At 41.5% G+C, this 69,912-nt stretch overlaps 8 protein-coding genes across 8 annotated transcripts; 7 read left to right on the forward strand and 1 right to left on the reverse strand.

Moving 5' to 3' along the window:
- The first annotated feature begins 1,125 nt into the window (after positions 1-1,125).
- On the forward strand, positions 1,126-3,995 carry LOC124628113 (vomeronasal type-2 receptor 1-like). The gene is made up of 6 exons (XM_053678327.1): positions 1,126-1,214; positions 1,305-1,587; positions 1,679-2,251; positions 2,578-2,700; positions 2,880-3,003; positions 3,091-3,995. Exons 1-6 carry the CDS (start codon positions 1,126-1,128, stop codon positions 3,993-3,995), a joined length of 2,097 nt encoding a protein of 698 aa, XP_053534302.1.
- Positions 3,996-8,952: 4,957 nt separating this feature from the next.
- Positions 8,953-10,791, forward strand: LOC128629588 (extracellular calcium-sensing receptor-like). The gene is made up of 4 exons (XM_053678328.1): positions 8,953-9,011; positions 9,311-9,596; positions 9,675-9,798; positions 9,884-10,791. The coding sequence occupies exons 1-4, from the start codon at positions 8,953-8,955 to the stop codon at positions 10,789-10,791; spliced, it is 1,377 nt and encodes a 458-aa protein (XP_053534303.1).
- Positions 10,792-17,096: 6,305 nt separating this feature from the next.
- On the forward strand, positions 17,097-20,920 carry LOC108264122 (extracellular calcium-sensing receptor-like). The gene is made up of 6 exons (XM_053678174.1): positions 17,097-17,218; positions 17,388-17,691; positions 17,974-18,759; positions 19,025-19,249; positions 19,470-19,593; positions 20,007-20,920. The coding sequence occupies exons 1-6, from the start codon at positions 17,115-17,117 to the stop codon at positions 20,918-20,920; spliced, it is 2,457 nt and encodes an 818-aa protein (XP_053534149.1). The 5' UTR covers positions 17,097-17,114.
- Positions 20,921-24,647: 3,727 nt separating this feature from the next.
- LOC124628114 (extracellular calcium-sensing receptor-like) lies at positions 24,648-30,526 on the forward strand. The gene is made up of 5 exons (XM_047155259.2): positions 24,648-24,947; positions 25,160-25,945; positions 27,408-27,632; positions 29,051-29,174; positions 29,473-30,526. Exons 1-5 carry the CDS (start codon positions 24,648-24,650, stop codon positions 30,384-30,386), a joined length of 2,349 nt encoding a protein of 782 aa, XP_047011215.2. The 3' UTR covers positions 30,387-30,526.
- A 2,233-nt stretch (positions 30,527-32,759) lies between these two features.
- Positions 32,760-36,992, forward strand: LOC124627210 (extracellular calcium-sensing receptor-like). The gene is made up of 6 exons (XM_047153615.2): positions 32,760-32,881; positions 33,124-33,424; positions 33,623-34,408; positions 34,617-34,841; positions 35,119-35,242; positions 36,079-36,992. Exons 1-6 carry the CDS (start codon positions 32,775-32,777, stop codon positions 36,990-36,992), a joined length of 2,457 nt encoding a protein of 818 aa, XP_047009571.2. The 5' UTR covers positions 32,760-32,774.
- Positions 36,993-41,266: 4,274 nt separating this feature from the next.
- LOC128629558 (uncharacterized) lies at positions 41,267-45,938 on the reverse strand. The gene is made up of 2 exons (XM_053678175.1): positions 41,654-45,938; positions 41,267-41,551 (listed from the first exon to the last, which is right to left on the reverse strand). The coding sequence occupies exons 1-2, from the start codon at positions 45,929-45,931 to the stop codon at positions 41,543-41,545; spliced, it is 4,287 nt and encodes a 1,428-aa protein (XP_053534150.1). The 5' UTR covers positions 45,932-45,938; the 3' UTR covers positions 41,267-41,542.
- A 6,133-nt stretch (positions 45,939-52,071) lies between these two features.
- On the forward strand, positions 52,072-56,354 carry LOC108263926 (extracellular calcium-sensing receptor-like). Its single transcript, XM_017465150.3, has 6 exons — positions 52,072-52,359; positions 52,604-52,904; positions 53,102-53,887; positions 54,096-54,320; positions 54,568-54,691; positions 55,328-56,354. The coding sequence occupies exons 1-6, from the start codon at positions 52,124-52,126 to the stop codon at positions 56,239-56,241; spliced, it is 2,586 nt and encodes an 861-aa protein (XP_017320639.2). The 5' UTR covers positions 52,072-52,123; the 3' UTR covers positions 56,242-56,354.
- A 1,002-nt stretch (positions 56,355-57,356) lies between these two features.
- Positions 57,357-61,553, forward strand: LOC108263927 (extracellular calcium-sensing receptor-like). The gene is made up of 6 exons (XM_017465151.3): positions 57,357-57,481; positions 57,620-57,914; positions 58,019-58,795; positions 59,317-59,541; positions 59,705-59,828; positions 60,606-61,553. The coding sequence occupies exons 1-6, from the start codon at positions 57,375-57,377 to the stop codon at positions 61,517-61,519; spliced, it is 2,442 nt and encodes an 813-aa protein (XP_017320640.3). The 5' UTR covers positions 57,357-57,374; the 3' UTR covers positions 61,520-61,553.
- Positions 61,554-69,912: the final 8,359 nt, after the last annotated feature.

Here is a 69,912-nt window from a genome sequence, read left to right on the forward strand (position 1 = left end):
CTTTTGTGCTTCATCCATTTGCGAATAATCGCACCAACTGTTGTCCCCTTCTCACCAAGCTGCTTGGCAATTGCTTGTAGCCCATTCCAGACTTGTGTAGGTCTACAGTCTTGTCCCTGACATCCTTGGAGAGCTCTTTGGTCTTGGCCATGGTGGAGAGTTTGGAATCTGATTGATTGATTGCTTCTGTGGACAGGTGTCTTTTATACAGGTAACAAACTGATATTAGGAGCACTCCCTTTAAGAGTGTGCTCCTAATCTCAGCTCGTTACCTGTATAAAAGACACCTGGGAGCCAGAAATCTTTCTGATTGAGAGGGGGTCAAATACTTTTTTCCCTCATTAAAATGTAAATTAATTTATAAAATTTTTGACATGCGTTTTTTTTTATTTTTTTGTTGTTATTCTGTCTCTCACTGTTCAAATACACCTACCATTAAAATTATAGACTGATCATTTCTTTGTCAGTGGGCAAACGTACAAAATCAGCAGGGGATCAAATACTTTTTTCCCTCACTGTATCTTTGAAATAGTAGAATTGTTTTTTTTATTATTTGTTTGTTTGTTTTTCTGTATTAATTGTAATGGTACCTATATTTAATAAGTGCTTTAACCTGGTCAGGGTTGTGGTTGTGGCAGATCTTGAGCAACCATCCTGGGAACACTGAATGTGAGGTATGAAATATAGTTGGAAAATTAAATAAATAAATAAATATTTTTTTAAACTTGAATTCAATAAGAACTTTACAGTGTATATTAGCAGTGAAAATCACAAAAAATACTTTGTTTAAAAGTCCACATACTCTGGCATCCACTAAACATTATGAATATTCTGCAATGCACAAGAAGATATTGATACAATAAAACAGAGGGAACTATCTTGCCTCTAAGGAAAAGTCGATACCAGGAAATGGTGACACACCTCTAAGAACCAACCCACACCAGTATGGAGAGAAACTGTCTATAAAACAAGGAGTGCTAATTCATGTCCTATTTAATTTCCTGACCAGACATGTGCATACGTAATATATTTCATCTGTGTTTTCTGCTCTGTATACAAACAGGCTTTGCATGTAAGCTGCTAGCTAAGTTTGAAGTGCGAACTATGTTGAAGGAAGGAGACATTATGATAGGTGGCATTTTCCCAGTTTATTCAAGACAGGAGAATATACTTTTTTCATTTGATAACAAGCCACCAATGGCAGAATGTAAAGGGTAAGTAAAATTAAGCTGAAATATAACTGAGGATTAATTTACAAACCTTCTTTATTTTTGTATTGCTCATTGCTCTAATGTAACCCACAGATTTGACCTACGTGCCTTTCGTTGGACGAGGACCATGATGTTGGCAATAGATGAAATAAACCAAGATGATTATTTGCTTCCTAACATTTCTCTAGGATATATTATTGTGGACTCTTGTTCCTCTCCCACTAATGTTTTGAGAGCCGCCCTCACTTTGATGAGCACATCAGAGCAAACAGATTCTCAATGTCATCCACCTCCCATATTAGCACTTATAGCTGAATCAGGATCTACTCAGTCTTTAGTTGTGGCTGGGGCAGTTGGACCATTCAAAATGCCACAGGTAATGCACTGGTAATACTTATGCAAAAACTTTTAATGTGAAAGTGCAGATTATACAATGTGTTGATAATTGTTACTTTGTCCCTGAACAGGTGAGTTACTTTTCAACATGTGCATGTTTAAGTGACAAAACAAAATATCCTACATTTTACCGAACAATACCAAGTGACTACTACCAAGCAAAGGCTTTGGCTTTCCTTGTCAGACAATATGGATGGACATGGATTGGAGTGATACAGTCTGACAATGATTATGGACGAAATGGGATATCAGCATTCACAAAGGAAGTGGAGGCTCATGGGGTTTGTATTGCATTTGTTGGCACAGTTTTGCGTACATATCCCCAAAGTAAAATCCTTGAAGCTGTTGAACTGATAAAGCAATCAACTGTCAAAGTGATTCTTGCATTTGTGCCAGAGAGAGATATCTATCCTTTAATGAAAGAAGTGGTAAAACAAAACATTACAGGAATACAGTGGATTGGAAGTGAAGCCTGGGTAACTGCTGACAGTCTTTCCACACCCGAAATGTTCAAATATTTTGGAGGAACTATAGGATTTGTGGTCCGAAAGATGGCCATACCCAAATTGGCACCACTTCTCAAAGATATCACCCCTTATAATGATTCTGAGTCTGGTTTTGTCAGTGATTTCTGGGAAACATTGGTGGGCTGTAGGCCTCCATCTTCAAAAAATGATTTACATAATAGCACAAAAGTATGCTCAGGAACGGAAAAAGTTGATTACACAAACAAATTTTTTGATGTCACACAACTTAGAGTATCATATAATGTCTATCAAGGAGTGTATGCAATTGCACATGCCCTACACCAAGGGATGTTTTGTGAAAAGCCTGAAAGCAATGTCTCAGAACTATGTCTTAATACTTCACAGATAACCCCTACAATAGTGAGTTTTAACTGCAGTGAAGCATTAATTGGGTTCATAATGGAAACCTTTTCATTAAGTATGTTGTATTTTTTGTTCAAAAGGTAAATGAGCAGCTGAAGAAAGTACATTTTGTGGATGCATTTGGAGAGGTAGTGTTCTTTGACAAGAACGGAGAACCCCCTGCTTCATACGAAGTTATAAACTGGCAGCTGAGAGAAGGACAAGTGCAGCATATTTCAGTTGGCCATTTCAGCACCTCTGCAAATGGAAAATATGAACTTGTGATTAATGAAGACAAGATTATCTGGAGCACAGGAAATTTGGTAGTATAAGCATATTATAATTAAAAAGTGCATTTTTCTTTCATTCCATTACTCATTTAACATGTGCCCTACTGTCCCAGACTCCAAAAGCTGTTTGCTCTGAAATCTGTCCACAAGGCACAAGGAAAGCACAAATTAAAGGTCTACCTCTGTGCTGCTTTGACTGTATCCCATGTGCTGATGGCTCTATATCAAATACAACAGGTGAAGAGACCTGCTAACTAATATTGCCAAAATAATTACATTTTAGTAATCAATCATCTCTCACCATGCCATTTTCTACTTTAGGAGCAACAGACTGTATCAACTGTCCTGAAGAGTACTGGTCTAATGAACGAAAAGATAACTGCGTCATGAAAATAACAGAGTTTCTATCATACACTGAAACAATGGGGATTATTCTTATGGCCCTCTCCCTACTGGGTGCCTGTTTAACATTTTCTACTATGGTGGTGTTCATAAACTTTAGAGACACACCAATAGTGAAAGCAAATAATTCAGAGCTGAGCTTACTTTTACTTCTTTCTCTTATATTTTGCTTCCTCTGTCCTCTCACATTCATTGGTGAGCTAACAGTCTGGTCATGCATGTTGCGTCACACAGCATTTGGCATTGCCTTTGCCCTCTGCATTTCCTGTATGCTGGGGAAAACCATAGTTGTGGTAACTGCATTCAGAGCAACATTACCAGGGAACAATGTGGCAGGAAAGTTTGGACCACCTCAACAAAGGGCCATTGTGTGTTCATGCACTGCCGTTCAAATAGTTATTTGTATTCTGTGGCTAAATTTTGCTCCACCATTCCCTGATAAAGTCTTTGAGCAACGCAGTAAAAAAATAATTTTAGAATGTAACACGGGCTCAGATGCTGCATTTTATGCCGTTCTAGGGTACATTGGCCTTCTTGCCATAGTTTGCTTGGTCCTGGCCTTTTTAGCCAGAAAGCTACCTGATAATTTTAATGAAGCCAAATTCATCGCATTTAGTATGCTTATATTCTGTGCAGTTTGGATCACCTTCATTCCAGCTTATGTCAGCTCTCCTGGAAAGTATACAGTAGCAGTAGAAATATTTGCAATTCTGTCTTCAGCTTTTGGCCTACTCTTATGCATTTTTGTGCCTAAATGTTACATCATTTTAATCAAACCAGAGAGAAATACAAGAAAACATGTAATGGGGAAAAATCCCAAAAGTTAATTAATTGTAGGTTTTACACAGTGCTGTTCTGAATTTAAAAAAACATATATATTATATTTATGCGAAAATATTGTGTACAGAATCATGGTAAAATACATTGTTCTTACACAGACATTATAAACACTATAATATATGGCAAATTACTTCTGTGAAGCTCAGCTTACTCTGATACTATATTTTTAATCTAAATATAGTGAAAGGTTCAACAGATATAGATGCTACCTACAAATCCCAGTCCTGCATTATCTATATCATTATTAAAGTAATTAAAGTACATTATTTTCTTGTTTTACCTCATTTTTCATTATGTTTCCTCACACTTTGAACAGTTTGCATAAATATTCCCCAAATTGGTGTACAGATCATCATCAAATGGTAAAAAAAAAAATGTCATGATTAAAATTGGTGAAAATGGTAATAGGTCTTCAACTGTGTTTACTTTTTACTGTAAAATGGTCTTTCATACAGATTGTGGATAATATATTTTTGTGAGTTTTAAGAGTAGTGATCAGTGTAGACTGGACATAAAAATGAAAACCTTGGTGCACTGCTTGGATTCATCACTAGATTCTTATAGATTCAGTCTGTAATGTTTACTGTGCATAAATCTACAGTTGTGCCCTCTGTTGGTGAAATTGTAAAATTCATTGAAAAAATTGTACTTATAAAGCAAGCTTCAGTAATTGTCTGTTCTACTTAAAAATTTAAGTACTTGGTAATTGTCAGTCAGTTAATTACTTGTGTAAAAACAAACAAAAAAGTGAAATTATAACTTTTTAAAATAAAAATATTTAAGAAGTAACATACCAAAAAAGGGTTAGATTTTATCCTGTTTATAACGACACGGGACTATATACAGGAATTAAGCGTAGGAGCAATGTCTTTATTTTCAAACTTAAATCAGAACACAGTAAACGTGGTCAATACTGAACAGGATTAACTAGATTAAACATAAGACTGAAGTCTAGGCATTGCACGAGAACAGGACATGGAACTAAGACTGCTTTGCGAACGTAACGCATTAACCATTCAAACACTCCGTTAATATAAATACTGTGCGAAGTGCGCAGCCGCATGAGGGGTTTAAATAACAAACACAATCAAACAGAAGCATAGACACCTGGATTAAATCAAGACACACCCTCGAACATCAACCAATGCTTAAACAGGGGAAAAACCAAAAACAAACAAAAGGCGCGTTTTCATATGCAAAAGTCTCGTGCACGCACGATCTCTAAAGCTGCGCGTGCATGTCGACGCCACAGTGCCATCTGCCGGCGGGACCGTAACACTGTTAATGTAATTGAATGAATTTTGTCTAAATTAACATGTTTTTCTCAAGTCCAAATAGCTGTTGGCTATCTACCAAGAGAAATATTTATCTACTTAACTGTAGATAACTTAAAAATACATGATATTGGGAGCTAAACATATGTTTTTGGCAGGGTTGGGAGGGTTACTTTAAAAATGTATTCCGTTACAGTTACAAATTACTTCATAAAAAATTTAATCAGTAATCCAAGTATCACAATATGAAAGTAATGTAATATGATTACTTTTGGATTATTCAAGGTCACATATGTAAATAAAGTCAAGAGAAAAGCACTATGATCTAAAAGACATTTATTTAGAGCTTATTCTAGAGTGTAAAAACATGTTCAATGTTTGGATTTGTTTTAAGAAAATAAATAAATAAATGAAGAAATAAATGATCACTGTCCCTGATGCAGGTAACATTACATCACAAAAGTTAGGGTGACCATATTCTGGTTTTCCAAAAAGAGGACGATTTTTTCATGTCTAAATAGAGTTCAAAACAGTGTTACTATTAATGCAGACTTTAAGACATAAATATATATATATATATATATATATATATATATATATATATATATATATATATATATATATATATATATATATATATATATCAATTCCTACATTCCTTTGAATGTCCATGGAATAAAATAAAATATTAGATGCCACGAGTGTACCTTCTGCCCCCTCTGCCATCATTTAAACATTTGAATGGCCATGTAATACAACGTAATGTGATGACATGAAATTTAAAATGAGCTTATATAACCATGGGCATTGTTTCGACTCAGGACAACTGTCATTGGCTGCTATTGTCAAACAACTGTTTGTTGCCATACACAACAGTGCTTCATCTCCGTCTGTTCGCTGAGAGTAGGCTAATGGTTGAGAGGCAGAATTTGGCCAATAGTTGCTGCAAGCATTTTAGAATCAACCAATTGGTGTGCGAGATGGTGGGAATTACAGAGAGGGGCAATGCAGACATGTGCACACATGATGCAGTATTAGAACATAAGCACAGCATGATGAAACTAAAGCCAAACCCCAGATATTTTCTCAAATTTAGAAATTCCGGCCGGATACTTTTTTAAGGTCTGAAAAAGAGGATATGTCCAGGAAAACGAGGGCATATGTTCACCCTAACAAAAGCATTTCAGAGAACAATTGCGTTAATTTCTACCAAAGTAACTTTGTGCAAAATTTATTTGCACATGCATCACGGTGCATGGGGCAGCTGTGGATCAGGTGGTACAGCAGGTTGTCCACTAATCGTAGGGTTGGTGGTTCGATTCCTGGCCCACGTGACTCCACATGCCAAAGTGTCCTTGGGCAAGACACTGAACCCCAAGTTGCTCCAGATGGCAAGTTAGCACCTTGCATGGGAGCTCTGCTACCATTGGTGTGCGAGTGTGTGTGTGAATGGGTGGATGAGACACAGTCTTATATAGCGCTTTGGATAAAAGCGCTATATAAGTGCAGACCATTAACCAGGAGGTTGCTCATGTGACTGGCAAGGGAGAACCAGAACTATAATCAAGCAGCTGTCTATACTATGTTATGTCAAAAGATCAATTTCTTTGTTTTTAAATTAAAAAAAAAACTTATCCTGATAGTATTCCCATTTTTTACAAAATGTACCTGTAATCTGATTACTTTGTTTCTGACGTAACTGTAATGGATTATAGTTAGCATATTTTTGTATCCTGATTACACAACACCGTATGTGTGGCTTAGAGATGCCTTATTGGTTAGCATGTTTGCTTAGCCTCTCCTGAGGGTTTGATTCCCACATCCGCCCTGTGTGCACATAATTTGCACATTCTCCCTTTGCTTCGGGAGTTTACTCCGGATACTCCGGTTTCCTCTCCCAATCCAAAGACACGTGTTGTAGGCTGATTTGCATCTCTAAATTATCCATAGTGTGTGCATGTGCAATTGTGCCGTGCGATGGGTAGGCACCCCATCCAGAGTGTCCCCTACCTTGTGCCCCGCGTCCCCTGGGATAGGCTCCAGGTGCTCCCATGACCCTGTGTAAGATAAGTGGTACAGAAAATGGATGGATGGATGATGTATGTATGTATCTGTGCATATATGCATGCATGTGTAACCAGTCCGTTCTGCCTAGCCCTGCTACACTGTGGTGTGTTCTGGTGCACAATAGACACTGGACACCGGCGTATCCTGTTGAACTCAGGTTTATTCGTAATTTAAAAAAAACAGCCTTTTCATATTCTGTTACAAATGTCCACATACTAAAAATTATGGATATTCTGCAATGCACAAGAAAATATGAAAGCATGAAAATATGGAATATGAAGTATGTGGCAACTCTCTCATGTCCAAGAAAAAGTCAATACCAGACAAACTTGACACACCTCTAAGAACCAACCCACACCACGCGCAGTAAGCAGTCTATAAAACAAGGAATTCTCATTCTTGTTTCTTCAATCTGCTGACCAGACATGTGCAAACCTAATATATTTTATCTGTGTTTTCTGCTCTGTATACAAACAGGCTTTGCATGTAAGCTGCTAGCTAAGTTTGAAGTGAAAACCATGTTGAAGGAAGGAGACATTATGATAGGTGGCATTTTCCCAATTTATTCAAAACAGGAGAATATACTTTTTTCGTTTGACAACAAACCACCAATGGCTGAATGTAATGGGTAAGTTTAAAATATTATTTATGTGAAATAAAAAAATTAAATTTTATAAGCTTTCTTTACATTTGCATTTGTCATTGACCTAATGTCCCCCACAGATTTGGCTTACAAGCCTTTCAATGGATGAGCACTATGTTATTTGCAGTAGATGAAATAAATCAAAATGATCATTTGCTTCCTAATATTTCTCTGGGATATATTATTGTGGACTCTTGTTCCTCTCCTACTAATGTTTTGAGAGCAGCCCTCACTTTGATGAGCACATCAGAGCAAAAGGTCTCTCAGTGTCATCCACCTCCCATATTAGCACTTATAGGTGAATCAGGATCTACCCAGTCTATAGTTGTAGCTGGGGCAGTTGGACCATTCAAAATACCACTGGTAAAAAAAAAAAAAACAAACAAAAAAAAAAAACAATAATTATGCAAAAACCTTTAATGCAAAAAAGGCAGCATTATACAATGTGTTGATAATTACAACTTATTTGTCCCTGAACAGGTGAGTTACTTTTCAACATGTGCATGTTTGAGTGACAAAACAAAATATCCTACATTTTACCGAACAATACCAAGTGACTACTACCAAGCAAAGGCTTTGGCTTTCCTTGTCAGACAATATGGATGGACATGGATTGGAGTGATACAGTCTGACAATGATTATGGACGAAATGGGATATCAGCATTCACAAAGGAAGTGGAGGCTCATGGGGTTTGTATTGCATTTGTTGGCACAGTTTTGCGTACATATCCCCAAAGTAAAATCCTTGAAGCTGTTGAACTGATAAAGCAATCAACTGTCAAAGTGATTCTTGCATTTGTGCCAGAGAGAGATATTGATCCTTTAATGAAAGAAGTGGTAAAACAAAATATTACAGGAATACAGTGGATTGGAACTGAATCCTGGGTAACTGCTGACAGTCTTTCCACACCCGAAATGTTCAAATATTTTGGAGGAACTATAGGAATTGAGGTCCGAAAGATGGCTATGCCCAAACTGGCACCAGTTCTCAAAAATATCAGCCCTTATAATGATTCTGAGTCTGGTTTTGTCAGTGATTTCTGGGAAACATTGGTGGGCTGTAGGCCTCCATCTTCAAAAAATGATTTACATAATAGCACAAAAGTATGCTCAGGAACGGAAAAAGTTGATTACACAAACAAATTTTTTGATGTCACACAACTTAGAGTATCATATAATGTCTATCAAGGAGTGTATGCAATTGCACATGCCCTACACCAAGGGATGTTTTGTGAAAAGCCTGAAAGCAATGTCTCAGAACTATGTCTCAATACTTCACAGATAACCCCTACAATAGTGAGTTTTAACTGCAGTGAAGCATTAATTGGGTTCATAATGGAAATCTTTTCATTAAGTATGTTGTATTTTTTGTTCAAAAGGTAAATGAGCAGCTGAAGAAAGTACATTTTGTGGATGCATTTGGAGAGGTAGTGTTCTTTGACAAGAACGGAGACCCCCCTGCTTCATACGAAGTCATAAACTGGCAGCTGAGAGAAGGACAAGTGCAGCATATTTCAGTTGGCCATTTCAGCACCTCTGCAAATGGAAAATATGAACTTGTGATTAATGAAGACAAGATTATCTGGAGCACAGGAAATTTGGTAGTATAAGCATATTATAATTAAAAAGTGCATTTTTTCTTTAATTCCATTACTCATTTAACATGTGCCCTGCTGTCCCAGACTCCAAAAGCTGTTTGCTCTGAAATCTGTCCACAAGGCACAAGGAAAGCACAAATTAAAGGTCTACCTCTGTGCTGCTTTGACTGTATCCCATGTGCTGATGGCTCTATATCAAATACAACAGGTGAAGAGACCTGCTAACTAATATTGCCAAAATAATTACATTTTAGTAATCAATCATCTCTCACCATGCCATTTTTCTACTTTAGGAGCAACAGACTGTATCAACTGTCCTGAAGAGTACTGGTCTAATGAAAGAAAAGATAACTGCATCATGAAAATAACAGAGTTTCTATCATACACTGAAACAATGGGGATTATTCTCATGGCCCTCTCCCTACTGGGTACCTGTTTAACATTTTCTACTATGGTGGTGTTCATACACTTTAGAGACACACCAATAGTGAAAGCAAATAATTCAGAGCTGAGCTTACTTTTACTTCTTTCTCTTATATTTTGCTTCCTCTGTCCTCTCACATTCATCGGTGAGCTAACAGTCTGGTCATGCATGTTGCGTCACACAGCATTTGGCATTGCCTTTGCCCTCTGCATTTCCTGTATGCTGGGGAAAACTACAGTTGTGGTAACTGCCTTCAGAGCAACATTACCAGGGAACAATGTGGCAGAAAAGTTTGGACCACCTCAACAAAGGGCCATTGTGTGTTCATGCACTGCCGTTCAAATAGTTATTTGTATTCTGTGGCTAAATGTTGCTCCACCATTCCCAGATAAAGTCTTTGAGCAGCGCAGTAAAAAAATTATTTTAGAATGTAACACGGGCTCAGATGCTGCATTTTATGCCGTTCTAGGGTACATTGGCCTTCTTGCCATAGTTTGCTTGGTCCTGGCCTTTTTAGCCAGAAAGCTACCTGATAATTTTAATGAAGCCAAATTCATCACATTTAGTTTGCTTATATTCTGTGCAGTTTGGATCACCTTCATTCCAGCTTATGTCAGCTCTCCTGGAAAGTATACAGTAGCAGTAGAAATATTTGCAATTCTGTCTTCAGCTTTTGGCCTACTCTTATGCATTTTTGTGCCTAAATGTTACATCATTTTAATCAAACCAGAGAGAAATACAAGAAAACATGTAATGGGGAAAAATCCCAAAAGTTAATTAATTGTAGGTTTTACACAGTGCTGTTCCAAAATTTTAACTATTATATTTATGTGAAAATATGTTGTCCAGCATCATGGTAAAATTACAGTGTTCTACAAACATTATAAACAGTTTAATTGATTGTAATGAATACTGTAGTTTGTTACTTCTATGTCACTTCTATGGTCCAGATTTTTTCCAAAATAAACTGTCTGTTCGATACTTGAATAATAATATTTAATTTGCATACCAAATGAATAGTACAAATAGCATTATTTCCTCTCTGTAATCAAATGATATGGAAAAAATATACCTGTTACCAGAAACCCTTTTTATTAATTTTTGTCATCTATTAGGCTATGTTCACACAGCAGTCAAAAGGCCACATCCGATTTTTTTCTTCAAATGTAACCGATTTGTTACTTGCATCTGACATTTTCAGTTCTGATTTCAGCCACTTTCATATGTGGTCCTGAAAGCTGATATGATTCTGATATGTAGTAATGCCACTGTCTGTACATTGATTAACATTCGTCATCATTTTGTGCTAATGGGAAGGAAAGATGGAGGATTACAGTGGAGGATTTCAGTGAGAGGATCGTGAGTTAACAGACCTCTTAAACGTTTAGGGTTATGTTGCTGTACAAATAAAATTAGAAGGTACACGTCACAACCACTCCATGTTCTAAAAGATCTATCTCAAAAGTAATGGCTGAACATGGCCATAGGATAACCTGGCAGCAGTGCCAAAGGAAAGTTAAATGTTTAAAGGCAAAATTTAACGAAACCAATGATGTGAACCAAAGAAGTGGCTGCGGCCGAATAACATGCCCTTTTTACAGAAAATGAACTCATCACATAACAAATTGCTCCTTTGCAATGCAGGTTTAGGAATTCAGGAGCATGATAGCTAGGAGATCTAGGCTTTCTTGGGCACCAGCAGCACTGATTAGGTGTATACCAGGAGCCACGGTGCTGGACATAGCAAGTAACCTTAGGATTTTAGGCAAGCGTAGGTTTTCAAAGATAGTTATTCACTTAGGAGCTAATGATATATGCCTTTGTTAGTCAGAGGTTACTAAGTGTAACATTGTAGAGGTGTGTAAATTAGCAAAGGTGATCGCAGATGCAGTAACATGCTCTTGACCCATCCCAATGCAGGATGATGATGTAGTTCATGTTATGTTCACTGAATTGCTGAATGTAAAGATGGCGCTCTGAAAGTAATGTGGGCTTTATTGATAATTGGAGTAGTTTTGAGGGCAAAGCTGGCATTTTAGGGTGGGATGGTCCCACTTGAGAAGGTTCTGCTCTCATTTCTTGCAGCATAGTCTCAGAACAGGCCTCGTTTATTAGTAACAATCCAGTGCCAGGGCCAGTGAAGAGAGACAGGCTAATCAATCAGGCTAAACCGACACTCTGCTAGCTACCATGAGTCGTCACTCAGGTGCCACCATATTGAAACTGTATCTGTTCCCCAAGCTAAACAACAATGTAGAAAAACTCTGAAGTTTTGTTTAGTAATTAACATAAAATTAAATAAAACTGAATACACAGCCAATATCTTTGATCTGAAGCTAAACTTTTAAATTAAATCAATGCATTTGAAGTTCTTTATACTAGTATAACATATTTAGCCACAAAAATAAGTCTACCCAGTTGTTCCAACTAATTATTAATTACAGATGCCCATGGCCATATTCTAAAGTGAATTTGCGGATTTCATCTCAAACCTGGTTGTTTCTGTAGACAAAGCATTAATTATTGGAGACTTTAATATTCATTTTGATAATCTGCAAAACCATCCGAGAACAGTGCTTGTGTAGATTCTAGGCCCAGTAGGGGTTAATCAGAACATAATAGGACCCACTTATAATGGTGGACACACTCTTGATTTAATACTGACATCAGGATTAACTAAAAAAAAATACAGTCACATTACCCCAATCTGAAAATTTCTCAGGTCATTAGCTCACCTCATTTAAAATGTGTCTTAGTCATAATACACTTTGCCATGCTTTGATCCCAGTAAAATCAACTTTATTGGATCACTGTATGAACCCACAGAACACACAGAAATCTGGTCAATGGATACACTGAGTAATCCAAACGGCATGGACAGAGCTATAGAAAGCTCTTAGCACTGCTAGACCCACATACCTCTCCACCCTAATGGAAGATAACAAAAATAATCCTAGATTCTTATTTAATAATGTAGCAAAATTAACTAGGAATAAGACCACCACAAACACATACACACAATCAGTATGTAGTAGTGATGACTTTATGATTTTTTTCAGTGACAAAATGTAAAATATTAGGCAAAAAATTAATACTATTAATTTAAAGCTAGACAATTTGATAACTGACCATGTAGGTGACAATATAACCGTATGAGATCAGCAATTAGAATAATTTGCTCCCCTTCAAGAGAATGAATTAATTTCAATAATTTTCTCATCAAAATAATCAACTGTGTACAATAACCTTTACCTACACATTTCTTCAAGCAGATTCTACCAGAAGTAATTGAACCTTTTTTTAACAATTCTTCTCTTAGCACATATATACCTACAGTGCATCCGGAAAGTATTCACAGTGCTTCCCTTTTTCCACATTTTGTTATGTTACAGCCTTATTCCAAAATGGATTGAATTTATAATTTTCCTCAAAATTCTACAATCAATACCCCATAATGAGAACATGAAACAAGTTTGTTTGAAATCTTTGCAAATTTATTAAAAATAAAAAACAAAAAAGCACCTGAATATCACTCGCTGATGCTGAAGATGGCCCCATATGAATAGCATACAGATCACCATGGGTTTACTGTGGATACCACACAGACTCCCTAAAGATGGCTATGGATGTTTTTTCTTGGATAGCCTAAAGACAGCAATTGCTAAGAACATTTTCCATCATTAAACAGTTGATAACTTCAATTTGATATAATAAACTTGAAGGTAAAAATCTACTAATGCTCATGCACAAGTTCCTTTTAACACACATAACACTGCTTGCTTATATAAACAGTTATAGAAGTGAAATGGTTTATAACCACACAATATGTTATCACCAGATGAGGATGATTTTCTTTTTGAGTCTGATCTCAATTGAATATCTACTGCAGCCCTTGTATGTACATTAGAAAAAAGTAGCTTTTTTGCAAGCTAAATGGTGTAGAGCATGATATGGCAAGGAAAAAACACTCAAGCATGCTAACAGGACTTAGCTAGTAGTCATGTCATGGCAAACCAGTGACTCCATTTCCCAGAATGCACCACAAACTACAAACATGGCAGACAACTACAATTTCCTAAGCTACACAGTGTTACGTCACTGTGTTCTCTTGACAACTAATCAGACACACATGTTCCCAATTACAATATCAATGACACCACACTACTTTAGAGACTCTAACACACACAGCCATTGCGAAGTATATGCTCAGTTACACTTTGTCTCTGCCATTACCAAGGCTTCATAGCTTGTTTGTTTATTCTGATTTTGACTTGTTTTTGACCTCATCTTTTTGCATTACCTTGTTTGGACTGTTTGCCTGATTGCCTGATCTCTGCCTCTCTTTGTTTATTTATTTCTGCCTGAGCCCTTGGACTTATTATTTTATTAAACTGCCATACCTGCACATGCTTCCATCCTAACCCTCATTATGTGACAGAATGTGTACTTCGCTGATAACCTGGAAGCAGCAGGACTGCGAAGTACACATCATGCCAAGTAATAACGATGACCCTGCCGAGACTCAATTCTATCAAGCTTCCTCAATGGGTTGCCATGGATTTTTCAGCTACCCTGAATATTTTCTGTTCAACTGCCAATTACAATTTTTGAGCCTGGTGCGCCCCAAGCCTGACCAGTGACAGTTGCTGGGGCTCATACTGTTCCGGCTCATTGGCCAAGCCCGCTAGTGGGTGGAGCGTCTGGCCAGTACAGAATCTTCACAATATAACTCAGTTTGTGGGACTACTGATGAAGGAATTTGTGAGTTCAGAGTACACACCAACCTGGATGAGTTTTTGATGAGTCTCATGATTGCAACCTGAGGCCGTAGAGATGGCCCCCCAAGCCATGTTCCTGTCTGGGGCATGTTCCTGTCCAAGGGTGACAAAGCGGCCTCCCAAGCCATGTTCCTGTCCGAGGGCGACGAGACTGCCTCCCAAGTCATGTTCCTGTCTGACGGCAACGAGACGGCCTCACGAGACAGCCTCTCAAGCCATGTACCTATCCGAGGGTGACGAGACGGCCTTTCAAGCCATGTTCCTGTCCAGCTGAGGATGCCGCTCAGCATCCCTATCCAGCTGAGGATGCCGCTCAGCATCCCTATCCAGCTGAGCATGCCACTCAGCATCCCTATCCAGCTGAGTACGCCATTCAGCATCCCTATCCAGCTGAGGTAATTTCTCCACCTCCCATTGCAGCCAAGAGTACCACTTTGCTTTCCTACATTGCCTCGGACATCACTAGAGCAGACAGCCTCTCTATGGACATTGCTCTGCTTTCCCATGCTGCTGAGGATGTCACTCCTGCTATCCTGTTCCTCTGAGGACCTCACTCCTGCCATCCTGTTCCACCGAAGCTGACAATCCAGCTTCCCACACCTGGTCGCTGCCTAGGGACCCCAGCAAACCTGCCCCAGCCTCATGCCTTCTCCATGGCACCTTGAGGAGCCTGATATCTGTGGGACAATACCTGTCTCAGGACCTGAGGGGCTGTGAAGACATATAGCCCAGAAGGCCAGGGAGGGAGTGTTTTTTTTGGTGCTTTGGGAGAAGTGCCCTGGGGGGGTTTGCTCTGTTATGTCACGGCAAACCAGTCACTCAGAATGGCTCAATTTCCCAGAATGAATCACAAACTACAAACATGGCCGACGACTACAACTCCCAAAGCTACAGTGTTATGTCACCTTCTGTTGAAACCTAATCAGACACACCTGTTCCCAATTACAATATCAATGACCCCACACTACTTTAGAGACTCTAACACACAAGAAAAAAGAACATGACCACTTCGTCTAAAGGTGAACTGACAATACTCATAAACATCAGTAAAAATCATAAACATAATGATAGGTAGTTACAGACAGCTAGAAACAATGTAGAGACACCTTCAGAAAACAACCAATGACTAAACAAGAAGAAGACAGAACAGAATCACAAGAAACGCACGTGTCCGATGTAAACAAAGTCACCATCATTCACAATCGAAGAGCATGTGCTAGCTGAGCGCTCGCACACTCTGGCTCATGCACATGCGCGTCGCATGCGGCAGTGCCATCTAAAGGAGAGATCGTAACAGCAACCAACACTGCACTGTTATAACTGCATTTTAGTAGAGGGTGTCAGACATTGTTGGTACTCCCCTTTTTTTCCAGTCCCTATTCATTTATTGACCGTTTTGACACCGGTTTTGCAGAATTACTTTTATGAACTGCCATATTCTGCTACATGCAAAGTGTCTGTGCGGATGAAAGTATGAGTGAGCCTTTAGTAGTACGATAAGTTGTGGCCAGAGTCATATGTTCAAGCACCACACTTCACAGACAAAATTGCATGACAGTGTGATAAATTAACTCACAGTGCAGCTCTATTTAAATGACAAGCCTAAGCCAGTTAGCTAATTCACAAAAAAGGTTTGCCATAGTGCTTACACTTCTCTCTTCACAATGGAAAAATATGTAATGAGGGAGTCAAACTAACCTTTATGTAGTGTTAACAGTTTACAGAAAATTGTAGAGCTGTTTGCTCATGTTTCTGCCATAATGGGGATCATATTTTAGTGTTTAGTTTTGAATAGGTGTAAACAAAATCTCAAAACTACCAAAGAAATATATACATTAAAAAGTTCCAGTCAGTCATGCCACACCATCACACCAAATAACACCAGGAAGATATTTAGAATCATAATTATTTGATTATTCCTAACTTAAATGGAGTCTAAATATGGTTTGTGGTTCCATAATACATGTGTATTGGGCATAAAAGACTCACATTTTCAGCAACTTGGGTCTGCTTATACAGGATGTAATAAGACACACCACAAAGTTAATGGTCATCATTCAAATTAACAATGAAAACATAACCACACCCCTTTATACTCAGTTTCTTATGAAGGCATAAAGGCAAGATGCATATTTAAAGCACTGTTAGGCATCTGCCTTGGTCTTTGGAGTGCTGGGAGCCACTGGTCTTACCATGCAGCTCGTTTTTAGTATGATGCCTTTTCTATCAGCTCTGTGGATAACTGAGGTCATCTGTGCAACAAGTAAAACTAATCCAATCAGCTGCAGGCTATGGACTGACCCTCAGTTGCCTGGGATTTTTATGAATGGAGACTATATTATTGGAGGGATTTTTACTTTTCATCATTACACAAGAACAGAGCAAATTACTTACACCAGGCTGCCATCCCGAACACAGTGCTATGGGTATGTGTGGAGTGAATAGCACAGAAAGCAGGGGATTCTGTTTGAAATAACTTGACATTAGACTTGAATTTATTTAATTTTTTTGTGACACCTGAAATGTTCAGTAGATCAACAGAACCTCATCATTGTATCAAAGGTTGCTTTGTCTTCTTTTACTCTTTCCTAACAGCATTGACTTCAGGGAAGTGCGCTTTGCCCGTGCCATGGAGTTCACCATCCATGAGATCAACAGCAGAGCAGATCTCCTCCCAGGCATTACTTTAGGCTATCAGATACATGACTCATGCTCTACTGTGCCAATGGCAATTAGAGTTGCATTTCAACTTGCAAATGGCTTTGAGTCAGTTTTCAATGAAACTATGTTTCAATGTTCTGAATATGCATCAGCCAATGTGCCTGCTATCATAGGAGATTCTGCTTCCACACAATCAATCAGCATAGCTAGAATGCTTGGTCTTTTTGGAATTCCACAGGTCAGAAATATTATATATATATATATATATATATATATATATATATATATATATATATATATATATATATATATATATATATCAGTACATTCATGGTATTGCTTTTGGTGAGATGGTATCAGAGGAATTATGTAAAGATTTATTAAATGTGGTGCCATGTAAATTCAGATATGTTGTCTAATGTTTTAGTTGTCTAAAGTAATAATGTCCATAAATTTGCACTAGTACAGTCTATTCACCCAATGATTCTCATTTCTTGCACTGGCTTTGTTGCAATTTCAGGTGAGTCACTACGCAACCTGTGCGTGTCTGAGTGATAAGCATCACTATCCTACCTTTTTTAGGACCATACCTAGTGACCAACACCAAGCAGCTGCACTGGCAAGAATGGTCAAGCACTTTGGCTGGACATGGATAGGAGCAGTTCGTAGTGACTCAGATTATGGAAATTTTGGAATGGCATCATTCCTAAAAGCTGCGCAAGTGGAGGGGATCTGTGTGGAATACTCTGAGGCTTACTACAGGACACAACCACAGAGTAAACTGGAGCGAGTGGCAAATGTCATTCGCAGATCCACAGCCCGGGTTATAATAGCATTTATGGCATCAGGTGACATGAAGATTCTTTTAGCGGAGCTATCACGACAGCCACTACCTCCACTTCAGTGGATTGGAAGTGAAACGTGGATCACAGATCCTGGTATTTTACGATATAACATGTGTGCTGGTGCAATAGGGTTTGGTGTTCCCCGGTCAGTTATTCCAGGTCTTCGTGAATTTCTTCTAGACCTCACTCCAATCAAAGCATTAGAATCACCCCTGTTAACAGAACTTTGGGAGAGCTCATTCAACTGTTACCTTAAAGGTCGAACAGGTGTCTCAGAAGGCATGCAGGAATGTGATGGCAGTGAGGACATTCACACTCTCCAGAACCCATATTTAGACACATCTCAGTTGCGCATCACTAACATGGTGTACAAAGCAACATATGCCATAGCGCACGCAATCCACAGACTGATTTGTAATGGCACCAAATGTGATAAGACCATTCAATTTTCACCATGGCAGGTATAAAGCAGATTTATTAAAAATATTTGTTTTTAACGTATCAGTCATGATCCCCAGCTTACCTGCTTAATGAAGTAAGCTAATATTTTTAGTGTCTTGTTTGCAAATGTTAAAATTTATACTCGTATTAATTGCATCATGACAAGAAAGTGATATTCTTAGTAATATATTTAACAGTAGCTGTGAGCTACATGTGAATTGCATTGTCTATCCTGAAAATTTAAGTCTATATTTTCAACTTATTTTCATTAATTTATGCCTGCAGATATTCAATCAGCTCAAACTAGTGAACTTCACTACAAATAATGGGTTTCAGGTCTCATTTGATTCTAATGGAGACCCTCCAGCTGTCTATGAACTCATAAACTGGCAGTTTAAAAAAAATGGTGCTTTGGATTTCGTCACAGTGGGCCAGTATGACTCATCCAGACCAAGAGGAGAAGAGTTCAGAATGAGCAAAAGTATCAGCTGGTTTGAAGGACAGACTGAGGTATTGTATAACAACACAGATGACTATAAAGCAGGAGCTCTCAAATTCTATGTGTATGAACGGAGAGCCGGGCCAATTATTGTTTTCCACACATCTGACTCTGTCCATGAAGGCTTTTTTTCCTTTCTGTGTAAAATGTGTTAAAGTATAGAATACAATAAATTGCTGTATTAGCGTGTGTTATGGATGAATGTTTTTTTTATTAACTCATGTATTTTAGGTACCAGTGTCTGTCTGTAGTGAGAGCTGTCCTCCAGGCACCAGGAAAGCTGTTCAGAAAAGAAGGCCTGTCTGCTGTTTTGACTGCATACCATGTGCTGAAGGGGAGATCAGTAACATAACGGGTTCTGTATCTGTACATAGTACTAAATCACCCTCAGTTATTTCTTTGGTTATCTACCTTTACAAATGTGAATAATGCACAAAAAATGCGTAGTAACAGAAATTTGTACTTTAGCAATCCATGCAAGCCCACTACAGTGTGCTCGTCTTAGTTCTGTAATCGTTATTGAGCTAAAAATCATTTTAACTTAAATAATGCAAATGTTTTATCAAATAATTATGTGGTGTTGTTTTGTGAGAGAAACACTAAAAATACTCAAAATGTAATTTTGTCCTACTGAAGAAAGTGAAGTTAAATCAGAAACGAGTCTTGTTGGAGACGAGTCTTAATTCCCTGAAAAGTGCTTCATAAGGTTAAGCTCCATTATGGTTTTTCTATTATGTGCTTCTAACTTTCCACTTTTTAACCTCTTAGACTCTTTGGATTGTTTGCGCTGCCCTCCTGAGTTTTGGCCCAATGCCAAGCAAGACAGCTGCCTCCCCAAGCCTGTTGAGTTCCTCTCCTGGGATGAAACTCTGGGCATCATCCTAACACTGTTCTCCATCATTGGGGCCTTCATGGCTGTGTGTGTGGGTGCTGTTTTTTACAAGCACAGGGCCTCTCCTTTTGTTAGAGCCAACAACTCTGAACTGAGCTTTCTGTTGCTCTTCTCTCTGACTCTGTGTTTCCTCTGTTCACTTACTTTCATTGGTCGGCCCTCTGAGTGGTCCTGTGTACTGCGCCACACAGCATTTGGGATCACCTTTGTCCTTTGCATCTCCTGTGTTCTGGGAAAAACAATAGTGGTGTTAATGGCATTCAGGGCTACACTTCCAGGTAGTAATGTCATGAAATGGTTTGGGCCTCCACAACAAAGACTCAGTGTGATTTCTTTTACTCTCATACAAGTCCTTATTTGTGTGCTTTGGTTGAAAATATCACCCCCTTTCCCCTTCAAAAATCTAAAGCACTACAAGGAAAGAATTATCCTGGAATGTGGCTTAGGTTCAGCTATAGGATTCTGGGCTGTGCTGGGATATATAGGAGTCCTTGCACTTTTATGCTTTATTTTGGCTTTTCTAGCACGGAAGTTGCCTGATCATTTTAATGAAGCCAAATTCATCACATTCAGCATGCTAATATTTTCTGCAGTTTGGATCACCTTTATTCCTGCTTATGTCAGCTCTCCTGGAAAGTACACTGTAGCTGTTGAAATATTTGCTATTCTGGCTTCAAGTTTTGGTTTGATTATTTGCATTTTTGCTCCCAAATGTTTCATAATTATTTTTAGGCCAGATCAGAATACCAAAAAACACCTTATGGGTAAAGCACAATCAAAAGATCACTGAGACCATCACATGAATAGCAAACAGCAAATGAACCATACTGGTCTGATTATGGTTAATTTGTGTTTCATTTTTGGTCCACTTGATTTGTGCATTGTGAAAACAAAGTGGTCTCAGTCAGCTCTCATTTTGCTTTATAGATAAAGAACTTGAGGGTTGCTTTACATAGTGGCAGTTTTCTGTCACCTAGCAGAGAAACAACTCAAATGACTTTCAGAGGGATCATGTAGTCCCACAATAAGGTCAGCATGTTAGGTAGCAACATGACAGATGGGCTAATAGTGCCACTGTGGCAGTAGCAATTATGCTATAGAGCTTAAGTTGTTAGACAGCAGTAATAATACTATTGTGTCAGTGACAGAAACAATAGTTACTGTATAATACTATTATTATAATAATAATTGTGGGACATTGTGCTATCCCATAAGGCAATGGGACTAGCATGGAAGAAGAGCTGTCAATTAAAAATGGCAGAAGGCAGCAGGTCACTGTGTTGTAGGTAACGGCCAGGTGAAGCATGATTGTATTCATGCTGCACACTTATACTGATCAGTACTTACTGTATCAGCAGCCAAGCAGTAGGTACTGAATCGAATGCAGTAAGTACTGTCACTGTACACGATTTCGAACACAGCCCCAAACTCTCATGGTCACACTCACCAGATTACTGGTAACATACACCTGGATTCAATCACCACCACTCTCAAAGTATAAACAGACTTTCAGTTTTCATACTCATTGTGAAATATACTGTCTATGTTTCTTGTACCAGTCTATACCAAGCCATTTTGATTCATTGACTGTTGCTCTGGTTTTGACCTAGTTTTGCTGTTCATGTTTTTGCTCTTGCCTACCCTTGTTTATGTTGTTGCTCATCGCCTGACTTTTGCATGTTTTTTGACCACATCTTTGGATTGTGTCTTTGTCCTGTTCACCTCCTTAAATAAAACCACTGAGTACCTCAACTGATCTCTGACAATGACCATCAAAACACTGCCATTTCATCAGAAGTAAAATGACCGAAAATCAGGAGACCAAGAGACAGGATATAATAAAAATAAATGGTTATTGGATGTTTTATCCATTAACCATAAAATCAGAATATATTACAAAACCAGAAATAATCCCACAACCCCCCCCCCCCCCCCCCCCTTTCAACAACTCTAAAGGCATTCTTCTAAAGCAAGTTTAAACTTCCTGTTCTGTCCTACATACCATAACCCCTGGCCAGTTGATTACCTATCAACATGTCCCAAAAATAAGGGTATGTCTTACTCTTCTACCTGATTGACAAGCATAGAATGATTAAGCATGGCTAATGTTAGATGATTATAATCATGTCACATGCCAGAAGATGCTTAACCTATCATTAGATGCCCGATAGACCAAAATTATATGAAAGATGGCAACAGGTTTCCCTGTTACTTAAGGCAAGACATCAGTCTCATGGTAGGAAATAGATAAATCGATGAACATCAACCATTTAACTTAACAAGCAGGTAATTCACTATAAGCGGTGCTTCTGCACACCCAATAAGTACCGGAAGGAGCCAAAACATGACGAAATTAATTAATTAATAGCCAGTTTATCCAGGGACCAGGTTCTGAGATACAATCAGCTATTTAGTGGGCTATGAACATCGTCTGGGTTTGACAGAAATGAGAAATACTTTTCAAATGGTATTTGTTAAGCTCTATGGTGAAGCTACATAATGACTTAAAATTTTCGGTTAAAGATGGTGATCTGCTTGGAAGATTTTCAACACCCCACAGAAGTCTGGATGGATTGAGAATATCAGTATTGGTCCTCTAAGAGCCACTCAGCCTGTCCCTATTTAGGTGGTAGCATCACTTTACAGGGTGAGGCATGTATGCAATTCATATGTCCCTGACACAACACTGCTGAATCAGATACTAAAAGGATAAATATTGTGCATGTTATGTGTAGCCTACACCAATTGGGATAATTTTGAAAGAGATGTACATTGGAAGCACTGGTGAACGTGTTTGTCATCACCAACTTTTTCTGGATATTGGCGAACAAAGCTCAGGAAGAGCTACGTGACCTTGGGCTGCTACACATTCATGGCATTTTTATGGCATTTTGGCAGATGCCCTCATCAAGAATGACTTACTTTTATCTCTTTCATACATCTGAGCCATTGAGGGTTAAAGGCCTTGCTCTGGGACAATGATGAGTAAGGAGGTGAACCAGCTTGCACAATGGTGTAGAGACAATTATCTATCTCTTAATGTTGATAAGATTAAAGAGATGATTGTTGACTTCAGGAGGACCCAAGTGGACCACTCACCACTGCACACAACGCTTTGGGTTGAAAAACAACCCATTTTCTGGGTTAAAATTAACAACACAACTTGATGGGTTACTATAAAAATAATAATTTGGGTTGTTTTTAACCCAGTGTTTTTTAGTGTATGATCCTAGGAACAGACATGTGTGCATCAGAAGTGAACAAATACTTAATTAAATTAATATAAGATCAATTAAATTGATCTTAAATGTATAAATAATGGGTCCATTAACCATAAAATCAGAATATTTTACAAAACCAGAACTAATCATAGAAAAACAGGAAATAATTCCAAATGATCTAAAAGCCACATTTTTAACTGTGCATATATATATATATATATATATATATATATATATATATATATATATATATATATATATATATATATATATATATATACTGATTCTGATATATTTAAGTTTCATTTGAACACATGGTAAGAATCAGAAATGAAGAAGAGTTTAATTAATTTGAATTATATGAGTATAAATAATCAATCATTAATTTTCAATTTGCTTCTTCTGTTGAGGTTTACAGTGACGAGTTTCATTACATTTATGCTTTCATAATGTGTCATAGTGATACCACGGGTCAGATGTAGAATACTTTTACTGAGCTATGTTTTTTATGTGGCATAAAAAAAGTTACTGTCAATATTGTTATAAACACTGAATACACCCACACCCCTTGTGACAAGTTAACACCCACTGTTACAGTGCACTGAAGCAAGACAGCTATTTAAAGCACCGCGAGGAAGCTGTCCTGGCCTACAGAGTGTCGAGAACCACAGATACTATCATGCAGCTCATTTCCAGTCTGATGTTATTTATGTCAACTATGTGGGTAAATGTGCTCAACCCTATAGTATGTGAAGCTAACCCGATTTTCTGCAGGTTGAGGACTGATCCTAAGTTACCTGATATATTTATGAATGGGGACTTCGTGCTTGGAGGGATTTTTGCCATCCATGACTCCATAAGATTAGAGCAAATTTCCTACACCAGGTTGCCATCACAGCTACAGTGCTCTGGGTGTGTGTGGAATGCATAGCAAAGAAAGCAAGGGTTTAAAAGTTATTTTTCTTCTTCTTCTTCTTCTTCTTCTTCTTCTTCTTCTTCTTCTTCTAATAATAATAATAATAACAATAATAATAATAATAATAATAATAATAATAACAACTATTATTATTATTATTATTATTATTATTGTTATTAATGTTTACCAGACATTTATATTTCATATTATTTAAATTTAAATTACTTTCTTTTTTAATGTATTTTTTTTTTACATAAAATATAGTTATATGTTTATTAGTTTATTTATTTTTATTTAAAAATCTTAACATAAATAAATGAACATAGTATATATTCTTGTCTTCAGTTATTTTTTTACCTGCCTAACTGTTTCCTAACAGGATGGATTTTAGGGAACTGCGCTTCGCCCGTGCAATGGAGTTCACCATCCACGAGATCAACAACAGAACAGACCTTCTTCCGGGCATCACATTAGGATACCAGATACATGATTCGTGCTCCACTGTGCCTATGGCAATTAAAGTTGCATTTCAGCTTGCAAATGGTTTGGAGCCGGTGTTCAACTACACTGATCTCTGCTCAAAATCTGCAGATGCCGCTGTAACAGCTGTCATAGGAGATTCTGCTTCCACACAGTCAATCAGCATAGCCAGAGTGCTCGGTCTTTTTGGAATTCCACAGGTGAAAATTATAATAACCTGCTGTCTCTCTCCAGCATGGCGCAATGAAATTGTTTATATTTGTTGCCCGCATTGAAATTGTGATCTAATAGTTTAGCCAAAATATGACAATATATCAGCATAATATATATTTTAAAAAATAAATAAAATAATAAGTATTAAATCAGGCTTTTTAGCTAATGTTTCTTCTTTCTTGCACTGCCTGAATTCTAGGTGAGTCACTATGCGACCTGCTCATGTCTGAGTGATAAGAATCAGTACCCTGCGTTCTTTAGGACCATACCTAGTGACCAACACCAAGCAGCTGCACTGGCAAGAATGGTCAAGCATTTTGGCTGGACATGGATTGGAGCAGTGCGCAGCGACACAGATTATGGAAATTACGGAATGGCATCATTCCTAAAGGCTGCGCAAACGGAGGGGATCTGTGTGGAGTACTCCGAGGCCTACTACAGGACACAGCCGCAAAGTAAACTGGAGCGAGTGGCAAACGTGATCCGCAGATCAACAGCCCGGGTTATAGTAGCGTTTATGCAATCAGGCGACATGAGGCTTCTTTTAGAAGAGCTATCACGACAGCCACCACCTCCACTTCAGTGGATTGGAAGTGAAACGTGGATCACTGATCCTGATTTTCTGCGGTATAACATGTGCGCCGGCGCAATAGGATTTGGCGTTCCCCGGTCGGATATTCCTGGCCTTCGTGAGTTTCTTTTGGCTCTAACTCCAGCTAAAGCATCGGAATCGGCCCTATTAACAGAATTTTGGGAAAGCTCGTTCAGCTGTTACCTTAAAGGGACAATAGCCAACACAGAGAGCGCACGAAAATGTGATGGCAGTGAGGACATGCACACGCTGCAAAACCCATATTCAGACACGTCTCAGTTGCGCATCACTAACATGGTGTACAAAGCAACATATGCCATAGCGCACGCCATCCACGGACTTATTTGTAATGACACACTGTGCAACAAGAATATAAAATTTTCACCATGGCAGGTACAAAGAAAAGCTTCATTATAATGTTCCAGTTTATTTTATTAAAAAAAAAAAAAAAAAAAAAAAAAAAAAAAAACTAGTGAGATAAGCGGAATTGATATTTTCTCAGAGGTTTATAAAGCTACTATATTATTTATATAAACCTTTGAGCAAATATGCTTATTTTACTCATATATATATATATGTTTATATATATATATATATATATATATATATATATATATATATATATATATATGTGTGTGTGTGTGTGTGTGTGTGCATGTGTGTGTGTGTGTGTTTATGTGTGTGTAAGTATTTATATATTATTGCACTGATAATTAACCTACACTTCTAAACTAATAATAAAATCTCCCGTTCACTGCACCGTATAGTTTCTGGTACTCAATGACTACATTTACATGGACAGCAGTAATCTAATTATTGACCTTATTCTGACAATAAGGCAGACAATATTCTGATTAAGGTGTTCACATGAGTCACTTTTAGAATATTCCTTCCATGTTCCTGTTTTACATGTTGTAGAACATAGATCGATTAATGGCACATGTCATTATGTCCCCACGTCACGTCGTCCGACATTCCCTCCAGAATTTCTCGTATCTCGTTATGGGACCGTATACAGTTTTGGGTTACAGTTTTTCATTTTTAATTTTACGAAAGCTGCAAGCGCGGTTAATTATTTGACATGCCGCATGTGCAAATAGACTACTCTCTTGTTTACCGGCAAATGGTTGAGCACTGTCATGTGTGTGTGTCCTATAGCATAATGTGGTGAAAACTCCAACACAACGTCAATAGTGTGATTAATTGTGTATATGTCTATAATGCACTTCCATAATGTAAGTTAAAAAGGAATACTCAATATATCTTAATTCGATTTGTGTTTATTTAGAGTATGACTAGTCAGATTAAGGTAATCAAAAATCGCTGTTTATATAATAGTTTCTTAATCAGAGTGTTGTCTTAATACTGGATTATTGTTGTCCATGTAAACGTGCTGACAACAACAAGGCATATTGTTTTGCTTATGTTTATTTTGATCGTAGAGTTTTAATTAGACCAGTCTTACTTGCACTCCCACTGTCTATCACCGCATCTACATTGCAAGTGGGGCTCAACGTAGCGTCGTTAGTAATAGATAGCTCCCATTATTATAAACGACAGAATTGACACTACACTACCATACTACCCTTCTAAAATTCATACACGGGACGGTAGAGTATATAGTGCATAGTGTACGTGTATAATACTGTACGTCATTTGGGACACAACTTGGTCTGTACTCTCCGATGCGTGTTTTTGTAAACGAAGTAACGTGATGAGTAAATGTGCCCTATGCCGTGCGCAGATCAACTAATCGATAATGACATTCTTTGACAACGATTTTCATAATCGATTTGCTGTTGCAGCTCTAAATGATTTAACCATGGTGTGCATTTTAATGAAATTTTGCCTGCAGATATTTGACCAGCTCAGAAAAGTAAACTTCACTACAAGAAATGGATTTCAGGTCTCATTTGATTCTAATGGAGATCCTCCAGCTGTCTATGAACTCATAAACTGGCAGTTTAAGGAGGATGGTGCTTTGAATTTTATCACAGTAGGCCAGTATGACTCATTCAGACCAAGAGGACAGGAGTTCAGAATGAGCAGAAATATCAGCTGGGTTGGAGGGCAGAATGAGGTACAGTATAACAAGTACGCTGACTAAAGCAGAGGTTTTCAAACTCCTCAAGTTTTCCTTGTGCCCAAACATCTCATGTTTTTTTTTCCTTGTGTCAATGTCACATATGCAAGTGCACTAAAAACACTCAATTTTGCATTATTGTAATCTGTAATTTCAAATATTGATACTTATTGATCTGGCTACCAACTTTTTTTTCATAATTTCTTTTGTCAGGATCATATTTCGATGAAATCCAAACAACTGTGACACTAAATCCTCTTTTTTTGTAATAGGACACTGGCAAATTGGTCAACATTATATATATATATATATATATATATATATATATATATATATATATATTCACACACATACATATATACATATACACATGTACATTTATATATATATATAAAATGTACATGTATATATGTATATATGTATGTGTGTGTATATGTGTATAATATGTGTATATGTCAAATACTTTAGATATACTACTGCTGCCTTGTTTACAGCATAAACATCATAGTATGGAAATAGATATATGTCTCGTCTGTACTTGATTTAGTGATTTTAAGAAATGAATGCAAAAATCAAGCAAACTCCACAATATTGGAAAGATCTTATATATATTTTTTTTAATTACAGTGGATTTTCCACAGACTTTCTGCAGATTTGGGCTAAGATGCATCATGTGACGTCATCACAATGTGGATTCAGTCAAAATCCTTTATGAGTCACATGCGACGGACATGAGTACTGCTAAAATTTTGCAATTGAAAACAAACATCACTGTGAAAGACAAAACAATTTTATACCAGTGCAATTTCGCCAGTTCAAGTAATTTTCTGCAAAAAAAAAGCACAAAAATCTCTGCAAATTGCATCGCAAATTTTTAAAGATCCACAGCAAAATCAAGCATTTTTGGCCGCAACAATCACAAAAAAAAACCTCTGCAAAATATATATATACACACTACCGGTCAAACATTTAGACATACTCATTCTTTATTATTTTTTTTCTCCACATTTTAAAATAATAATAAAGTCATCGAAAATTCTGGAATAACACAAATGGAACTATGGGAATTATGTTGTGATAAAAAAATCCAAAATAATTTTGTATTTTAGCACCTTCAAAGTAGACACCCTTTTTGCCTAGAATTTCCAGAAATTTATTCTTGGCATTTTCTCGACAAATTTCTTGAGGTATTCCCCTGAGATGCTTTTTAAACAGTATTAAAGGAGTTCCCACTTACGCTGGACTCTTATTGGCTGCTTTTCTGAATATTTTGCTCCAAGTGATCCACTTAAAAATGTTTTTTTTTTTTTGTAAATAAAAATATACATACATACACAACTAAGGTTTTAATCATAAAAATAAAAAATAATCCTATGAAGCATTTGCACGTGAGGCTTCCTCTGCTGCTTTTGTAGGTGCCAGTGTCTGTGTGCAGTGAGAGCTGTCCTCCAGGATCCAGGAAAGCTGTACAGAAACAAAGGCCTGTTTGCTGTTTTGATTGTATACCATGCGCTGAAGGAGAGATCAGTAACAAGACAGGTTGTGTATCACAACTAAATTATATGAACCTATGAGTAGTGGGGAAGAGACGGGAAGGTAGTTCATGCGGAAGCATTCTGACAAGTGGGGAAAGAGAGAGAAGAGAGAGAATTGAACTAGTTTACTAATCAACCTAATTTTTCCTTTGATTGTTAAGCTCTATAAAAAAGTAATTTCCTTTAAGTATGGCTCTATTTTGTTTTTATGTCAGTCATAATCTAGTTTATTGATTTCCTGTTATGTGCACTAGAATCACTAGAAGTGAATTTTAATGGTTCTCTCTTTTTAAACCTTGCAGACTCTTTGGATTGTTTGCATTGTCTTCCTGAGTTTTGGCCCAATGCCAAGCAAGACAGCTGCCTCCCAAAGCCTGTTGAGTTCTTGTCTTGGGATGAAACTCTGGGCATCATCCTGACCGTGTTCTCCATCGCTGGGGCCTTCATGGCCGTGTGTGTGGCTGCTGTCTTTTACAAGCACAGGGCCTCTCCTATTGTAAGGGCCAACAATTCTGAACTGAGCTTTCTGCTGCTCTTTTCTCTGACTTTGTGTTTTCTTTGTTCACTTACTTTCATTGGTCGACCCTCTGAGTGGTCCTGTATGCTGCGCCACACAGCGTTTGGAGTCACCTTTGTCCTCTGCATCTCCTGTGTACTGGGGAAAACATTAGTTGTGTTAATGGCATTCAGGGCTACACTTCCAGGCAGTAATGTCATGAAATGGTTTGGACCTCCACAACAAAGATTCAGTGTGATTTCTTTTACTCTCATACAAGTCCTTATTTGCGTGGTTTGGTTAAAAATATCACCTCCTTTCCCTTTCAAAAATCTAAAACACTACAAGGAAAGAATTATCTTGGAATGTGGCTTAGGTTCAGCTATAGGATTCTGGGCTGTACTGGGATATATAGGAGTCCTAGCACTTTTGTGTTTTATTTTAGCATTTCTAGCTCGGAAGCTGCCTGATAACTTTAATGAAGCCAAATTCATTACATTCAGCATGCTCATATTCTGTGCTGTGTGGATCACCTTTATTCCCGCTTATGTCAGCTCTCCTGGAAAGTTCACTGTAGCTGTTGAAATATTTGCTATTTTGGCTTCAAGCTTTGGTCTGATTATTTGTATTTTTGCTCCAAAATGTTTTATAATTGTTTTCAAGCCAGATCAGAATACCAAGAAGCACCTTATGGGTAAAGTGCCTTCTAAGGCTCTTTGAAGCCCTTACATAACATTTAATTATGATGGAAACACATGGAAATCTTATAGAATTTTTGCTGAAATAAAACATACTTAACCACAGCAATGTATGTAAGAATTTTCACCATGTTGAAAATGAAAATATCAAATAAACTTTAATTATCACAATTGTGTGCACTCTGTCTGAATTACAAGCTAAGATATTCTAGATAAATTCTTTGCTAAACATGAGAAAGTTGCATCACTCTGATCTCTGACCACTCGGCTGCCATGATATCTCCTCTGAAGAAAGCTTCATGTCACCTGATGCCATAAATGGTATTATAACTTGTGCTACTGATCTGTGGATCATGTATGCAATGTAAATTTACACAATACTTGTGGTATTGCTAAAACACAGTGTGGAACATTCCCCAACCAGACACTGACCAGGATAAAGCTTACTAAAATTGAATCAGCGAATGAATGAAAAGTTGTTTACTGAGCTGTCATTTAACAAACATAGGCAAGGTAGTTTTTACTTAATTCTTTCTAAAGTTGAAGAGTGATGATAGCTTATTTTTTTCCACTGGAAATGGAAATGAATGGTGAAATCTTGGATAGTGAAATTTGCATTCAACATGGATGGTACAGTAAGACGTCTCATGATAAAATAATAGTAAAGGGAAGTCTTTTTAGAATTTAAAAAATATTTAAGTAATAATATAATATTAAACAATTTGAAGATAATAATAGAAACTGTGGTAGCTGACCGTATGATCGATTTTATTTTGTCTTTGACTTCATCTTTTTGTTTCCCATTGAGCAAAGTATCAAAAACCTCTCTTATCTCTCTCATAAATTCTGTAACCAAATCTGCATCAGTGAAAAACTACAGTTTGATGAAATATAGTCGTATGTTTATTGGTTTTGTTATTTTATTAAAAAAAAAATATACTTAGTTCAGTCCTCTGAAATAGTCACTGAAAGAGTCACTTCTGGACTCGGTCCACCACTTGATGACTTTCACCTAGTGACAACTGAATTTAAAAAAATATATATATATATTTTCCCCAAATCTTTCGATTAAATTATGATCCACAGGACAATTTTAATTCAGAACATGGATTCTAAATTCATTTGTCTGGCCTTCAGGTCTGTGGGTCATATATTTGACACCCTTGGCTTAAAATTTCACTAGGTTTAATGTAAATCTATACATGGAGGGTACATTGTCACAGAATCTCATTTATAATGAACTGCTCCTGTGGCATGAAAAGGAAGGAAGCCTCCATGGTAGAATGGCATGTTTTGAACTGGAGGCGTGGTGACATCTACTGGCAGGAGGTATGATGATGTACACATCAATGTAGTGGCTATTTCCAGGACCTGGAGGCCATGCTGGTCCCATTAGCAGGTGTAGGGTCTGGAGCCATGGCAGACCTGTGGGCTGAAGGTGCTGCCTCAGACTGATGTCTGTGTGGCTACAGACCAGCGGTAAATGATATTTAATGAAACAGTTATAATCTATGCATTTTTGCACCTGGTCTGATTGCACTTTAGAAACGCCGCTGTTGTTAAATGTCCGTTGATATAATGACCTTTGATATAATGATTTGCCAAATGCCCAAATCATCCAGTATAGTTACTTACATTTTTAAACAGAATTTGATAGGGAGCAAAGACAAGAAAGGTGAGAGACTCACAACATGTTTGTTTGATTTCTTCCTTACTTCTACTACTGTAAAGAAGCTATTGTGTGAATTAATACAATTTTGTTAAACTTATATTTAAAAAGCATAATAGCCTAAGCTTAAAGAGCTCAAAAATGGTGAGGTGGGTCAGGCAGAAACTGAGCTTGATGCCCTGGTCTAAAGCCAATGGACCAAAGGGAATAGCTTTAGCAAAATACACCTTTAAATACCTTACAGTCAAATTCTGCCCAACGGCTAAAAAGGCACTTCACCCATGGTGTCCTTCAGATCCTGGTCCAGAGCCAAGGAACATTCAGGAACATTAACCATGCCTTTGCTTTTTCTGCTGCACTAAACTAACCAGAATATGGCATCCCTCCACTTACTCATAAGCTTTGACAGTATAGCATATTGGTGTATTTTCTTTAGTGATATTATACTATATCCCAGAAAAATATAACAAAAATCTCTGTTATTAGGATTGATAAATACATAACCACTCCTCTCACTCCCAGTGCATCACAGCAAGATGACTATTTAAAGCACTGTGAATTTAAAACACTGTTTCTGGCCATCAGTGAGAAGTGAGAGCCACAGATTCAGCCATGCAGTTCTTTTCCAGCCTGGTGCTATTTGTACCAGCTCTGTGGATAACTGTGCTCAACCCTGCAGCATGTCAAGCTAACACACTCAGCTGCCGGCTATGGACTGTTCCTCAGCAACCTGGTATATTTATGAATGGAGACTTTGTAATTGGAGGGATTTTCACTATTCATTACTACACAAAATCAGAACAAATTACTTACACCAGGCTGCCATCCCAGCTACAGTGCTCTGGAAGGTTGGTGTGTTGATTGAACAACAACAAGGGATTTTGTTAGAAATAAATAAAATAAAATAAAAAAAAAATTTAAAAAAAGATTATTTAACAAATTAATATTGAAAACATTTTGTTTGTTATGTTCTTAATTATTCTGTCATGAGTTTATTAATTTTGTGATTAACCTGAAAATGTACAAATAGCAGATATTATTATGTCGCTTTTATATCATACTGTTTTTATATCTTACTCTGTTTTAACAGCATGGATTACAGGGAACTGCGCTTTGCCCGTGCTATGGAGTTTACCATCCATGAGATTAACAACAGAACAGATCTCCTACCAGACATCACATTAGGATACCAGATACATGATTCGTGCTCCACTGTGCCTATGGCAATAAAAGTTGCATTTCAGCTTGCAAATGGTTTGGAGCCGGTTTTCAACAACTCCAATTCCTGTACACAATCTGCAGTTGCTGCTGTAACAGCTGTCATAGGAGATTCTGCTTCCACACAGTCAATCAGCATAGCCAGAGTGCTCGGTCTTTTTAGAATCCCACAGGTTAAAATAATGACTCATATTTACTATATTTCGTCTCTATTGTATCTCTCTGTAGTCTATACAGTGTTATGTATGCAGGTAATAAAACATAGAAATGCACACTATTATGACTAGTAAGGAAAAAAAAAGGATTGAATAAGGTTACTTACATCACTTTCTATTTTCTCTTGTTTTTTTCTTATACTGTCTAAATTTTAGGTGAGTCACTATGCGACCTGTGCTTGTCTAAGTGATAAGCATCAGTATCCTACCTTCTTTAGGACCATACCTAGTGACCACCACCAAGCAGGTGCGCTAGCAAAAATGGTCAAGCATTTTGGTTGGACATGGATTGGAGCAGTGCGCAGCGACACAGACTATGGAAATAATGGAATGGCATCATTCCTAAAGGCTGCACATGAGGAGGGGATATGTGTGGAGTATTCTGAGGTCTATTACCGGACACAGTCACTCAATAAATTGCAGAGAGTAGCGAACGTGATCCGCAGATCAACAGCCCGCGTTCTAGTTGCGTTTATGCACACAGGGGATATGAGATTTCTCTTGGAAGAACTGGCACGGCAGCCACTACCTCCACTTCAGTGGATTGGAAGTGAATCATGGATCACTGATCCTGATTTTCTGCGGTATAAAATGTGCACCGGTGCAATAGGGTTTGGTGTTCCCCAGTCAGTTATTCCTGGACTTCGTGAGTTTCTTTTAGACCTAACTCCAGCCCAAGCACTGAAATCACCCCTGTTAAAAGAATTTTGGGAAAGCTCATTCAGCTGTCATCTTAAAGAGCAGACAGACATCACAGAAGGTGTGCGAGAATGTGATGGCAGTGAGGATATTCACACACTCCAGAACCCATATTCAGACACGTCTCAGTTACGCGTCACTAACATGGTATACAAAGCAACATATGCCATAGCGCACGCCATCCATGAACTAATCTGCAATGACACACTGTGCAACAAGAATATAAAATTTTCACCATGGCAGGTATAAATTTGCTTAATTGAAAAGCTTTAAGTCATGAGGATGCATAACTATCTGAATATATTAATATATTTATCTTGATATTAGTATTTATTCATGTTTATATTCAGTCATGTATTCAACACTAGTTGTGGTTTCCAAGTAAAACATATTATCTGTATTTAGACAAAGTCACACTGTGCAGTGACATTTCATGAAATTCTTTCTGCAGATATTTGACCAGCTCAAAAAAGTAAACTTCACTACAAGAAATGGATTTCAGGTCTCATTTGATTCTAATGGAGATCCTCCTGCTGTCTATGAGCTCATAAACTGGCAGTTTAAGGAAGATGGCAATTTGGATTTTGTCACAGTGGGACAGTATGATTCATCCAGACCAAGAGGACAGGAGTTCAGAATGAGCAGAAATATCAGCTGGGTTGGAGGACAGACAGAGGTACATTATAAGATAAGATAAGATAAGATAAGATAAGATAAGATAAGATAAGATAAGATAATACTTTATTAATCCCCAGATGGAGAAATTAGGGACTACCATATAACTACCATGACTACAAAGCAGTTCTCCAGTTCTCACAGAACTGTTAAATTTTATATAATTTATTCGATTGTTCAGTTAATTAAATGGTACACTGCAGTATTGTGGGGTTTACAATGCTGGGAATTTTTCAATATAATATGGGATTTGCATTTGTGCCTTTGTGTCTTGCTAGGTACCAGTATCTGTGTGCAGTGAGAGCTGTCCCCCAGGCACCAGAAAAGCTGCACAGAAGCGAAGGCCTGTTTGCTGTTTTGACTGTATACCATGTGCTGAAGGAGAGATCAGCAACAAGTCAGGTTATGTATCATTGTACATAACGTTGTAGACTCATTTATTTTTGCCTTAGTTCTCATTCTGCATAAGATATCTAGTTTTTGTCAGTTCATGACTGAATATATGCTTTACTCCATTCTGTCTTCATTGCTGCTTCACATAGTCACAGCAGGGTTGTACTGTACTAATCCATGTAATCCATGTACTAATCCCACAGCGTTCCATCCAAGGAAAGTCCTGTATACACCTCAAATGTTAATAGTGTAATAAAGTCACTAAGAAAATAGTTATGATTCTCAATGGGCCATAAATCAATCAATGATATTTTATTTGTATTGGTTTAGCAGTAGAAATAAGGAAACAATAAAACAGTGAAACTAGGCAAGACTAGTTTTGCAGGACCACCATTGTCTGCATGGTCACACAAGGCTCAACAGATGAATGTACTGTGTATCAGTGAGTGTTCCTAGTATTACATACTGCTTGCTAGCTAAGGGTAGCAAGATTGAAATTCTGTTAGCTGGACTCCTCTTGCATATGTGTACAATTGTAAAAATGGGTCTTGTAGGCTGGCCCTCTAGGCGGCCCAGCAAAAAAACAGAGATTTATTTAAAAGTACAGTTTATGGGGAGCAAGCCAGGGGTAATAATACAAATTAAAAGTTATTTATATAATATGAGGAACTTAAGAAAATGAAAAGTAGACTTTAAAGGACCTATAGAGGTCTGAAAGTAAAGTTGCAGTTAGAAATACAATGCTTGTGTATGGTTTTGTTGGAGAGAGTCATGTTTCCAACTTCACCTTTTACTACTAAAATATCTATCATGAAGTCTTTATCATATGATTCTATTTATTTTAGACTCTTTAGATTGTTTGCGCTGCCCTCCTGAGTTTTGGCCCAACCCCAAGCGAGAGAGCTGCCTCCCCAAGCCTGTTGAGTTCCTGTCCTGGGATGACACTCTCAGCATCATCCTTACAGTATTCTCCATCGCTGGAGCCTTCATGGCTGTGTGTGTGGCTGCTGTCTTTTACAAGCACAGGACTTCTCCGATTGTCCGGGCCAACAATTCTGAACTGAGTTTTCTGTTGCTCTTCTCTCTGACTCTGTGTTTCCTCTGTTCACTTACTTTCATTGGACAGCCCTCTGAGTGGTCCTGTATGCTGCGCCACACAGCGTTTGGAGTCACCTTTGTCCTCTGCATTTCCTGTGTTCTGGGGAAAACATTAGTTGTGTTAATGGCCTTTAGGGCTACACTTCCAGGAAGTAATGTCATGAAATGGTTTGGACCTCCACAGCAGAGAATCAGTGTTCTTGTCTTCACTCTTATTCAGGTTCTTATTTGTGTGCTTTGGTTGGAAATATCACCTCCTTTCCCCTTTAAAAATCTTAAACATTACAAGGAAAGAATTATTTTGGAATGTGGCTTAGGTTCAGCTATAGGATTCTGGGCTGTGCTGGGATATATAGGAGTCTTGGCACTTTTATGCTTTATTTTGGCTTTTCTGGCACGGAAGTTGCCAGATAACTTTAATGAAGCCAAATTCATCACATTCAGCATGCTCATATTCTGTGCAGTTTGGATCACGTTTATTCCTGCTTATGTCAGTTCTCCTGGAAAGTTCACTGTAGCTGTTGAAATATTTGCTATTCTGGCTTCAAGCTTTGGTTTGATTATTTGTATTTTTGCTCCCAAATGTTTCATAATCATTTTTAGGCCTGAGGAGAATACCAAGAAGCACCTTATGGGTAAAGTGCCCTCTAAGGCACTTTGAGAGTCTCAAATAAAAAGCAAACTTAACATGAAGGTCCAGCAGTTTGTCACAATGTATGATGCTTATGTGCACATAGTTTCCAAACCTCACCAATGTTCTTTTATGATAATCAATTTTTTTTTATGTTTAATTTGTGAAAATTTAAAGTGTACAGTCAAATAATAAATATGATTATGCTTGCAGCAGCCTCTGTAATACACCACTAGTATAAGGTTGTTTTAACATGTATAGGGTCAGCTTTATTAAAGTTTTTACATGCACACCATTACTACAAGAATTCCTGCTGAATTAAAATGGAATTTTAATATCCACACACTACATGTTAGTTTTTTTTATAATATTTTTTTAAACCAAAAATGAAAACCATTCTTAAACGCTGGTTCTAATGAACATTTACTGAACTGTATGCCCTCTTTCCATTTCCAATTAGATATTGATGTGTACATCACTCTTTATAAACAGTAACTGAGTTCGAGTGATCAATATGTGAAAGCTTATAAGCTGCATGTGTATATACCGGGTCATTAATTAAATGCATGGAACATATATGGCTATATGCAGATATATTGTAATATAGTAAATAAAAATTGTGATTCTCTGATCTCTGACACTGAGTCGTTATGCCTCTTTCTGACTCTGATTATTATTTTTAATCAAGCTATTGCCAAATTTAAATAGAACAATAGCCTGTTTGTCCATGAGTTTGTCATTAAATTTCACAAAATAAACTTTACTGCACATCCGTTTGCATTTACTGGACATGAACATCAAACTAGCGCATGGTGGCTTAATGGTTAACACGTTTGCTCTCACCTCCAGGGTCGGGGGTTCGATTCCCACCGAGGCCCTGTGTGTGCGGAGTTTGCATGTTCTCCCTGTGATGTGGGGGTTTCCTCCGGGTACTCTGGTTTCCTCCCCCAGTCTAAAGACATGTATGGTAGGCTGTTTGGCGTGTCCAAAGTGTCCATAGTATATGAATGGGTGTGTGAGTGTGTATGTGATTGTGCCCTGCGCTGGATTGGCACCCTGTCCAGGGTGTACCCCACCTTGTGCCCGATGCTCCCTGGGATAGGCTCTAGGTTCCCCCTGACCCTGAAGAAAGGATAAGCAGTATGCTTGGACCAGTATTCAGCATTGGACCAGTAGTAGAGAGGACACTGGACACATTCTGTGGCACCTGCAAGAAACACACACACATATTTATGGAAGGTATACAACGTGATGGCTCCTACTGAATATCTGCACATCATGAAGTGTTCTATTCATCTTATGCCAAAGCAATTTGTCAACAATTGCATTTTTCCAAGTTAGCTCTTAAAATCACTTATGTTATAGGAACTATAAACAGTTGTTTCCTCACTTTCTCTTGAAGTAAATAGGATGAAAAATTCCTTTTGCTGCAGCTGCATTTTTAAATGCATAAGAAACGCAACATCCTCTGTCAGACTTACCCATTGTGGGAAACTTAAGAACAGTTATACCTCTGACTGTTTGCTGAGACTGGAGTCTACGTCAATAAATAAAACAGTAAATAACTTGGTACAGAAAGCTTTTGGTGAGATGGTATCAGAGGAATTATGTAAAGATTTATTAAATGTGGTGCCATGTAAATTCAGATATGTTGTCTAATGTTTTAGTTGTCTAAAGTAATAATGTCCATAATTTGCACTAGTACAGTCTATTCACCCAATGATTCTCATTTCTTGCACTGGCTTTGTTGCAATTTCAGGTGAGTCACTACGCAACCTGTGCGTGTCTGAGTGATAAGCATCACTATCCTACCTTTTTTAGGACCATACCTAGTGACCAACACCAAGCAGCTGCACTGGCAAGAATGGTCAAGCATTTTGGCTGGACATGGATAGGAGCAGTTCGTAGTGACTCAGATTATGGAAATTTTGGAATGGCATCATTCCTAAAAGCTGCGCAAGTGGAGGGGATCTGTGTGGAATACTCTGAGGCTTACTACAGGACACAACCACAGAGTAAACTGGAGCGAGTGGCATATGTCATTCGCAGATCCACAGCCCGGGTTATAATAGCATTTATGGCATCAGGTGACATGAAGATTCTTTTAGCGGAGCTATCACGACAGCCACCACCTCCACTTCAGTGGATTGGAAGTGAAACGTGGATCACAGATCCTGGTATTTTACGATATAACGTGTGCTGGTGCAATAGGGTTTGGTGTTCCCCGGTCAGTTATTCCAGGTCTTCGTGAATTTCTCCTAGACCTCACTCCAACCAAAGCATTAGAATCACCCCTGTTAACAGAACTTTGGGAGAGCTCGTTCAACTGTTACCTTAAAGGTCGAACAGGTGTCTCAGAAGGCATGCAGGAATGTGATGGCAGTGAGGACATTCACACTCTCCAGAACCCATATTTAGACACATCTCAGTTGCACATCACTAACATGATGTACAAAGCAACATATGCCATAGTGCACGCCATCCACGGACTTATTTGTAATGACACACTGTGCAACAAGAATATAAAATTTTCACCATGGCAGGTACAAAGAAAAGCTTCATTATAATGTTCCAGTTTATTTTATTAAAAAAAAAAAATAGTGAGATAAGCGGAACTGATATTTTCTCAGAGGTTTATAAAGCTACTATATTATTTATATAAACCTTTGAGCAAATATACTTATTTCACTCACACACACACATATATATATATATATATATATATATATATATATATATATATATATATATATATATATATATATATATATATAATATGTGTGCGTGTGTGTGTGTGTGTGTGTGTGTATGTGTGTGTAAGTATTTATATATTATTGCACTGATAATTAACCTACACTTCTAAACTAATAATAAAATCTCCCGTTCACTACACCGTATAGTTTCTGGTACTCAATGACTACATTTACATGGACAGCAGTAATCTAATTATTGACCTTATTCTGACAATAAGGCAGACAATATTCTGATTAAGGTGTTTACATGAGTCACTTTTAGAATATTCCTCCCATGTTCCTGTTTTACATGTTATAGATCGATTAATGGCACATGTCATTATGTCCCCACGTCATGTCATCCTACATTCCCTCCAGAATTTCTCGTATCTCGTTATGGAACCGTATACAGTTTTGGGTGTTTTCATTTTTAATTTTACGAAAGCTGCAAGCGCGGTTAATTATTTGTCATGCCGCATGTGCAAATAGACGACTCTCTTGTTTACCGGCAAATGGTTGAGCACTGTCATGTGTGTGTGTGTCCTATAGCATAATGTGGTGAAAACTCCAACACAACGTCAGTAGTGTGATTAATTGTGTATATGTCTATAATGCACTTCCATAATGTAAGTTAAAAAGGAATACTCAATATATCTTAATTCGATTTGTGTTTATTTAGAGTATGACTAGTCAGATTAAGGTAATCAAAAATCGCTGTTTATATAATAGTTTCTTAATCAGAGTGTTGTCTTAATATTGGATTATTGTTGTCCATGTAAACGTGCTGATAACAACAAGGCATATTGTTTTTATATTCACACACATACATATATACATATACACATGTACATTTATTTATATATATATATATATATATATATATATATATATATATATATATATATATATATATATATATATATATATATATTTTTTATATATATATATATATATATATATATATATATATAAAATGTACATGTATATATGTATATATGTATGTGTGTGTATATGTGTATAATATGTGTATATGTCAAATACTTTAGATATACTACTGCTGCCTTGTTTACAGCATAAACATCATAGTATAGAAATAGATATATGTCTCGTCTGTACTTGATTTAGTGATTTTAAGAAATGAATGCAAAAATCAAGCAAACTCCACAATATTGGAAAGAGCTTATATATATTTTTTTTAATTACAGTGCATTTTCTACAGACTTTCTGCAGATTTGGGCTAAGATGCATAATGTGACGTCATCACAATGTGGATTCAGTCAAAATCCTTTATGATTCACATGCGACGAACATGAGTACTGCTAAAATTTTGCATTTGAAAACAAACATCACTGTGAAAGACAAAACAATTTTATACCAGTGCAATTTCGCCAGTTCAAGTAATTTTCTGCAAAAAAAGCACAAAAATCTCTGCAAATTGCATCGCAAATTTTTAAAGATCCACAGCAAAATCAAGCATTTTTGGCCGCAACAATCACAAAAAAATACCTCTGCAAAATCCTGTATGGACTCTATATATCTATACAAATATATCTATCTATCTATCTATCTATCTATATCTATATCTATATATATATTGTGAGGAATTAGCCCGGGGAAGGGCGGCGTACAGACCCACAGGAGACCAAAGGATGGTTGCAGACGGTGCTTTATTGTGGCTAGGGTGAGGTGAACGTGTTATAAATGGAAGAGTGCGGGGGTTTGTGAAGGCGTGACGGCCGGCGGAGTCGACTCGTGGCGGAGGCGGGATTCCCGAGGCGGGGCGGGGGTTTTCCCGGGCCGGCGTCCTCCGTGTGTGCGGCTCTCACTATCCGGCGGTCTCGTCCGCGCTTACGACTCCTGGAGAGAGGGAGAGAGAGAGAGAGAGAGAGAGAGAAGAATTAGCGTGGGGCGTGAGGTTACCGTCGTGATCGGAGGTTGCGAATCGCTGCAAACACGCACGGAGTCCGTTTTGACGCCACGATATTCTCCTCCCCTTCCCGGCCGGAAGCGCGCCCTTTTATCCTCCTCCGTCGTCGCCTGAGTGGTGGGACTTCCCCGTTGGATCCGCCAATCGCTGGCCGGAGTCGCGTCAGCCCCGCCCTGCCGCGGCGGTCCTTCCAGCTGGCGGAATGTTCGGCAGGAAGCTGCCCACGTCGTGCCGGTGCGGCAGTCGGAGAAGGAGCGTTTTCCCTCCGAGCCTACTGCCGCTCGGTGGTGGGCCCAGAGGGCGTCTCGTCGTGAGAGCCCATCCGCGTTACCATGCTGGGCCCCTGCCCGGTGCTTAACCTGAAAAGAGAAGTCTTGTAAGGCGAGGAACCAGCGGGTTACCCGGGCGTTGGTGTCCTTCGCCTTGGCCATCCACTGCAGGGGGGCGTGGTCGGTTATGAGGATGAAGTGCCTGCCCGCCAGATAGTATCGCAGCTCCTCGATGGCCCATTTTATTGCTAGTGCCTCCCGCTCGACCGCCGCATACTTCCTCTCGGCCGGGGACAGCTTCCGGCTGATGTAGAGGACTGGGTGTTCTTCCCCGTCGAAGGTCTGGGAGAGGACGGCACCCAGCCCGGTCTCGGACGCATCAGTATGTACAGTGAACGGGAGGTCAAAGTCCGGGTTGCGGAGTATCGGCGCGCTGGTGAGGGCCTCTTTTAGGGCCTGGAAGGCCCTTTCTGCATCGGCTGTCCACCTCACCTGGTCTGGCTGGCCCTTCTTTGTAAGGTCTGAGAGGGGAGAGGCTACAGCAGAAAAGTTAGGCACGAACCTGCGGTAGTAGCCCGCCAATCCCAAGAAGGCACGTACCTGTTTTTTCGACGTTGGACGTGGGTAGTCCTTCACAGCCTCGATCTTTTTTTGTTGGGGCTTCAGCATCCCCCGTCCGATGCGGTATCCCAGGTACTGGGCTTCCGTCAGCCCTAGGTGGCATTTCTTTGGGTTCGCCGTCAGGCCGGCCTCCCGGAGGGCTTTCAGGATCTCCCTGAGGTGGAACAGGTGGTCGGCCCAGGTGGAGGAGTGTATGACCACGTCGTCCAGGTAGGCCGCGGCAAACTGTCGGTGGGGTCGCAGGAGGATGTCCATTAGCCGCTGGAACGTGGCAGGCGCCCCGTGCAGCCCAAAGGGGAGAACCCGGTACTGCCAGTGGCCGGTGGCCGTGCTAAAGGCTGTCTTGGGCCTTGCCTCCGGTGCGAGCGCCACTTGCCAATAGCCTTTGGTGAGGTCCAGGGTCGATATGAATCGGGCTCTCCCCAGCCTCTCAATCAGGTCGTCCACTCTGGGGAGGGGGTAGCTGTCAAACTCCGACACCTGGTTCAGCCTCCGGAAGTCATTGCATAGCCTCATGCTCCCATCCGGCTTCGGCACGACGACCATGGGGCTGGACCAGGGGCTGCTGGACTCCTCGATGATGTGGTCCCGCAGCATGCGACTGACTTCCTCCTCGATGGCCTGGCGCCGGGCCTCGGGGACACGGTATGGCCTTTGTCTCACCACTACACCGGGAGGAGTCTTGATTTCATGCTGGACCAGCTGAGTCATTCCCGGGGCAGCCGAAAACACATCTGCAAACTGGTCGGTCAGCTCGGTAAGCTCCTGTCTTTGGGTGGGGGTGAGGTCCTCCCCGAAGCCGACCAAGGTACCCTTGCCCCGGTCCGAGTCCTGAGCTGCGAACGCCGACACCACCGGGGTTGGTTCCACCCACTTTTTCAGCAGGTTTATGTGGTATAGCTTCCCGTCCTTCGGCTTACCGGGCTGCTGTAGGCGGTAGTTGACTGGGCCCCGGCGCTCGAGGACAGTGTATGGACCTTGCCACCGGGCGAGGAACTTGCAGGCGCTGCTGGGCACTAACAGGAGGACCCGGTCCCCCGGCTGGAATTCCCGGGGCTGTGCGGGGCGGTTGTATACCTTCTTCTGCTCCTCCTGCGCCGCCAGCATGTGCTCCCGGACGATGGGGCCCACCCTGTCAATCCTGGCTTGCATGTCCTGCACGTACTCGACGACGGAGCGGAACGGGGATGGTTGCTCCTCCCAGGCTTCGCGGGCTACATCCAACAATCCCCGCGGCCGCCGCCCGAACAGGAGCTCGAAGGGCGTGAAGCCCGTGGACGCCTGGGGGCACTCCCGAACGGCGAAGAGTACGTAGGGGAGGAGGAGGTCCCAGTTCCTCCCCTCCTCGTCCACCACCCGGCGCAGCATCCGCTTGAGGGTCTGATTGAACCTTTCAACAAGTCCGTCGGTTTGGGGGTGGTAGACGGACGTCCGGAGGTGCTTCACCTGCAACATACGACACAAATCCGCCATTAGCTTCGAGACAAACGGCGTACCTTGGTCGGTCAACACGTCCTTGGGGATCCCCACTCGACTGAAGAGGAGTACCAGCTCCCTGGCGATGTTTTGCGAGGTGGCCTTGCGGAGCGGCACCGCCTCAGGGTACCGAGTGGCGTAGTCGACCAGGACCAGGATGTATTCATGGCCCCGGGCCGACTTGGGTAGGGGCCCCACGAGATCCATGCCCACTCGCTCAAACGGGACACCGATGATGGGCAGGGGTATCAGGGGCGCCGGCGGGGGCCTCCGCGGGGCCGTGCGTTGGCACTGCGGGCACTGTTGACAAAAGGTCCGGACCTCCGCGTCCATCCCGGGCCACACGAAGCGGTCCCGCAGTTTCTCCAGGGTATTTCGGGCCCCCAGGTGGCCGCCGAGGGGATGGGTGTGGGCTAGGTGTAATAAGATGGCTGTCTTGGCTCGGGGCACCACCAGTAGGTCCACCTGCTCCCCGCGGCGGCAGGCCCGTTGGTACAGGAGCCCCCCTCGGACGAGGAAGTACGATGTGGGGAGCCTCAGGTCTGGGCTCTGGTCGACCCCCTCTATCACCCGTACCTGGGCCCAGCAGTGCTTCAGTCGGTCGTCCTCCTTCTGCTCCCGGCCGAACTTTCCCTCCCGGTTTACCTGGGGAAAGACAGATGACAGAGGGTTAGTAGTTTGGGGGGTCTTACCTTCTGAGGTGGCCTCTCCGTCGTCCTGGGCCAGGTAGGCCGGCCGGGTTGGGATCCCCTTCCCCCGCCGCCGCGGTCTCCAGGACTCGGCTCTCGGTACCACCCGGAATCCTGGCCAGTCTCGTCCCAGGAGGAGGGGCACGGGGAGTTCGGGGATGATTCCAACCTGGAGGGGCCAGGTGCTGGCTTCGCTCCGGATCTGGACCTCAGCTGAGGGGACCTCCCGGGTGTCCCCATGGACGCATGTCACGGTAAGCGTCCCGCTTGGTCGGCGCCCCTCAGGCAGGATGGAGGGTTGGGCAAGGGTCACCGTGCTCCCGGTGTCCAGTAGGGCGGTTACCGGTCTCCCTTCGACCCACACCGTCACGGAGGGCGCCTCCGGCGGTTGCTGCTGATGGAGGGCGCAGCCTGCCAGCCATGGTTTTGTAAGCAGCCGGGCGGCTTCCCTCTCCGGCTCTGTAGGCATGGGCTCGTCTTGGGGGTGTTCACAAGTGGGCGCCCTCTGTGGGTTCCTCCAGATGCGGGGCCGGGTCTGGCGGTCAGACCGGGGGCCCTGGGCACCGAGGGGCCGATTGAGGTGCTGCTGCTCCCCGGAGTCGAGCTCCAGGGTGGCCAAGGTTCGCTCCAGGGCAGTCAGGAGTTCCTGGGGCGTAGTTGGGGCGTGGGCCCCCACGGCCTGTCTCTCTGCCCGGGGTAGCGCTCTCAGGAAACGGTCGACCGCCACCTTCTCCGCCACCTCCGAGGCGGTATGCCGATCCGGTCGGAGCCATCGTTTGGTGATCCGGAGGAGGGCGTTCATCTGGCAACGTGGTCGAGCACCTGATCGATAAACCCAACGATGGAATTCAGTGGCGGCCCGGCCAGGGGTTCGGCCACACCACGCCAGGACTCCCTCCTTCATCGCCAGGTAGTCCGTAGCCTCCTCCGGGTCGAGGGCATAGTAGGCTGTTCGGGCCTCTCCCGTGAGCAGGGGACCAAGGGCACGGGGCCAGTCGTCATGGTCCCACCCCTCCCGGCAGGCGATACTCTCGAAGGTCTCGAAGTACGCCTCAAGGTCCTCTTCGGGGCCAAGGGGGGGTAGTAGGCGGCTGATCTCGCTGGTTGCGTCGGGGAGAGGCGTGGAGGCGGCGGGGGTCTCAGTCCTCATGGCGATCAGTGTCTGTGTGGCGACCTGAAGGCTTTCGGCGAGCTGCTGCGTCACGGCGTGCTGCTGGAGTCTGGTCTCCAGCAGGTGTTGCAGGGTGGGGTCCATTTTGTGGGGCCCCTTTTTTTTTTTTTTTTTTTTTTTTTCTCTCTCTCTCGCGGGTTTATTTATAAATTTTTTTTTTTTTTTTTTTTTTTTTTTTTTTTTAGTTGCGGTAGGCGGGTCTGTACTATGCCCGCATCCTCCACCAGTTGTGAGGAATTAGCCCGGGGAAGGGCGGCGTACAGACCCACAGGAGACCAAAGGATGGTTGCAGACGGTGCTTTATTGTGGCTAGGGTGAGGTGAACGTGTTATAAATGGAAGAGTGCGGGGGTTTGTGAAGGCGTGACGGCCGGCGGAGTCGACTCGTGGCGGAGGCGGGATTCCCGAGGCGGGGCGGGGGTTTTCCCGGGCCGGCGTCCTCCGTGTGTGCGGCTCTCACTATCCGGCGGTCTCGTCCGCGCTTACGACTCCTGGAGAGAGGGAGAGAGAGAGAGAGAGAGAGAGAAGAATTAGCGTGGGGCGTGAGGTTACCGTCGTGATCGGAGGTTGCGAATCGCTGCAAACACGCACGGAGTCCGTTTTGACGCCACGATATTCTCCTCCCCTTCCCGGCCGGAAGCGCGCCCTTTTATCCTCCTCCGTCGTCGCCTGAGTGGTGGGACTTCCCCGTTGGATCCGCCAATCGCTGGCCGGAGTCGCGTCAGCCCCGCCCTGCCGCGGCGGTCCTTCCAGCTGGCGGAATGTTCGGCAGGAAGCTGCCCATGTCGTGCCGGTGCGGCAGTCGGAGAAGGAGCGTTTTCCCTCTGGTGTGCGCCGGATCTCTGCCCGTCGCGACAATATATATATATATATATATATATATATATATATATATATATATATATATATATATATATATAATATACACTAGCGGTCAAACATTTAGACATACTCATTCTTTTTTTTTTTTTCTCCACATTTTAAAATAATAATAAAGTCATCGAAAATTCAAGGTCAAGGTCCTCTCCCTGGCCGCACGGAGACCCACGCTCCTCTCCCTGGCCTTACAGGAGACTTCGCTCTGCCTTCATGCTCCGCCGAGGACTTCGCTCAGTCTGCATGCCCTGCTGTGGTCGTCACTCTGCCTTCATTCTCTGCCGAGTACTTCGCTCAGCCTGCCTGCCTGGCTGTGGATGTCGCTCTGCGCGCCTCCCAGCACACCACGCGGAAGATTAATACCATAGAGTTAGATTAGTTCGTATCGTAGTCATAGTCACAGTCCATGTTTAAAGTTAGTTCGTGCTGGATTATCTGCTTCCAGTCCCTCGTCATAGTTCGTTTCTCATTTTGTTTACCGACCGTTTTCCGAGACCACGACCTAGATTCCTGCCTTGCCCCGTGTATGCCTGTTTGCCAATCGCCTGACCTCTTGCATGTTTGTGGATTACGTTTTGGATCACGTTTGGATTTGTCTGCCTGTCTCTTTTTCAAATAAACAACTGTTCATCCTGCACTTGCATCCGTCCTATCTCTGCTCCGTCACGATTCGTGACTGAATCTTCCGCCAAAACATGGATGCAGCAGGGGAACGGAGGAGACGCAGAACCCGGAAGTCGACGCCAACCGTCCCCGCTATGGACTCAGTCCACTTCCCACAATGTACATTTATGGAGCTTCCTGATCCATTTGACGGATTTTTTGGTGCCCCAGAATATTTCCTGGTAGACTGTCAATTCTATTTCTCCAGCCTGTCAGACCCTAAGCCAGAGGAGAAGCAATGGCTCTGATTCATGTGCTCCCGGTTCTTTGGACCGGCGTGTCAATGGGTGCAGCTCAAACTGGATAAGCACTGTAGGAACCTGGACAGTGTAGAACACTTTGTGGGGGAATTCATGATGCGATTCGGGAGTCCGGAGGCGAAGGACGAGCTAGAACAACTTCTCAGGGGGGTAAGTCTGGCAGGCAAACCTGCCATGCCGTTTACCCACTACTACAGGCAAACTCATGCAGAGCTCAACTCTGAAATCCAAGTCAAGTCTCAAGTCCCTGAAATCCAAGTCAAGCCTCCAGTCCCTGACGTCCAGGTCAAGCCTCCAGTCCCTGACGTCCAGGTCAAGCCTCCAGTCCCTGACGTCCAGGTCAAGCCTCCAGTCCCTGACGTCCAGGCCAAGCCTCCAGTCCTTGAGGTCCAAGTCAAGTCTCACGTCCCTGAGTTCCAAGTCAAGTCTCACGTTCCTGAGGTCACGTCCAAGCCTGCTGATCCAGTTGACCAAGCTCCGCTAATATCTAAGCCTAACAGCCAAGTTCTGCTCACGCCACAGTCTGCTGACAAGCACAGCCAAGTTCTGCTCGCGCCACAGTCTGCTGACACGCACAGCCAAGTTCTGCTCGCGCCACAGTCTGCTGACACACACAGCCAAGTTCTCCTCGCGCCACAGTCTGCTAACACGCATAGGCAAGCTCCACCCACACCACAGTCTGCTGACACGGCCAGCCAAGCTCCGCCCGCGCCCGAGTCTGTTGACACGGCCAGCCAAGCTCCGCCCGCGCCACAGTCTGCTGACACGGCCAGCCAAGCTCCGCCCGAGTCTGACACGGCCAGCCAAGCTCCACCCGCGCCCGAGTCTGCTGACACGGCCAGCCAAGCTCTGCCCGCGCCACAGTCTGCTGACACGGGCAGCCAAGCTCCGCCCGCGCCCGAGTCTGACATGGCCAGCCAAGCTCTGCCCGCGCCCGAGTCTGCTGACACGGCCAGCCAAGCTCCGCCCGCGCCTGAGTCTGCTGACATGGCCAGCCAAGCTCCGCCCGCGCCACAGTCTGCTGACACGGCCAGCCAAGCTCTGCCCGCGCCACAGTCTGCTGATACGGGCAGCCAAGCTCCGCCCGCGCCCGAGTCTGACATGGCCAGCCAAGCTCTGCCCGCGCCCGAGTCTGCTGACACGGCCAGCCAAGCTCCGCCTGCGCCCGAGTCTGCTGACACGGCCAGCCCAGCTCCGCCCATGCCCAAGGTTCACCTGGTGACCTCAGAGCCTCAGCCTTCCTGTTCAGCTGTGGACGTCGCTCAGCCTCCCTGTTCAGCTGTGGACGTCGCTCAGCCTCCCTGTTCAGCTGAGGACGTCGCTCAGCCTCCCTGTTCAGCTGAGGTCGTCGCTCAGCCTCCCTGTTCAGCTGAGGTTGTCGCTCAGCCTTCCTGCTCCATGGCAAACATCGTTCCCCCCTTTTGCTTCGAGGAGACCCACGCTCCTCTCCCTGGCCGCACGGAGACCCACGCTCCTCTCCCTGGCCGCACGGAGACCCACGCTCATCTCCCTGGCCTTACAGGGGACTTCGCTCTGCCTTCCAGTTCAGCTGGGGTCATCGCTCCGCTTTCATGCTCCTCCGAGGACTTCGCTCAGCCTGCCTGCCCAGCTGTGGATGTCGCTCTGCCTTCATGCTCCGCCGAGGACTTCGCTCAGCCTGCCTGCCCAGCTGTGGATGTCGCTCTGCCTTCATGCGCCGCCGAGGACTTCGCTCAGTCTGCATGCCCTGCTGTGGTCGTCACTCTGCCTTCATTCTCTGCCGAGTACTTCGCTCAGCCTGCCTGCCTGGCTGTGGATGTCACTCTGCCTTCATGCTCTGCCGAGCAGTTCGCTCAGTCTGCATGCCCTGCTGTGGTCGTCGCTCTGCCTTCATTCTCTGCCGAGTACTTCGCTCAGCCTGCCTGCCTGGCTGTGGATGTCGCTCTGCCTTCATGCGCCACCAAGGACTTCGCTCAGTCTGCCTGCCCTGCTGTGGTCGTCGCTCTGCCTTCATGCTCCGCCGAGGACTTCGCTCAGCCTGCCTGCCCGGCTGTGGATGTCACTCTGCCTTCATGCTCCGCCGAGGACTTCACTCAGTCTGCATGCCCTGCTGTGAATGTTGCTCTGCTTCCCTGCGCCTCCAAGAGCACCGTGCAGTTTCCTGGCTCAGCTTGGGACATTCAGCCCAGGGGGCCGGGGCCTCCAATGAAATGGGATGACTCATGGCACTCCGGGAGGAGTGCCTTTGGGGGGGAGGGGGTTCTGTCACGATTCCCCCTTGAAGCAGCGTGCTCTAAGCGCGAATGCGCGAGCACCTGCTTTTCCGTTGTTGACCGTAGTGACATCAGGACACGTGTGTTTTGTTTATGTTTCTGTCATGTCTCCTCCCTGTTCCGTCATTGGCTGGGATTTCACGTGGGTCTGTATTGCTCTCAGCTGCTAGCAGTTTAGACGCTTATCATGTCCGCATATACACCGCGCCTCCCAGCACACAACGCGGAAGATTAATACCATAGAGTTAGATTAGTTCGTATCGTAGTCATAGTCACAGTCCATGTTTAAAGTTAGTTCGCGCTGGATTATCCGCTTCCAGTCCCTCGTCATAGTTCATTTCTCGTTTTGTTTACCGACCCTGTTTTCCGAGACCACGACGTAGATTCCTGCCTTGCCCCGTGTATGCCTGTTTGCCAATCGCCTGACCTCTTGCATGTTTGTGTATTGTGATTACGTTTTGGATCACGTTTGGATTTGTCTGCCTGTCTCTCTTTCAAATAAACAACTGTTCATCCTGCACTTGCATCCGTCCTATCTCTGCTCCGTCACGATTCGTGACAGATGGTGAAATTTTCATACAACATGGATGGTACAGTAAGACTTCTCATGATAAAATAATAGTAAAGGGAAGTCTTTTTTAGAATTTAAAAAAATATTTAAGCAATAATATAATATTAAACAATTTGAAGATAATAATAGAAACTGTGGTAGCTGACAGTATGATCGATTTTATTTTGTCTTTGACTTGATCTTTTTGTTTCCCATTGAGCAAAGTATCAACAACCTCTCTTATCTCTCTCATACATTCTGTTACCAAATCTGCATCAGTGAAAAAACTACAGTTTGCTGAAATATAGTCGTATGTTTATTGGTTTTGTTATTTTATTAAAAAAAAAAATACTTAGTTCAGTCCTCTGAAATAGTCACTGAAAGAGTCACTTCTGGACTCGGTCCACCACTTGATGACTTTCACCTAGTGACAACTGAATTTAAAAAATATATATATATATATTTTCCCCAAATCTTTCGATTAAATTATGATCCACAAGACAATTTTAATTCAGAACATAAATTCATTTGTCTGGCCTTCAGGTCTGTGGGTCATATATTTGACACCCTTGGCTTAAAATGTCACTAGGTTTAATGTAAATCTATACATGGAGGGTACATTGTCACAGAATCTCATTCATAATGAACTGCTCCTGTGGCATGAAAAGGAAGGAAGCCTCCATGGTAGAATGGCATGTTTTGAACTGGAGGTGTGGTGACATCTACTGGCAGGAGGTATGATGTCCACATCAATGTGGTGGCTATTTCCAGGACCTGGAGGCCATGCTGGTTCCATTAGCAGGTGTAGGGTCTGGAGCCACGGCAGAGCTGTGGGCTGAAGGTGCTGCCTCAGACTGATGTCTGTGTGGCTTCAGACAAGCGGTAAATGATATTTAATGAAACAGTTATAATCTATGCATTTTTGCACTTGGTCTGATTGCACTTTAGAAACGCCGCTGTTGTTAAATGTCCGTTGATATAATGACCTTTGATATAATGATTTGCCAAATGCCCAAATCATCCAGTATAGTTACTTACATTTTTAAACAGAATTTGATAGGGAGCAAAGACAAGAAAGGTGAGAGACTGACAACATGTTTGTTTGATTTCTTCCTTACTTCTAGTACTGTAAAGAAGCTATGGTGTGAATTAATACAATTTTGTTACAATTATATTTAAAAAGCACAATAGCCTAAGCTTAAAGAGCTCAAAAATGGTGAGGTGGGTCAGGCAAAAACTGAGCTTGATGCCCTGGTCTAAAGCCAATGGACCAAAGGGAATAGCTTTAGCAAAATACACCTTTAAATACCTTACAGTCAAATTCTGCCCAAAAGGCTAAAAAGGCACTTCACCCATGGTGTCCTTCAGATCCTGGTCCAGAGCCAAGGAACATTCAGAAACATTAACCATGTCTTTGCTTTTTCTGCTGCACTAAACTAACCAGAATATGGCATCCCTCCACTTACTCATAAGCTTTGACAGTATAGCATATTGGTGTATTTTCTTTAGTGATATTATACTATATCCCAGAAAAATATAACAAAAATCTCTGTTATTATGATTGATAAATACATAACCACTCCTCTCACTCCCAGTGCATCATAGCAAGATGACTATTTAAAGCACTGTGAAGCAGGTTTCTGGCCATCAGAGAACTGAGAGCCACAGATTCAGCCATGCAGTTCTTTTCCAGCCTGGTGCTATTTGTACCAGCTCTGTGGATAACTGTGCTCAACCCTGCAGCATGTCAAGCTAACACACTCAGCTGCCGGCTATGGACTGTTCCTCAGCAACCTGGTATATTTATGAATGGAGACTTTGTAATTGGAGGGATTTTCACTATTCATTACTACACAAAATCAGAACAAATTACCTACACCAGGCTGCCATCACAGCTACAGTGCTCTGGAAGGTTGGTGTGTTGATTGAACAACAACAAGGGATTTTGTTAGAAATAAATAAAATAAAAATTTTTAAAAAAAATTAAAAAAAGATTATTTAACAAATTAATATTGAAAACATTTTGTTTGTTATGTTCTTAATTATTCTGTCATGAGTTAATTAATTTTGTGATTAACCTGAAAATGTACAAATAGCAGATATTATTATGTCGCTTTTATATCATACTGTTTTTATATCTTACTCTGTTTTAACAGCATGGATTACAGGGAACTGCGCTTTGCCCGTGCTATGGAGTTTACCATCCATGAGATTAACAACAGAACAGATCTCCTGCCAGGCATCACATTAGGATACCAGATACATGATTCATGTTCTACTGTGCCAATGGCAATAAAACTTGCATTTCAGCTTGCGAATGGTTTTGAGTCAGTTTTCAACAACACCAATTCCTGTACACAATCTGCAGTTGCTGCTGTAACAGCTGTCATAGGAGATTCTCCTTCAACGCCATCAATCAGTATAGCCAGAGTGCTCGGTCTTTTTAGAATCCCACAGGTTAAAATAATGACTCATATTTACTATATTTCGTCTCTATTGTATCTCTCTGTAGTCTATACGGTGTTATGTATGCAGGTAATAAAACATAGAAGTGCACACTATTATGACTAGTAAGAAAAAAAAAGGATTGAATAAGGTTACTTACATTACTTTCTATTTTCTCTCGTTTTTTTCTTATACTGTCTAAATTTTAGGTGAGTCACTATGCGACCTGTGCTTGTCTAAGTGATAAGCATCAGTATCCTACCTTCTTTAGGACCATACCTAGTGACCACCACCAAGCAGGTGCGCTAGCAAAAATGGTCAAGCATTTTGGTTGGACATGGATTGGAGCAGTGCGCAGCGACACAGACTATGGAAATAATGGAATGGCATCATTCCTAAAGGCTGCACATGAGGAGGGGATATGTGTGGAGTATTCTGAGGTCTATTACCGGACACAGTCACTCAATAAATTGCAGAGAGTAGCAAACGTGATCCGCAGATCAACAGCCCGCGTTCTAGTTGCGTTTATGCACACAGGGGAAATGAGATTTCTCTTGGAAGAACTGGCACGGCAGCCACTACCTCCACTTCAGTGGATTGGGAGTGAAACATGGATCACTGATCCTGATTTTCTGCGGTATAAAATGTGCGCCGGCGCAATAGGGTTTGGTGTTCCCCGGTCAGTTATTCCTGGACTTCGTGAGTTTCTTTTAGACCTAACTCCAGCACAAGCACTGAAATCACCCCTGTTAAGAGAATTTTGGGAAAGCTCATTCAGCTGTCATCTTAAAGAGCAGACAGACATCACAGAAGGTGTGCGAGAATGTGATGGCAGTGAGGATATTCACACACTCCAGAACCCATATTCAGACACGTCTCAGTTACGCGTCACTAACATGGTATACAAAGCAACATATGCCATAGCGCACGCCATCCATGAACTAATCTGCAATGACACACAATGTGACAAGACTATTACATTTACACCAATGCAGGTATAAAATTGCTTAATTGAAAAGGTTTAAGTCATGAGGATGCATAAATATCTGAATATATTAATATATTTATCTTGATATTAGTATTTATTCATGTTTATATTCAGTCATGTATTCAACACTAGTTGTGGTTTCCAAGTAAAACCTATTATCTATATTTAGACAAAGTCACACTGTGCAGTGACATTTCATGAAATTCTTTCTGCAGATATTTGACCAGCTCAAAAAAGTAAACTTCACTACAAGAAATGGATTTCAGGTCTCATTTGATTCTAATGGAGATCCTCCTGCTGTCTATGAGCTCATAAACTGGCAGTTTAAGGAAGATGGCAATTTGGATTTTGTCACAGTAGGACAGTATGATTCATCCAGACCAAGAGGACAGGAGTTCAGAATGAGCAGAAATATCAGCTGGGTTGGAGGACAGACAGAGGTACATTATAAGACAAGATAAGATAAAATAATACTTTATTAATCCCCAGATGGAGAAATTAGGGACTACCATATAACTACCATGATTACAAAGCAGTTCTCCAGTTCTCACAGAACTGTTAAATTTTATATAATTTATTCGATTGTTCAGTTAATTAAATGGTACACTGCAGTATTGTGGGGTTTACAATGCTGGGAATTTTTCAATATAATACGGAATTTGCATTTGTGCCTTTGTGTCTTACTAGGTACCAGTATCTGTGTGCAGTGAGAGCTGTCCCCCAGGCACCAGAAAAGCTGCACAGAAGCGAAGGCCTGTTTGCTGTTTTGACTGTATACCATGTGCTGAAGGAGAGATCAGCAACAAGACAGGTTATGTATCATTGTACATAACGTTGTAGACTCATTTATTTTTGCCTTAGTTCTCATTCTGCATAAGATATCTAGTTTTTGTCAGTTCATGACTGAATATATGCTTTGCTCCATTCTGTCTTCATTGCTGCTTCACATAGTCACAGCAGGGTTGTACTGTACTAATCCATGTAATCCATTACTAATCCCACAGCGTTCCATCCAAGGAAAGTCCTGTATACACCTCAAATGTTAATAGTGTAATAAAGTCACTAAGAAAATAGTTATGATTCTCAATGGGCCATAAATCAATCAATGATATTTTATTTGTATTGGTTTAGCAGTAGAAATTAGGAAACAATAAAACAATGAAACTAGGCAAGACTAGTTTTGCAGGACCACCATTGTCTGCATGGTCACACAAGGCTCAACAGCCAGGGGTAATAATACAAATTAAAAGTTATTTATATAATATGAGGAACTTATGAAAATGGAAAGTAGACTTTAAAGGACCTATAGAGGTCCGAAAGTAAAGTTGCAGTTAGAAATACAATGCTTGTGGATGGTTTTGTTGGAGAGAGTCATGTTTCCAGCTTTACCTTTTACTACTAAAATATCTATCATGAAGTCTTTATCATATGATTCTATTTATTTTAGACTCTTTAGATTGTGTGCGCTGCCCTCCTGAGTTTTGGCCCAACCCCAAGCGAGAGAGCTGCCTCCCCAAGCCTGTTGAGTTCCTGTCCTGGGATGACACTCTCAGCATCATCCTTACAGTATTCTCCATCGCTGGAGCCTTCATGGCTGTGTGTGTGGCTGCTGTCTTTTACAAGCACAGGACTTCTCCTATTGTCCGGGCCAACAATTCTGAACTGAGTTTTCTGTTGCTCTTTTCTCTGACTCTGTGTTTCCTCTGTTCACTTACTTTCATTGGACAGCCCTCTGAGTGGTCCTGTATGCTGCGCCACACAGCGTTTGGAGTCACCTTTGTCCTCTGCATTTCCTGTGTTCTGGGGAAAACATTAGTTGTGTTAATGGCCTTTAGGGCTACACTTCCAGGAAGTAATGTCATGAAATGGTTTGGACCTCCACAGCAGAGAATCAGTGTTCTTGTCTTCACTCTTATTCAGGTTCTTATTTGTGTGCTTTGGTTGAAAATATCACCTCCTTTCCCCTTTAAAAATCTTAAACATTACAAGGAAAGAATTATTTTGGAATGTGGCTTAGGTTCAGCTATAGGATTCTGGGCTGTGCTGGGATATATAGGAGTCTTGGCACTTTTATGCTTTATTTTGGCTTTTCTGGCACGGAAGTTGCCAGATAACTTTAATGAAGCCAAATTCATCACATTCAGCATGCTCATATTCTGTGCAGTTTGGATCACGTTTATTCCTGCTTATGTCAGTTCTCCTGGAAAGTTCACTGTAGCTGTTGAAATATTTGCTATTCTGGCTTCAAGCTTTGGTTTGATTATTTGTATTTTTGCTCCCAAATGTTTCATAATCATTTTTAGGCCTGAGGAGAATACCAAGAAGCACCTTATGGGTAAAGTGCCCTCTAAGGCTCTTTGAGAGCCTCACTCAAATAGCCAAGGAAACATTATAGTCCTGGACATTAACTATAACTTTTAGATTATCTATTGTGTAAATATGTAAAGTATAAGGGAGTAGATCATTTTTGTTACATGAATCCCAGTAATGAAAATATTTCTAATATAGCTAAACACTTTAAGACTAATTTAAACCACACATATATAATAAGCTTTTTGATTACCATCTTTTCTGGTTTCCATGGTAACTCTCTCTTTGACGACATTGATTCTTTTTGACTGTCCAGTATCTGAATGCATGGAAACTGCATATGAATTTACCAGTTAATTAAATGTTTACAGTGATATATTTCTGTAACAATTGTGTTAATATGGTAAATAAAACCTTTTTTCTCTGATTTTTGATTATGTTGTTAAATAGTTATCCAGCCCCAAAAGCCAAGGATAAAACAAACACATTGCAGTGTGTATAAGCCTAGACCTTGGTGTGATTTTTGACTCCAGTTTTTCATTTGAAGCTCATGTAGATAATATTAATAGATTAGCCTTCTTTCATCTCAGAAATATTGCTATTGTATTAAAATACAATGTCACTACACAATGTAGAAAAATTAGTTGTTTTTTGTTTTTTTTGTTTTTTTACCTCTAGGTTGGATTATTGTAATGCCTTAATGTCTGGCTATTCCAGTACAGCAGGTGCATAAAAAGGCTCGTCGTGGTGGATCATAAAAGACCAAAATGTTGCTCAGGTACTGTGTCGCAAGACCATGTGGATAAGATATGGGGATAACATAGGGGGTGTGCCTGAGACTTTTCCATAGTACTGTGCGTATGCATGTATGTACAGAAAGAAAGACAGAAATAAAAGTCCATAATTACTGCTGAATCCTGAATAAGCACGCCTCTTTGAGCCCAATCACACCCACGGAGCCAAAAAAAACCTGTAGCATCACAACAAAAGGACCATATAAAGAAACGTGACTAGCCATCTTATACTTCACAGTGTCGTGTACCACTGGTTCTGCCATGCAGCTCATTTTTAGTTTGATGCCTTTTGTGCCAATTCTTTGGATAACTGTGCCCAACTGTGCAGTGTGTAAAGCTAACTGGCTTAGCTGCAGACTGTGGACTGATCCTCAGCTACCTGGAATTTTTATGAATGGAGACTTCATGATAGGAGGGATTTTCTCAATTCATTACTACACCAGATCAGAGCAGAACACTTACACCTGGCAGCCATCACAGCTGCAGTGCTCTGGAAGGTCTGTGTGTGGACTGAACAGAAAATTATGAAATTATTATTTGTATATATTTCAGAAGACATCTACAAACATTATGTAAATCCAATTAGTCTATTCATTTGTTTAAGGCAATTTTGATATCTTACTGTGTCCTAACAGCATGGATTTCAGAGAACTGCGCTTCGCCCGTGCCATGCAGTTCAGCATTCACGAGATCAACAACAGAACTGATCTCCTACCAGGCATCACGTTAGGATACCAGATACATGATTCATGCTCTTCTGTGCCGATGTCAATAAAAGTTGCATTTCAGTTTGCAAATGGCGTGGAGTCAATGTTCAATGACACAGATGTCTGTGCAAAATCTGCAGCTGTACCTGCTATCATAGGAGAATCTGCATCCACCCCGTCAATAAGCATGGCTAGAACGCTTGGGCTTTTTGGAATTCCACAGGTACAGGTTGCATGCTACTCTATTTTCTGCAATATGTACTTAAAAATAAGTTTAAAAATAGATTATTGGTGCAACTACTCGTTTTTGCATTGTTTGAATTCCAGGTGAGTCACTATGCGACCTGCTCATGTCTGAGTGATAAGAATCAGTACCCTGCCTTCTTTAGGACCATACCTAGTGACCAACACCAAGCAGCTGCACTAGCAAGAATGGTCAAGCATTTTGGCTGGACATGGATTGGAGCAGTGCGCAGCGACTCGGATTATGGAAATTACGGAATGGCATCATTCCTAAAGGCTGCGCAAACGGAGGGGATATGTGTGGAGTACTCCGAGGCCTACTACAGGACACAGCCGCAAAGTAAACTGGAGCGAGTAGCAAATGTGATCCGCAGATCAACAGCCCGGGTTATAGTGGCATTTGTTGCATCTGGAGACATGAGGTTTCTCTTAGAGGAACTGGCACGACAACCACCGCCTCCACTTCAGTGGATTGGAAGCGAAACGTGGATTATAGAGCCCGAATTGTTGCGCTTCAATATGTGCGCCGGAGCAATAGGGTTCGGGATTCCCCGGTCAGTTATCCCAGGGTTTCGTGAGTTTCTGCTTGACCTGACTCCAACTGAAGCATTGAAATCGCCTCTGTTAGCAGAATTTTGGGAAAGCTCATTTACTTGTAACCTTAGAGGGCGAACTGAGGGCGCACGGCAGTGTGACGGCAGTGAGGACATTCATGCGCTTCATAACGCGTATACAGACACGTCTCAGTTGCGAGTCACTAATATGGTATACAAAGCAACATATGCCATTGCGCACGCCATCCACGGATTAATATGTAATGACACCCAATGCGACAAGAATATTAAATTTACACCATGGCAGGTAGCTATAACACATACATTAAATATATTTATTATAATTTAAACCGGTTGCTCACAACCCCAGGATCCATGAAATATATCCAAGTAATATATGTATTTTTTTTTATTTATTCACAACATTATTACTGAGTTCTTATAGGCTAGTTATTAGTCTGTGTGTGTGTGTGTGTGTGTGTGTGTGTGTGTGTGCATAAATTCCCTGAATTAAATGGATTCCTTCCAAAAATCAATACTACAAAAGAAAATTGATGTCAACTTGGACTTAATCTGTTGGTGGAAAGTTAAGGAATAGAATGTTTGTAATAAATAATTTAAATAATGTTCATGAAACAAATCTATGCTGTCCACATAATGTGTTTATTATTATTATTATTATTATTATTATTATTATTATTATAATTATTATTATTATTATTGTTATTATTATTATTATTATTATTATTATTATTATTTAATGAAAAAAATTGAGAACTCCTGCTTTAAACTACAGAACCATTCATGAAATTACGTTTACCATTGCAGATACGTAATCAGCTCAAGAGACTGAACTTCACTACAAGAAATGGCTTTCAGGTCTCCTTTGATTCTAATGGAGATCCTCAAGCTGCCTATGAACTCATAAACTGGCAGATTGACAAGGATGGCACTTTGGATTTCATAACAGTGGGCCATTATGATTCATCCAAACCACGAGGACAGGAGTTCAGTATGAGCAGAAATATCAGTTGGGTTGGCAAACAGACAGAGGTGCAGTCTAAATGTATTTAATACATTACAAAACAACAGGATAACAAAACTGGATTGTTTATTGTTTGTTTGTTTGTTTGTTTGTTTTTTACTCCCATTTTGGTTATGCAGTACTATTAATTGTCTAATGCACTCTATACATTTATTACATATTTTTAAATAGGTACCAGTGTCTGTGTGCAGTGAGAGCTGTCCTCCAGGCACTAGGAAAGCTGTGCAGAAGGGAAGGCCTGTCTGCTGCTATGATTGTATTCCATGTGCTGAAGGAGAGATCAGTAACAAGACAGGTTGTAAATACAATATGAATGTGAACACTGTATGGCCAAAAGTATGGAGACACCTGAACATCACACCCATGTGTGGTTCTTCCCCAAACTGTTAGCACAAAGTTTGAAGCACACAAAAATCTAGAATGCCCTTGTATGCTATAGCATTAAAAAAAATTCTCTCCACTGCCACTAAGAGGACCTAACATGTTCAAGCATTAAAATGCCCCAGTGCTCAAAGCATAAAGGTTGATGTGGAAGACCTGGAGTGGCCTGCAAAGAGTCCTGACCTCAACCACACTGAACAATTCTGGGACACATTGGAATACTGACTGCACACCAGGCCTCCTCACCCAATATCAGTGCCTGATCTCACTCATACCCGTGTGGCTAAATGAGCACAAATCACCACAGACACACTCCAAAATCTAGTGGAAAACCTACCTAGAAGAGTGGATTTTATAATTACACCAAAAGGGGATTAAGTCTATAATGGGATGTTACAAGCACATATGGCTGTGACTGGTCAGGTGTCCACATACATTATTCTCAGTCTATCAAATAAGGGCATTTTGGCATTGCTTACATGGCAGAACAAATGCATGGACATAGACCTGAGCTTCAAATATTGTATATTCCTGCAGAAGAGTTTGATCATCATGGAGACAACAGATACGAGAGAACTTGCTGACAGCAATCATAGCCTAACTTCATTATTACCTTGTGCTACTGTAATGTAAACTATCATGTGTGGCCTATAAGACCTGATATATTAAACCACTGTGATTTTGCTCCTAGATTCACTGGATTGTTTGCGCTGCTCTCCTGAGTTTTGGCCCAACACCAAGCAAGATAGCTGCCTCCCAAAGCCTGTTGAGTTCCTGTCCTGGGACGACACTCTAGGCATCATCCTAACAGTATTTTCCATCGCTGGGGCCTTCATGGCTGTGTGTGTGGCCGCTGTCTTTTACAAGCACAGGACCTCTCCTATTGTCCGGGCCAACAACTCTGAGTTGAGCTTCCTGTTGCTTTTTTCTTTGACTTTGTGTTTTCTTTGTTCACTTACTTTCATTGGACAGCCCTCTGACTGGTCCTGTATGCTGCGCCACACAGCATTTGGGATCACCTTCGTCCTCTGCATTTCCTGTGTTCTGGGGAAAACATTAGTTGTGTTAATGGCCTTTAGGGCTACACTTCCAGGTAGTAATGTAATGAAATGGTTTGGACCTCCACAACAAAGACTCAGTGTATTTGCCTTCACTCTAATACAGGTCCTCATTTGTGTGCTTTGGTTAACAATATCCCCTCCTTTCCCCTTCAAAAACATAAAACAGTACAAGGAAAGAATTATCTTGGAATGTGGCTTAGGTTCTACCATAGGTTTCTGGGCTGTACTGGGATATATTGGACTCTTGGCTCTTTTATGTTTTATTTTAGCTTTTCTGGCTCGGAAGTTGCCGGATAACTTTAATGAAGCTAAATTCATTACTTTCAGCATGCTCATATTCTGTGCAGTTTGGATCACCTTTATTCCCGCTTATGTCAGCTCTCCTGGAAAATTCACTGTAGCTGTGGAAATATTTGCAATTTTGGCTTCAAGCTTTGGTTTGATTATTTGTATTTTTGCTCCCAAATGTTTTATTATTGTTTTTAGGCCAGAACAGAATACCAAGAAGCACCTTATGGGTAAAGTGCCCTCTAAGGCACTTTGAGAGTCTCAAATAAAAAGCAAAGTTAACATGAAGGTCCAGCAATTTGTCACAATGTATGTTGCTTATGTGTACATAGTTTCCAAACCTCACCAATATTCTTTTAGGATAATCAATTTTTTTTTTATGTTTAATTTGTGAAAAGTTAAAGTGTACAGTCAAATAATAAATATGATTATGCTTGCAGCAGCCTCTGCAATACACCACTAGTATAAGGTTGTTTTAACATGTATAGGGTCAGCTTTATTAACGTTTTTACATGCACATTATTACTACGAGAATTCCTGCTGAATTAAAATGGAATTTTAATATCCACACACTACATGTTAGTTTTTTATAATATTTTTTTTTAAACCAAAAATGAAAACCATTCTTAAACGCTGGTTCTAATGAACATTTACTGAACTGTATGCCCTCTTTCCATTTCCAATTAGATATTGATGTGTACATCACTCTTTATAAACATTAACTGAGTTTGAGTGATCAATATGTGAAAGCTTATAAGCTGCATGTGTATATACCGGGTCATTAATTAAATGCATGGAACATATATGGCTATATGCAGATATATTGTAATATAGGAAATAAAAATTGTGATTCTCTGATCTCTGACTCTGAGTCGTTATGCCTCTTTCTGACTCTGATTATTATTTTTAATCAAGCTATTCCCAAATTTAAATAGAACAATAGCATGTTTGTCCATGAGTTTGTCATTAAATTTCACAAAATAATCTTTACTGCACATCCGTTTGGATTTACTGGACATGAACATCAAACTAGCGCATGGTGGCTTAGTGGTTAGCACGTTTGCTCTCACCTCCAGGGTCGGGGGTTCGACTCCCACCGAGGCCCTGTGTGTGCGGAGTTTGCATGTTCTCCCTGTGCTGCGGGGGTTTCCTCCGGGTACTCATGTTTCCTCCCCCAGTCCAAAGACATGCATGGTAGGCTGTTTGGCTTTCCAGGGTGTACCCTGCCTTGTGCCTGATGCTCCCTGGGATAGGCTCCAGGTTCCCTGTGACCCTGAAGAAAGGATAAGCGGTATGCCACAAATTCAGCATTGGACCAGTAGTAGAGAGGACACTGGACACATTGTGTGGCACCTGCAAGAAACACACACACATATTTATGGAAGGTATGCAACGTGAAGGCTCCTACTGTATACCTGCACATCATGAAGTGTTCTATTCATCTTATGCCAAAGCAATTTGTCAACAATTGCATTTTTGCAATTTTTGCAAAAATCACTTATGTTATAGCAGCTATAAACAGTTGTTTCCTCACTTTCTCTTGAAGTAAATAGGATGAAAAATTCCTTTTGCTGCAGCTGCATTTTTAAATGCATAAGAAACGTAACATCCTCTGTCAGACTTACCCATTGTGGGAAACTTATGAACAGTTATACCTCTGACTGTTTGCTGAGACTGGAGTCTACGTCAATAAATAAAACAGTAAACGTCTTAGTACAGAAAGCTTTACTCTATCAATGATTATACATTTTTTCTTTGTTAAATAACAACACATTTTTAGTCCATTTATTATTAATATTAGATTATGTGGAGTGTCTGCCATAGTCCCTATGCAATTACTATAGAAATGATAAAGTATTATAATGAGTAGCTGCACTACTGTCAGAGCTTCTCTTACAAAAAATAAGTCAACACCTTCTGACCCTTCAGATTTGTGAATTGAACAGGACTTTGGTATAAAATTTTATGCATTATATTTGTCATATTTATCGCCTCTGTAATGACAATTTGTAACGTTTTTAAAACATTTCACGAATTAAAACATATAAAAACTAAATAAAAATTTAAGAAAAAAGTAGTAACTATGGTAAAGGGTTAAAAATAATTACGCAACTTGGCATGATTTGTGCATATACTGTAAAAAAAAAAAAAAAAACATGAAAAATTCATACGTCTTCATAGCTATTTCGAATATTTATTTCTTTTTACCTGATTTATTGGTGAACTCTCCCTTGGTACAAGGCAGACAGTCAAAACAGCAGATGGGTTTGCCTGGTCTTGTGGCCTGTCGAGTCCCAGGAGGACAGGGGGCCGTGCACAGAGACAAAGGCACCTGCAGGATTATGTACACTAAAATTAGCTTGTACAAATTCACAAGGAAGTAAAATGACCAAATAGCAAAAGCACACATTGTGAAATAAAACCTAGCAAAATACCTAGAAAGTTTAGAAATAGCTAGAAGATTTTAAGATGTTCTATTATGCATTATTCAAGGTCAGACTGTAGGAAACACAATGAGTAAAAGCATGATTAACTAATAGTAAACTAACTAGGTGATTAATTTTTCAGAGTTAACACCTGGCTCTGCTCTCCTTTCCACTCTGTCAAGTCCATGTCCATCTTCAGCAGCTGGCAACAGGGAACTGAACCATCATAGCTGCCCACGCTCTGAAACCTGATTCCACCTCAACCATCTTTCTGCCAGTTTATGATGTCATATTCAAGAACTGGCTCACCAACTTCAGGCTATTAAACTAAAACCAGACAGTATTATAACTAACCCTATAGACGATAATATAGCAATATCAAATCAATGTTTAGAATGTTTTACTCTTCTTAGAGAGACCAAACTAGCTTCATTAATCTCTTCAGCAAATTCATCAACTTGCATACTAGATCCTGTACCTACATATTTCTTTAAACAGATTTGTCCTGGAGTAATTGAACCGCTTTTAAATATAATCAATTCTTCCATTAGCACTGGCTATGTACCTAAATCACTTAAATTAGCAGTTATTAAACACCTGATTAAAAAACCTGACCTTGACCCCTCTCAACTGTCCAGCTATAGACCTATATCAAATCTCCCCTTCATCTCCAAGATCTTAGAAAATGTTGTAGCACAGCAGCTATGCTCATAGTTACACAGGAACAACATTCATGAAATGTATCAGTCAGGATTTAGACCTCATCATAGCATAGAGACAGCGTTAATTAAAGTAGTAAACGACCTACTACTGGCCTCTGATCAGGGTTGTGTCTCGCTGCTTGTGTTACTTGACCTTAGTACAGCTTTTGATATTATAAATCATACTTAGATAGATTAGATAGATTAGAAAATGATAGATAGATTAGAAAATGTTGTTGGCATTAAGGGACCAGTCCTCTCCTGGTTCAGGTCTTATTTGACCGATCATTATCAGTTCATAGATGTAAATGGTGACTTCTCCACGCATACCGAGGTTGAATTTGGTGTTCCACAAAGTTCTGTTTTAGGCCCACTGCTTTTTACTATATATATGCTACCTTTTTTACTTTATATATGCTACCTCTAGTCAACTTATTCGTAAACATGGAATTAGCTTCCACTGTTATGTTGATGATACACAGTTGTATGTTTCAGCGAAGCCAGAGGACAGACAGCAGCTTAATAAAGTTGAGGAATGTGTAAAGGACATTAGTCGTTGGATGCTAACTAACTTCCTTTTACTTAATTCTGATAAGACAGAAGTACTTGTACTAGGACTACGTGTAGCTAGAAGTAAGCTTTCTGATCAAATAGTTACTCTGGATGGTCTTTCTGTTTCATCATGTGCCGCAGTAAAAGACCTTAGTGTGATTATTGACTCCAGTCTTACTAGGAGAGCCTTCTTTCATCTCAGGAATATTTCTAAGATAAGAAATATATTGTCACTACATGATGCAGAAATATTAGTTCATGCTTTCGTCACCTCTGGACTAGATTACTGTAATGCCTTACTGTCTGGATGTTCCAGTAGGAACAAGCTCCAGTTAGTCCAGAATGCAGCTGCTAGAGTCCTAACTAGAACCAGAAAATATGACCACATCACCTCGATCTTATCAACACTGAATTGCCTCCCAGTGAAATCTCGCATTGATTATCAAATACTATTATTAACCTATAAAGCACTAAATGGTCTCGCACCACAGTATCTAAGCGACTTTTTGGTTTTCTATGATCCACCACGCCTACTTAGATCAAAAGATGCAGGCTATTTGACGGTACCTCGAATAGCGAAGGCTACAGCAGGGGGAAGAGCTTTCTCTTATAGAGCCCCACAGTTATGGAACAGTCTTCCAATTAGTGTTCGGGACTCAGACACAGTCTCAGTGTTTAAGTCTAGGCTTAAAACATATTTGTTTACTCAAGCCTACCCTGACTAGATTTTCTGTTATGCTAAGCACAGTCCTAATAATCTTTTCTCTCCCTCTCTCCTTCTGTCGAGCCACACACGATTTTATGGAGATACTAGAGATCCTGATCCTTTCTGCTCTCTGGACATACCTGATCCGTTTCGGATCTCCTACCTCTGGATGGAGTTCTCATCTACTCCAATTCCAGATTGCTGGGACTATGGCTACTTCTAAGGACAAACAGACTTCATATAAATCCATAATGAAAATTTTCACACTATCTGTTGTTACCCAGATGAGGATGGGTTCCCTTCTGAGTCTGGTCCCTCTCAAGGTTTCTTCCTCTTAACATCTTAGAGAGTCTTTCCTTGCCACCGTCGCCACAGGCTTGCTCATGTCATGATTTCCCCTTGAAGCGCGAATGCGCGAGCACCTGCTTTTCCATTGTTGACAGTAGTGACATCTGGACACGTGTGTTTTGTTTATGTTTCTGTCATGTCTCCTCCCTGTTCTGTCATTGGCTGGGATTTCACGTGTGTCTGTATTGCTCTCAGCTCCTAGCAGTTTAGACTCTGATCATGTCCACATATATACCGCGCGCCTCCCAGCACACAACGCGGAAGATTATCATAGAGTTAGATTAGTTCGTATAGTAGTCATAGTCACGGTCCATGTTTAGAGTTAGTTCACGCTGGGTTATCCGCTCCCAGTTCCTCGTCATAGTTCATGTTTATCGACCCTGTTTTCCGTGACCACGACATTGATTCATGTTTAACCCTGTGTATGCTTGTTTGCCGATCGCCTGACCTTCGCCTGTTTTGTATTACGTTTATGGTTCACGTTTTGGATTTGTCTGCCTGTCTCTCTTTTAAAATAAACAACTGTTCATACTGCACTTGCATCCATCCTATCTCCGCTCCGTCACGATACGTGACAGAATCTTCCGCCCCAACATGGATGCAGCACGAGGACGAGAGAGAAGTCACGCTACAGAAACCAGGGAAGTAGTAGGACAATACCTCATCGGGGAACGCTCGGATTACTGGCCGCGTTTTTAGTCCGTGCAATTTCCCCAAAGGTACGACGTCGCACCTCCGCCGGAGACAGCGGGATTGGGGAGCTACCCGCTGGAGTTTCTGTTTAGCTGCCAGGTGTATTTTTGCAGCCTGGCATATCCCAAGCCTTCTAAGAGACAGTGGATCGGGTTCCTGGTGTCCAGGTTTTGTGGTCCGGCCCGTGACTGGGTGGAGCAGCTGGTGAGTGCTGGGTCGCCAGCCCTCCATGATGTCACTCAGTTTGCAGAACTTTTTATGAAGGAGTTCACGCAGCCCGGACAACTACATGGCTTGGATTTACTGGGGTGGAGAGTCAATGGACAGCCCCAGGCTGACCTGTCATTCAACCTCTATTATGAGGGAATTGACAGGGCAGTCACCAGTGATCCACTTCATGTTCCGGTCAACGCGGGGAGGAATTCTCTGCGATGTATGACTGAGGGCTGTGGGAGAGGGACTCGGCTTCAGTGTCCCACCTGCAAGAAGCTGGGCCTCCAGGAAGTATTTTTCTGCTCCAAAGAATGCTTCAAGAGCAGCTGGTGTCAGCACAAACGTCTACACCGAAAAGCCCCTATAACACTACAGCCAGAAGTCAACGTAGCGACCTCAGAATCAGAGTTCGAACCTGAGACCCACGACGAGGTCTCACCCGCCGAGCTCCAACCAGAAGTCCACATGGCTGCCTCAGAGTTCCAGCACGAGACCTACGAGGAGGTCTCAGTGCCAGATCTACAGCCTGGGGTTAACCTGGCGACCTCAGAGTTCGAACCTGAGACCCACGAGGTGGGCTCACCTGCCGAGCTCCAGCTAGAGGTTAACAGGGAGGCTCCAGCACCAGAGCTCAACCCTGAGGTCCAAGTCAAGTCTCAAGTCCCTGAGGTCCAAGTCAAGTCTCAAGTCCCTGAGGTCCAAGTCAAGTCTCAAGTCCCTGAAGTCCAAGTCAAGTCTCAAGTTCCTGATGTCACGTCCAAGCCTGCTGATCCAGTTGACCAAGTTCCGCTAATATCTAAGCCTACTAACCAGCCCACACCCAAAACTACCGACCCGGCTGCCCAAGTTCAGTCCACGCCCAAGTCTACCGACCCGGCTGCCCAAGTTCAGCCTACGCCCAAGTCTGCCGACACACGCAGCCAAGTTCTGCTCACGCCCGAGTCTGCCGACACGCGCAGCCAAGTTCTGCTCACGCCCGAGTCTGCCGACACGCACAGCCAAGGTCTGCTCACACCCGAGTCTGCCGACACGCACAGCCAAGGTCTGCTCACACCCGAGTCTGCCGACACGCACAGCCAAGGTCTGCTCACGCCCGGGTCTACCAACACGGCCGCCCAAGATCCGCCTTTGCCCAAGGTTCACCTGGTGACATCAGTGCCCCTGCCTGAGACCTACAAGGAGAGCTCCACTCCAGAGCTGCAGTTTCCCTGCTCAGCTGTGGACGCCGCTCAGCCTTCCTGCTCAGCTGTGGACGTCGCTCAGCCTCCCTGCTCGGCTGAGGTCGTCGCTCAGCTTCCCTGCTCCATGGCGAACATCGTTCCCCCCTCCTGCTTTGAGGAGACCCACGCTCCTCTCCCTGGCCTCACGGAGACCCACGCTCCTCTCCCTGGCCTCACAGGGGACTTTGCTTCGCTTTCCTGCACTCCTGAGTACAGCGCTCTGTTTCCCTGTTCAGCCAGGGACATCGCTCCGCTTTCATGCTCTGACGAGGATGTTGCCCTGCTTCCCTGCCCTGCCGAGGACGTCGCTCCGCTTTCATGTGCCGCCGAGGACGTCGCTCCGCTTTCATGTGCCGCCGAGGACGTGGCTCCGCTTTCATGCGCCGCCGAGGACGTCGCTCAGCCTGCCTGCCCGGCTTTGGTCGTCGCTCCGCCTTCATGCTCCGCCGAGGACTTCGCTCAGCCTGCCTGACCGGCTGTGGTCGTCGCTCTGCCTGCATGCTCTGCCGAGGACTTCGCTCAGCCTGCCTGACCGGCTGTGGTCGTCGCTCAGCCTTCATGCTCCGCCGAGGACTTCACTCAGCCTGCCTGCCCGGCTGTGGTCGTTGCTCAGCCTGCTGATGAGACCGAGATAAACTTATTTGGTTCAGATGGTGTCAAGCGTGTGAGGTGGCAACCAGGTGAGGAGTACAAAGACAAGTGTGTCTTGCCTACAGTCACGCATGGTGGTGGGAGTGTCATGGTCTGGGGCTGAATGAGTGCTGCTGGCACTGGGGAGCTACAGTTCATTGAGGGAACCATGAATGCCAACATGTACTGTGACAAACTGAAGCAGAGCATGATCCCCTCCCTTCAGAGACTGGGCCACAGGGCAGTATTCCAGCATGATAACGACTCCAAACACACTAAAGAAGCTGTGGGTAAAGGTGATGGACTGGCAAAGCATGTCTTCAGACCTAAATCCTATTGAGCATCTGTGGGGCATCCTCAAACGGAAGGTGGAGGAGCACAAGGTCTCTAACATCCACCAGCTCCGTGATGTCATCATGGAGGAGTGGGAGAGGACTCCAGTGGCAACCTGTGAAGCTCTGGTGAACTCCATGTCAAAGAGGGTTAAGGCAGTGCTGGAAAATAATGGTGGCCACACAAAATATTGACACTTTGGGCCCAATTTGGACATTTTCACTCAGGGGTATACTCACTTTTGTTGCCAGTGGTTTAGACATTAATGGCTGTGTGTCGAGTTATTTTGAAGGTACAGCAAATTTATACTGTTACACAAGCTGTACACTCACTACTTTTACTTTGTAGCAAAGTGTCATTTCTTCAGTGTGGTCACATTAAAAGATGTAATCAAATATTTACAAAAATGTGAGGGGTGTACTCACTTTTGTGAGATACTGTATATATGACGTCACCAGTCTCTATCTTTGGCCTCATCTGCCCCATTCAACTTCTCTAGCCTGTAAACAGTTGCTATTTTATGGTCTTGGATGAGGCTCAGAGGTGACTATGCCATTATTCTTTCAACAGCATGTACAAAGCAAATCTAAACCACTATTTTTAAAAACCTTTCCAAGAATTTTGTGCCATTTTGGTCCCGCATGGATGGATCATAGAAATGCCTGTACAATTGTACCTTTCAGCAAGAGTCGCCTCGAAGTCATTTATTTCCACATGTGGCACCGTGCAGCAAGTTACAAAAAATGCTGTGCAAACAGCCACGAGAAATAAGGCCTCGCACACTCAACGTGCTCGACCGCCCACTCTGCGATGACGTCATTTTTGCT

Source organism: Ictalurus punctatus, chromosome 4, assembly GCF_001660625.3.
Source record: "Ictalurus punctatus breed USDA103 chromosome 4, Coco_2.0, whole genome shotgun sequence".
Classification (NCBI taxonomy): domain Eukaryota; kingdom Metazoa; phylum Chordata; class Actinopteri; order Siluriformes; family Ictaluridae; genus Ictalurus; species Ictalurus punctatus.

Excerpts from the sequence above, each read along its gene's own strand:
- LOC128629588 (XM_053678328.1), top strand. The coding sequence starts at position 8,953 with ATGGCTATGCCCAAACTGGCACCAGTTCTCAAAAATATCAGCCCTTAT. Across the intron at positions 9,012-9,310 it reads AGCCCTTATAATGATTCTGA|CATTAATTGGGTTCATAATG; the intron begins GTCTGGTTTTGT and ends ACTGCAGTGAAG. Across the intron at positions 9,799-9,883 it reads CTCTATATCAAATACAACAG|GAGCAACAGACTGTATCAAC; the intron begins GTGAAGAGACCT and ends TTTCTACTTTAG.
- LOC108264122 (XM_053678174.1), top strand. The coding sequence starts at position 17,115 with ATGAATGGAGACTATATTATTGGAGGGATTTTTACTTTTCATCATTAC. Across the intron at positions 17,692-17,973 it reads GTCTTTTTGGAATTCCACAG|GTGAGTCACTACGCAACCTG; the intron begins GTCAGAAATATT and ends TTGCAATTTCAG. Across the intron at positions 19,594-20,006 it reads GGAGATCAGTAACATAACGG|ACTCTTTGGATTGTTTGCGC; the intron begins GTTCTGTATCTG and ends TTAACCTCTTAG.
- LOC128629558 (XM_053678175.1), bottom strand. The coding sequence starts at position 45,931 with ATGGACCCCACCCTGCAACACCTGCTGGAGACCAGACTCCAGCAGCAC.
- LOC108263927 (XM_017465151.3), top strand. The coding sequence starts at position 57,375 with ATGAATGGAGACTTCATGATAGGAGGGATTTTCTCAATTCATTACTAC. Across the intron at positions 58,796-59,316 it reads TTAAATTTACACCATGGCAG|ATACGTAATCAGCTCAAGAG; the intron begins GTAGCTATAACA and ends TTACCATTGCAG. Across the intron at positions 59,829-60,605 it reads AGAGATCAGTAACAAGACAG|ATTCACTGGATTGTTTGCGC; the intron begins GTTGTAAATACA and ends TTTTGCTCCTAG.
- LOC124628113 (XM_053678327.1), top strand. The coding sequence starts at position 1,126 with ATGATAGGTGGCATTTTCCCAGTTTATTCAAGACAGGAGAATATACTT. Across the intron at positions 1,588-1,678 it reads GACCATTCAAAATGCCACAG|GTGAGTTACTTTTCAACATG; the intron begins GTAATGCACTGG and ends GTCCCTGAACAG. Across the intron at positions 2,701-2,879 it reads GGCAGCTGAGAGAAGGACAA|ACTCCAAAAGCTGTTTGCTC; the intron begins GTGCAGCATATT and ends CTACTGTCCCAG.
- LOC124627210 (XM_047153615.2), top strand. The coding sequence starts at position 32,775 with ATGAATGGAGACTTTGTAATTGGAGGGATTTTCACTATTCATTACTAC. Across the intron at positions 34,409-34,616 it reads TAAAATTTTCACCATGGCAG|ATATTTGACCAGCTCAAAAA; the intron begins GTATAAATTTGC and ends TTCTTTCTGCAG. Across the intron at positions 35,243-36,078 it reads AGAGATCAGCAACAAGTCAG|ACTCTTTAGATTGTTTGCGC; the intron begins GTTATGTATCAT and ends TATTTATTTTAG.
- LOC124628114 (XM_047155259.2), top strand. The coding sequence starts at position 24,648 with ATGGATTTTAGGGAACTGCGCTTCGCCCGTGCAATGGAGTTCACCATC. Across the intron at positions 27,633-29,050 it reads GGGTTGGAGGGCAGAATGAG|GTGCCAGTGTCTGTGTGCAG; the intron begins GTACAGTATAAC and ends CTGCTTTTGTAG. Across the intron at positions 29,175-29,472 it reads AGAGATCAGTAACAAGACAG|ACTCTTTGGATTGTTTGCAT; the intron begins GTTGTGTATCAC and ends TAAACCTTGCAG.
- LOC108263926 (XM_017465150.3), top strand. The coding sequence starts at position 52,124 with ATGCAGTTCTTTTCCAGCCTGGTGCTATTTGTACCAGCTCTGTGGATA. Across the intron at positions 52,360-52,603 it reads CAGCTACAGTGCTCTGGAAG|CATGGATTACAGGGAACTGC; the intron begins GTTGGTGTGTTG and ends CTGTTTTAACAG. Across the intron at positions 53,888-54,095 it reads TTACATTTACACCAATGCAG|ATATTTGACCAGCTCAAAAA; the intron begins GTATAAAATTGC and ends TTCTTTCTGCAG.